We start from the raw sequence: 72,089 nt of genomic DNA on the forward strand, positions 1-72,089 counted from the left end.
GAGTTAGCCCAAACCCGTACTAAATCCATGGTCCAAATTCACACGGGCTGGTCCGATCCGGATCAGGTCCGGATCTGGTTTTTTTTTTTAATAATGACAACAGCAAAATAATTTACTTTCAAAATTAAATCTTATATTTCTTAACTTTGAATTTAGAAGTATATTTGAAAAATTAAAAAAATATTTAGGTATACTTTTATTATTTTAAATAAATCTAACATATTTAAAAATAAATCTAATATTTTAAAAATAAATCTAACATATCTAACATTTTTAAAATAAATCTAACCTATTTAAAAATAAATGTAACACATTAAAAATAAATCTAATATATTTAAAAATAAATCTAACATTTTAAAAACAAATCTAACCTATTTAAAAAAAAAATCTAATATAACATATTTAAATTTTAACATTCAATTTTAAAGTTCTCTACCAAAATAATTTAAAGTTCTCTGCAAAATTTAACATAATTAAATCTATTTTTAATTTAATTTATTTTCAATCTATTTAAACTAACCAAAACAGCCTAAACTACCAGTTTTGATCTCTGTTCCTGGACGAAACAAACTGTTTTGGACTTTGGAGAACTACTGTATTTTGATTCAGCCCTGTTTCAAATAGAACATGTTTGGTTCAGGTTTAGGGTGGTTTAGCCCGGTCCGAGTCCAGTTCTTCACTGTCCGATCCAAGTTTGATTAGTGCAGGACGGGTTTGGGCAGGTATAGTGGAAAAATTCGGCCTAAATCCTTGCTAGACTTGTCCCTTGGGTTAGTCCGGTCCAGCTCGGAGGTCCAATACGGTCCTGGCCGGTCCAGGTCGAATCCACGGTTCGAATCTGAAACGGGTGGATCTTTTCAATACACTACCTCCAACTTTAACAAAAGAATGATGTAACGACAACTTTAATATAAAAATTATAGAGGGTCTGTTTTTAAATTTGTGCCAAATAAAAAGAACGGTTCAGATTTAACACTTGTAACTCAGATATCTAGAGTCATGAAATCATAATGACATGCATCAACTATCATTAAAAAAAAAAAAAAAAACTTTTAGTCTATCAAGCCATTAAATGGAAAAAACCGAACCGTTTGAACCGATCTAATTCGGTTCGGTTCAAAACCGAATAAACCGGACCCAATGAACACCTCTAAACATAGTATGAAAGATCGGGTATTCAAAATCAGAATAAAAAGTATTTTATAAACATTAAATAGAAAATATATAAAATAAATAAAACTCCATCTTCCTATCTCAAAAGAAAAAAAAAAAACTTTTTCAAACGGTACGCCGCTTCCCTATCGTACAGGCGGCGCATAGATCTTCTTGTTATTTTTTTAAGTTATTTTATTCTTTTTGACGCAGTGTAGTTTCCACGAAGTGAAACCGGCTGCTTTGATCTCCCTCATTGCCCAATTCCAATTTATTCTTCTCTATTCCTAATCTATGCTCAGCTTCAATCATCTCCAGTGCTAGAAAATGGAGAGCTCCCTTTCCTATTAGCTAAACGATGTTATATCACGATTGAACATAGTAATTGGTTTCAGATCAGCTGTGGTTGCTGTTCATTATAAAAGAATACAAGGTTTTGGTAATAAATTGATTAATGAATAAGGCTTCATCCATTGGTGTATGCACTGGACATATCAAGTTGATGAATTGACTTGAGAGGGTTTAATACTAAGTTACGTTTGGATACAATCATACAAAGAATAAAGTTAATTCCACGTGGCCACAAGACAATTCGAATCACCACGAGAAAATTCGAATAAACATGAGAAAATGGTCAAGCTAGATGAGATGACCTCTCCTTCCTTTCTCTTTCTCTAAGAATCAGTACGTGTGATAAAATATAATCAGCATATTATTAATGTTGTGTATATGTATATGCTCGTGCAAAAAACAGCACGTACTATATCTACATCGAGTAGTCATATTATATTTCAAACGCACGTACGTTCTAACTATATATATATAGAGTAAGGCTTGGGTGCTATGGATAGCATAGAGGGCTACGGTGCTACAGCTCAATATTCGAGTTTTCAAAATCCTAACGGTCGATCCAAACCGTTCATCTTGTTCTCCATATTAATATGTGTTTCGAGACCAAATTTTACATTTTTTGCAAATTTTTTAATTATTTTTTTAGCTAGGTAGAAAATCACTTGATCTAAAAAATTCTGCACCATTCAAATATTTGATTTTCTACCTAGCTAAAAAAATAGTAAAAAATTTGCAAAAAATATAAAATTTGTTCTCCAAACACATATTAATATGGAGAACAAGATGAACGGTTCGGATCGACCGTTAGGATTTTGAAAACTCGAATATTGAGCCGTAGCACCATAGCCCTCTATGCTATCCATAGCACCCAAGCCTTACTCTATATATATATATATATATATAGGCTGTAGCTAAATTGCTGCTAGCAGCAGTTCTACCCAGGTGCTGCCGGGGCTATTTTTAGCCGTGTGATGTCCAAACAACAAATCCAAACTATTAGATATTTAATCTATATTATAATCTACTTGGAGACCAAATTTTACATTTTTTAGAATTTTTTTACTATTTATTAAGCTGGTTTGAAAACCGCTGATTTCAATGCTACAGAAAATTACTGAAATCAGCGGTTTTCAAACCAGCTTAATAAATAGTAAAAAAATTCCAAAAAATGTAAAATTTGGTCTCCAAGTAGATTATAATATAGATTAAACATCTAACGGTTTGGATTTGTTTTTTGGATATCAAAAAATAAAAAATGGGCGGCAGCGCCTCCGGCTAAAATGCTGCCGGCAGCAAATTAGCCGGAGGACTTGGCTATGGTGTTATGGGTTGCATAGAGACCTCCCGTGCTACGACTCAATATTCGAGTTTTCAAAATTCTAATGGTCGATCCGAACCGTTCATCTTGTTATCCATATTAATATGTGTTTGGAGACCAAATTTTTACTATTTTTTTAGATTTATTGAATATCGTTGTTTTATAGACAAATCTGGACCATAAAAAACAGCGATATTCAATAAATCTAAAAAAATAGTAAAAAATTTCCAAAAAATGTAAAATTTGGTCTCCAAACACATATTAATATGGATAATAATATATATAGTTTATTATCGGATAGTGGTAAACTATTTTTTTTTTTCAGATACAAATACAGATTAGATATTTGATGGATACAAATACGGATATAGATTAGTCGTATTATATTTCAAACACACGTACGTTCTATTTTTTTTTTTAAAATAGTATGCGCGCATACCATAGCTTATGACATTGCTAAAAACTAAAGAGTGATCAGGATCTACTAATTATATATTACAACGGATTAACTTTGACATCATTACTTACAACCTTTATTCAAATTGAAACATGACACACACGAAAATAAACTTTCAAAATCTAACATTTGAAACATGAAACATGAAACAAATGTACGTAACATTTGAAACATGAAACATGAAACAAATGTACGTAACATTTGAAACATGAAACATGAAACAAATGTACGTAACATTTGAAACATGAAACATGAAACAAATGTACGTAACATTTGAAACATGTTACATGTGAAATATGACACACGAAAACAAGTAGTTAAGTTATCATTTTCAAAATCTAACATTTGAAACATGACACACTCGAAAAATAAACTTTCATATATCTATTATCGTTAAATAAATAAATTGATTTTTACAATGGTCCATATCTAACAATTTTCGAAAAGTATCAAACTTTATTCAAATTGCATGCATGGAATTTTATACATGACTACCTAGTCTATATATGAACATTACATGTATTAAAAAATTTAATTTTTTAACTTAATTATTTTATAAAAAAAATACATTTTCAAAGTTAGTATTCGCGATGATAAAAGTGACTATCTGTGAGGGTATACCGTCATAAAAGTGTATTTTCTATTAGTGACGGTAGTATTCGCGACAGTATACCGACAGTATCAGTCGTGAATACTCCTCCCGTTCTTGTTGTGGTTATTAAATTCAGACGTTGTCAACTACACAATGGAACAGTATTTGTGAGAGTAAAAAGTGACTATTAGCGAGGGTACACCAATAGAAAAGTGATTTTACTGAGTATATTAGTATTACCGACAGAAGTATCCGCAACAATACCCTCACAAATACTATCCCATTCTTACAGTAATAAAAATTGAATGTATGTAAAAGGAATCTTAGATTCATAACAAGTTGATAAGTTTAACTACACCCCTACGCTTACTAGGACAAATCCCCTTCTAAGTTTATGACCTTTTTTGTCTCATTTTCTTCTCTCTTTCTTCATGGGTCCCGCATCAAATTCTCTCTTATAAAACCACCCCCAACTCTAAGTCTTTCCTTATCAAGTTACATCCTCTCCAAATACATTGTTAACAAACCATACCATACCAAACCAAACACAACAGATCCCTCTCCAATCTCCATCCATGGCTTCATGCACCAAAGCAACAAATGCTCTCCTACTTATAACCTGCATCTTTCTATTACTAAACCCTACTTTCCATGCAAGGAAGCTTCTAGGTGATCAAGTGCAAGAGAATTTGGTACTAAATACTCTTTCAAATGGACGTTGGACACCGCCTTCTTCACCGAGCAAAGGTGAAATTAATGGTGCAGGACTTAACTCTAGTTCCACTGGACGAATGCTCGGGTCCGTACCGAGTCCCGGAGTCGGCCACTAGTTGAGTTCATAATACTGTTTTCAGTTCCGTTGATGGGTGCGGTAACTGCCATGCATTTATCTAATTTTCCCTTTAAGTTCTTGAGATTACTATATAGCATTTTTGCTCAGATTTGGTACTAAAAGTATTCTTTTGCTATTAGTTTTTATTCATTTTATTTGTATTGTTGTACTATTTCTTCTCACTAAAACAAATGACGCAATGTATATCAATATATATATATATAACAAGAATAAAACTCATCCTTTTTTGGAGAAGCACTGTGTGTGTATATATGCTTCTATTTGCCATTTTTATTTATTTATTTTTGTTATGATAAACTCTTACAAGTTGTGTTCAAAAGAGAGAAAAGTAATAAAAAATATGGAAATGAAAAAAAAAGATAGCTAGCCATAATAAATTTTTGTTCTCATTTAGTTTTTTTGGGTCATTCCCGAATTAATTTAGGAAATAAAAAATGTTGATTGCTTGTGTATGCTAACAACTCTTGTTTTATCCGATCATTGAAATGATATAAAAATATAGCTGAAAACATTTGTTGTATGAATTGCTTATATATGACGACCTGCGTTGCGTGCCTATATATAGTATTGTGTTAGCAATCATATGTATATACGTCATTGCTTAATCAAGCAATTAATTTGTCAGAAATAGAGTAAACTCCTTAATTATGTGGTTGGATGTAGGGCTACAAACGAATTGAACTTGACTCGGTTCGAGTTCGGGTTCAAACTAATTTTGAACCGAATTGGTTCAAAACATGAACCAGGGTTTTCAAAAAGAAGAGTTCGAGTTTGATTCGGTGCGATTCGAATCAGTTTCAAACCGAACTGGTTTCAAATTGAAGCAGGGTTAATTTATAACTAAAAAGAAGAGTTTCGAACCGGATCAGACTCAATTCGAGTTCTATTCGAACTAATTAATTTTGAACAGAATTGGATTTGATTCGTTTCCGAACCAAGCTAGTTTGATTTGTTTCGAACCAAATTTTTTTCAAATCAAACTCAATCAAATCACGATTACGAGCTTTTTGTGCACCCCTTGTTGGATGACGCGCGTGCGATATATATTCTCTCTCTCAATTAATTAATTACTTGAAAATAATCATGTTACCGTTAGATTAAAAAAATATGACCTAGCTCTTAATTAATTAAGTTTTCCAAATGTTTAACCTATAGGAGGCTTTTATTATTATAATTATTTTTACGATGAGGTAATGGACTACAAGTACAATACTACATCATGGGTCCCTTAGTTGAACCAAGGTAAAATCCTGACCGTTAATAGTTGACCCTTCGACACGTTTGGAAGTAGCGCGGACGACAAGAAATAATAAGGAAAATTACCCAAAAAAAATAGAGGAAAGAATTTGGCAACAAGTATATTGACTTTACGGCATTTGGGCCTTATCTTGGTTTTTTATGTTTTTAAAGTATAATCTCCATTTTCGTCAGTACCGGATATGTCCATTGAAAAGGTACTATTTTAAAGATATAAGTTTAGCCTAGTTGATCTATTGAACTTTTGTTAATTGAATAATAGTATTTTTTTTAATCAAAAAATGTTAATATTTTTATGAAAACATACATGTTATATATGTAAACACCTAACTAATTTATTTTAACAGTAAGGTACTTGCTTTAAACATATAATAATAAAAAAGAATGACTGAGTGATTGTGAGTTTTTACATTAAATTGGTTATTTTCAACAAAAATATTGTTCTTATAAACACTTAGCCTACTTTCTTTTAACATTTTGGTTCCATTTAGCACTTATATATTTATAATTTTCAATTAAAAAAAAAACTAGCCAAGTGTGATAATATCTCATTAAAAATAACTCCTTCAATATTTTTAAAAATAGAAAATTATGTACTTGATCATATCTTTAATGATTATATGTTAAAAATAACTAGTTTTGTCTTAAAACTAATTGCATAAGTGGCTAAAAGTATAATATATTTGTTAAAAGTATTAATTTGAACTCAATACCTTTATTATATAATTATCATTTTTAGCACATCTCATAATAAAAAGTCAACACAACTAAATAAGACCATCTCTATGGTTATTACGAAATGGAGAGGTAATGATAACAACGTGGAGTCTAGTCAGTTTAATACTTTAATTGAAGTTGACTAATTAAATTTGATGATGCGTGTTAAAGGATTTAATTATAGCGTACAATCATATGGAGATATAATGTCTAACTAGATTAATATGCGAATACAAAGCCTCATGGGGGATTCAGACGAGGACGCTTTTCTTGATTTAGAGGGGCCAGACCTTTCTAACTATTTGCGTGATAGGGTCGAGAATGGCTATTGATGGTCTCCTCATTGATTCTCCTGATGATGTTTTTCTCCTTTTATGAGTATTGTGGTTCGAAGTGTTTCGTATTAATTGCTCTAGTTGACTTAGTTGTTTTTAGTTGTATTTTGCCTTATATTTTTTTATTTTCAGTTTAGTTGTTATTGGTTTTGTATATTTTAAATTTTGTAAGGATTTGGGCGTTTCATAAAGAAACCAGGTGGTATCCCACTTTTTTTTCTAAAAAAAAAAAATATGCGAATACAAAATGATAATATATGCTCATTACATAAATATTACTCGTTTCAGCAAGATCCAGCCCAAAGAATTTAAAGGTTTTAATTAATATGTAAATAAACTAATATATTATTCTAGTAAATAAGTTAAATCGTAAGATAGAACACAACTACAAGAATGGAACAGTATTTGCGAGGTAAAAATATTGTTGAGGGTAAACTGACTGAAACGTGCTATTTTTTAGTGTATCGGTATTATTGACATGAGTATTTGCAATGATACCGTCAGCAAAAAAACACTTTTATCTTCGCAGATACTATTCTATTCTTGTACTATATCTCTTTAAATTCGTACAAAAGCAAATCGGATGGTCCAGATGTAAACTCAAAATTTGAGTTAATTTAAGTGCCAAAACTGCTAGTTATATCCTTTTTTTTTTTTTTAAATACCTCAAATTATGAGGAATTCAAAAAATATCAAAGTCTTCAAACTAATATGCGTCTCTATTCTTCGGGTAGGGAGGTTGGGAGGCGCCAAGCCGATCTGTGGTTCTCCAAGAATGAAACTGTAGATCGATTTAGAAGCCTAGTATTTTTCGAATTCCCCACCATAAATATTTTTATTTTTATTTTTTTAATATGGTATAAATAAAGATTTCGGACACAAGCAGGGGATGATATCTGACAACAGAGTCAATTCTTAAAGCCCCTCGTGTGAAAGCTATCTTCATAAAAGGAGTTATAATGTATTAATTAATGTGTTTAATCAAAGGTCTTAATCAAATTGCAGTGTTAATCCTTAATATATAGGTCTTATGATATTTAACTTTCCAGGAAATTGGGATCTCAGAATTTATAATTATCCAACATTCCAATTACAATAAATGACCTATTGCTGTAAATTGACTTGCCAAGTTTTAGTTCTAATTTTTTAAAAAGAAAGAAATATTTATCTAACGGTTGGTAACTAGTGCAATTTTTTATTTTAGTATGAGATGGGGATTAAAAAATTTCACAGCTCATCAATTCAAACTAGGGGTATGCTTATGCTCAACTCATTAAGTTAATGAGCAAGTTTAAACGAGTTGATAAATGAGCAAGTTAATAATAAGCGAGTTGTTAATGAACTTTTAATGAGCAAGTCACAAGTTATATATGAGTTATAGACTTTAACAAATTGTCATAATCTATTTAACATTTTTTTACAGTAAAAACTCGTAGTAGCATAGAGGTAGAAGCTCACAAAGTTTCTCACAAAAAGAAGATTTTGGTACATATCGAGCTCTTTAGGTTTTTAGGTTTTAGTGATTTGGTCTGCTGGCTTTTAGGTTTTGGTGATTTTAGCGTATCATTTACCCAAAATTTTAAGCGAATGAGGCAGCAAAACTTAATTTAATGCGGTAGAAACTTGATTCATTGCTTTATTTGAGATTAAATGTGGCAAATTCTTAATGATCGAGTTGGAGTATACTCATATTCGGCTCATTAAGTTAGCGAGCGAGTTTAAGCGAGTTATTAATGAGTTTTTAATGAGCGAGTCACGAGTTATGAACAATTTACTCATCCCTAATTCAGACAACAATTTCAATATTTTAATGGAGAAATACCTAAAATTTTGAATGGGAATGTAATATTTTTCTTTATTTTAATATGCGTTATGATGCATTGTGGTTGACTAGTTAGCAGCCAAGTAATTAGTTTTATAAGGAAGGTTCAAATGCACTATGGTTTTGTCCTCTAATAATGCTTTATATTTTTATTTTCGTTTTTAAAGATCGAAAAGTCAATCTGAACCACTCAATATGATCTTCATAATAAATTATGTTTGAAGGACAAATTTTATATTTTTTTTAGTATTTGTTTACTATTTTTTTAAATAGATACAATATCAGGTTTTTGGATGGTCTAGAATCTTCTTAAAACAGTGATTTTGTATGTATCTAAAAAAATAGTAAAAATATTCCAAAAAAATATAAAATTTGATTTCCAGGCATATTTTATTATGAAAATTATGTTGAGCGATTCAGATCGACTATTCAAACTTTCAAAACGAAAATAAAATGTCGAGCATTATTATATCACAAAATCATGCATTTTTTTAAGAGAAATGTTCTGGTACCCCGAGCCATCAAACCCGAGCTCGTCCCCGAAATGGTTTAACTTGGTTTAACTGTCCGCTAATAATGAAAATTTGTTAATTTTCCATTAATTAACGCATCGATTTTTAACGCATTGCTATTTTACATTGATTGCTTTAAATGTTAGCTTTGCACGGTTTTGTCTTGCGCTTTAATTTCATGGACAGTCTGTTAGAAGGAGTTGTAATCACTAATCCCCGAGCTAGTCCCCCAACTTATTAACAGTCATGTAATCATTAATTAACTACTTACTTGAATGTACTTTAAAGTACTTTAAAGTACAATTTAAACCCAGTTAGCTCGGGGACGCGATGGGGGATTGGTTCTAATTTTAATTATGCAAATTAACAGCTTTTGATATTTGATAACTAAATACAATCTCCATTTTGAACAAGTAATCCATTAAATGAATATTTTTCAATGTTTGTAAACACAGGTTTATATGCTTTAAAATGTGTTTGTAAACACAAGTTTATATGCACAAATTTTCATTGCTTTGTTGATGTTGTTTTCTTGCCAGTATATATTGGTTTACTTGCTTTACACACAGGTTTATATGCTTTAAAATGTGTTTGAAAAATAAGCTTTAAAATGTGTTTGTAAACACAGGTTTATATGTACAAATTTTCATTGCTTTGTTTATGTTGTTTGCTTGCCAGTACATATTGGTTTACATGCTTTACTTGTTCACATGTACTGTTCTTAGCACATTTTTCACAAATGAAGAAAATTTGTGCTGGGGGACGCCCTTAGGGATTAGTACAAATTTAGAGGTGTAAATTTCGTGCTCGAGGACGCGCTTGGGGATTGGTTCCAGTTTAGATCTGTAAATTTTTGCTCGGGGACGAATACGGAGATTCGTTTTTGTTTTTAAAAATGAAAATTTAACTCATTTACAATGAAAGTTAAACACTTGAACGCAGTAGATTAAACACTTTCCTTTATATGTTTAAATTATACGATTGTTTCGCTGCATTTGGTGGTGCTTTTGTTAAATTTGTTTAACAGAGCGTTTTTCTCTTCATGCAGAGAAATTCTATACAATAAAGAAAGATTGATACTGTTATTGCGCTGTATGAAGTAAAACCTAATATTTTTGTCGCCGATATTCTAAAAAGTTGGGGGACGCGCACAGATACTTTGTTTTGGGTACAATTATCAGCTTCTTTTTTTTTAAATAGATACATGAATTTACGCCATTAAAGCCAGATCAGCTATTTCATTATTAACGAAATCAGATTGCGATTTAGGTACAGATTCAGATTCGATCTCCAATTAAAGCCAATCCATGATCATTTTAAAACCAAAGAGGGTCACCATCCATGAAGAATGTCGCCAGTCGGTGTCTAATGAGATTGATCATAAACAAAATGGTGTATCAGAATTCAGAGCCCAGAGGGGATTAAAGAAAATGCATGCAATGCAACAACTAGAAAAACAAAAAAAGGCTAGTTTGAGAAGCGACCCATTTGGGTTCCTTTACAAGCAATATCAACTGTTTTCTATGCGTTCAAGTACTTGTCTAATTAATTCAAAAAGAAAAAAAAATGCCTAGTGTGATACCAAGTCACAATCACATCAACTAGTACAAAAATTGGGGATATCGTACAATAGGGGAATCTAACAGTGACATGTGTCACACTCCTACAATCAAGGCCATTTATAACTCCAAAACCCCCTCCCCTCCCCCTATAGGGTCAGCTCCAGACGAGGGATGCGGAGGCAAGGAACGGCAAATTCTCTGTGCAGAGGTGAGAATTTCCAAAATCTGATCAGTTCAGACTAACTCACCTGCTCGAGAAGAGGAGAATCGGAGAGGGAGCGCACGCTATTCGGAGGGAAGCAACAAGGAGATTTTGGCAAAATCTGTCACTCCCGATTTAAGGTGTAGGTTTTACTCTTCCGAGGGTTCTCCCCGGTCATCCCGTCCCCTTCTTTCCCTTAATGAGGGTTTCCCCTCCGATACTAGAGTACAACCTTAAGGTAACAAAATATTTGAGGTTCCAATCCAGCTCGAGGTGGAATGAACATGCTTCTTTAATATTTGTGCTAAAGCAGATCGGATGGTCCGGATCTAAACTCAGAAAGGGTTAACACCTTTTTTCATCACAAAGAAGTATGATTTGATGTATTTAATGGGTTAGTTTCATCCTGGGTCACTCAATTTGGCTGCTAAATTAAAATTATGTTATATTTGTGTTTGCATAGTTGCAATTATTCTTGTTGCAATTGCGTCTCAGTTCTGAATACAGAGGCTGTTCTGAGTTCAGGGACAATATAGAAAGCATTTCTTATTTTAGGGACAACTTGTGTCATCATGGTTTTTATTCACTATGCTACAGATGCTCCTTTTAGAGCTTCTCTGGGTGGCTCTCTCCAACTGTCATAGGGTTTGCTTTCAAGAGAGGATATATGAAAAATGTCTAGAAGGATTGCATTATTAAGTAAAATTGACAGCTTCTTCTAACAGAACTACTTCCAAGCTGGAACTAGAAAACAAAATTTTGTTTTGTTTGTTATAGCCGTTGTTGTTACAGTGAATGGGTCATGCTGTCAGATTGTATTCAGCACATTTCATTGATCAAAAAAATTTCTCTAATATGCTTTTAGGAGGGAGAAAAACATTTTTAGATTTTCAAGCAAAGATAAAAAAAAAAGGCACCAAAAGAGAGGCTTATAAACTTAATTAAAATAACAAGCATGAAGATAATACAATCTAGTGCATGACCACAATAACTTACCTAAACTAACAAAACTTAGACAGCCATAACTGGAAACAACTATCTTAGAACAAGACTTCAAATCCAAACTAACTCTTCCCCAAATGAGGCCAATCTCAAATGACATGAGAAACCCATAACAAAGGGTGGATAAAAGAGTATAAAAAAACAAAGGTTGATAAAAATAGCAAAAATTGTCTCTTTTTTTTTTTAAATCCTTGGTAGTGACTACCAAGTTACAAAAATATAAATGTGTTTAATACAACCTTTCCTACAAAATAGCAAAAATTGTCATGAATGGCAAGTTGGCAACATTTTCACTGTGTTGAGATAATGACAGCCTTTTTCATCTCCAATGCCTTTTTATAAGGGGGAGCAATTGGGGGTTGCACTGGTTGTCTGGTTCCAAGCTCTGATAGGAGTGGGACCCACCTTGGATGCTCGGAAAGTCTGAAACTCTGAGTCATAAGTCATAACCACTGAGGTAATTGTGAATTTCCCAAAAAATAGTTTAATCTTGTTATATATCAAATTAGGCCTTTATTTAAAGAAATATGGATGAAATAGACTTTCAGTTACATTTTAACTTCATGATAATACATTTTTCATTTTTTAATTAAAATTAGTTTTATTCAGAACTACTAAGACTTTTAATTATCTCCCAGCTAAATTGCAATTAACACAAAACTGTGGAATGCTTTTGCAGAAAAAGGCACGGAATGCATCTAGGGGTGTTCATTGGTGCCGGTTTATTTGGTTTTTAACCGAACCGAAAATGTTTGGTTCTAATGGTTCGGTTTAATTGGTCCAGTTCAGTTCAAATTTTGATATTATTCGGTCTATATAGTTTGGTTCGGTTTTTAATCTCTAAATCTCCCAATAACCGAACCGACCAAAGAACTCTAACCATGTACCTAAAACCAGTGTTTTAAAATGCAATTTTGTTCATGCATGCGGAAGACCACTGCATACCGCATATGCAGTTTTGTTCATGCATGCAGCCGCATATGCGAATTTGTATGCGGAAGTACATATGCGGTTTTGCTATGCTTTGTTAAAGAAATATAGATAAAATAAAACTAATTTATATCTAAAGACTTGTTTAGTCTAGTGGTTTGTGTTCTTTACCATATTAAAAAGGTTACAGATTCTAACTTTCTCCACCGCAAATAACTTTTAGGTTTCTTTCATGTCCGCATAGGCCGTATATGTGCTCGTATATTCAAAACCGCATGAACTTGACTGCATGAGATTTTGTATGCGGAAGACCACTGCATAAGCATATGCGGCCGCATTTTAAAACACTACCTAAAACTCCCGTCCTTTCAGTAAGCGACTAGCCTCCTCTTAGCGTGATTTCACTTCACCCTGGTCAAATTGCAAACCACCCTCACCCACTCTACTGTTGTCTCTTCACCCATCAAATCGCCGAACCACCCAGCCCTCTCGCAATCTCGTTGTCTCGCACAATGTTGCGCTTCACAGTCAAAGCACATGTACGATTCAATTTCTTTACCCTTTTCGATCCTTTTTTATTTTCTCCCTCGGTTCAATTTCCCTATCCCATACGCTTTTGGTTAATTGGTTATTTAGTTTCCCTCTTTTCTCTCTGACTCTCTATCTCCGTTCAATGTCCTTCGTTTCGCTGAATCCACCTCACATCCCTAACCGACCCTAATTCTCATCTGATTATGGTTCATAATTTATGATGTTTTCCTAAAAAAAAAAGCACTTTGGGACAAATTAGAACAGAAAGTCAAAGGGAAGTTTGTGTGTAAAGGATTTTGTATATAGTGTAAGAATGATAAATCTAAAAAGAAGTTCCTTGTTTGCAACTTTGTACATATGTCAAGTTTTTTGTTAATCAATTCTGATTGTGATCTGTATGTATCAAATGCATGAAGTGGTGCTGTGGGGTACCTACTGGTATCTCCTGGTACCTGATTGAGGAAATTCAAGGGATAAGAGAGGTTCTGGCGCATGTGCCCTTTTGACATATTTTTTGTTTGTTTTAGTTTATTGCAGTTGGTTATATCATGTTTATTCAAATAGGAGGATAGTTGAAGAGGGTTGTTATTTAGTACTAAACCATGATGTAAAGTAGTTGTTTTATCATTAATATATGAGTTAATCTTTACAGTGGTACATGGGTGGTACAGTGGTACAATGTTTCATATTATTGCTGAATCTATTGTTTATATTGTATTAATCTCAACTTGTGATTTGTGAATGCCTTGTTTCAAAACAATCTCAACTAAACAATGGTTTGTTCGGTTTAACCGAACAAACCGAAATTTACTTTGGTTCGGTTTTAATCGGTTGCGATGTTTACTTTGGTTGGTTCGGTTCTATTTTTAAAAACCAAATAAAACTTTGGTTTGACTATATTATTTCGGTTTTAACCGAACCGAACCGATGAACACCCCTAACTGCATCAATTTAAACTTATTCAGAGGTAGGTTTTTGTAAATATTAAAATTTTGTCCTTTTTTGCAACTTATGGATAATATAGCAGCTCTTTTTAAAGCATTTCTCAAAGAAAAACAAAACAAGAATAAATCTAGGAAAAAATGGAACAACAAGGAGTGGGACACAAACCAGAACCAGAGTTATCAGAGGCAACAGAGAGGGTGCCAACTTTCTCGAGGTGGTAAAAATCTTTTGCATCAACATACGTCAGGTGGTGAATATTCCGCACACACCACCAAGCTCTGTTGAAGTTAGTGTGCTACAAATATATGTGTACTATTTCCAATCTCAAGCCAAATGATTTATGTGTACCATCAGATGCAAACATGTAGGTTATGGCATGGTCCAGTTGAGTTCTTATTAAAGAGTAAAATTTCGGTAGTACAACGGTGAATCGTTTTAAATAAAAATCAATGCCATAGTAAGAGACCCTTTATAATCAAAAATGTGAGTGAGCATGCACGCGTGCACACAGATGAACGATTAAAAATATAAGCAACAAACTGGTTGGCATACAACTACGGGAGTCAATGGGTCTGGTCGAATCGACATTATTGTATTATTTTCCTTAAACGGATAGGGCCCAACCTGACCCGACCCTTGACAGGTTAAGAATCTTGAACCAGTACCCAACCCATTTACTTGCAGGTCATTCACATGTCGGGCTGGGTACAGGTTGACTTGTGGGGTCGGGTCAAGAATTGACACACCTATACACAACCAACTCTGAGAGCAACTGACTTGCATCGGCTGCGTATGAAATTGGGTCAACCCATTTTGAGGTTATAAAAACTGTCAACTTACCAATACTTGAGTTGCACCTACCATTTGGTTTTGCAAATGTAACTTGCACAAAGAATATCTTCAGCTGTTGATAGAAAAGGTGAACCAGAGACATGAAAAACTTAAATCTGTTTTCCTTAATTCCTTTTCAGTAACAACCATTAAGTTTCTTTCCAAGGAATAATTGGTCTTCTAAAGTAAAATGGACTATTATAGGTCCTTTGTTTGCCTAATTTGGTAAAATAATTATGTTCAGTTAGAATCTCATTTAACTGTCCTTGTCCCCCAAAACAGAAATAAATATATATATATATATATATTCACTCTTTCAAGTGAAAAATGATTCTCTGGCAATTCAAACAAAATAAGAAAAACCGAATAAGTATCTACAAGTAACTAAAAGTATGAACTGTAATGCATCTCTTTCCTATTTATTAGTTGAAAGAAGAAATATCAAATACAAAAACAAGAGGTAGAATAGAATCTTACTTGACAGTAGAGAAGACAGCGTCTTTACTCTTTACCCCAAAATATTTTTGCAATAAACTTTCCACCCACTCTGAGTACATGTGTAACTGTTGTTAACGCCTATTTTTAAGATATAGAAGAGAGAGAAAACGCAGATACTGGTCAAGAAAGAAACAATATGCAATAAGCTTCTAAAATTGAAGCATAATGGCTGACACAGGCTGAAGTTATAAAAAAAATGAAGGCTATATGAATTATTTACGCATTAACACATTCATCCATTTAATGGATTCCATTATCACTAACTTGATAACATAACCTATTTATATTTCAAGCATGAAAACTATAAATATGAATAGGTGTCACTAACTGCCAAAATGAGTTGAGATTGAACAAATTCATACATATCATGAAGCCCAGTAACCACAATAGAAAAGTAATAAATAATAAACAACCTAATTATATTGATTTTAAGTAAACATGCCAAGCAAAATAAAAGTGGACTATTTTTTGCAAAAAATAATAATAAAAAATAACATAGTTGATAAACCATACCACTTCAGCTTAGTAATGTCACATTGAACTTGAATTACACCTACAATTGGAACCATTGGTTGCAAATCAATAGTTACAATAAGAGGTAGGTTCCCATCCCTAACAAAACATATACATTAATGCTATGGGTGAATCAAAAGTAATATTATAAATTCTAAACTCAATTAAACATCAACTAAAGGGTTTCAGCAAATTTCTGACCAACATGTTATGATGTTTAAAACCATGTAACTTTTACCTAGCTTTTCTAAAATTTGCAACTTGCAAGCATTAGCCAACCCTTACAGTGAAGTGAAGAGTAAGGTATATCCCTTTAGATGTGACAACTTAGCCCCTACTTCCAGAATGCATTATCTTTCTCTCGAGTTCAAACTAATCTGAAAACAAACAACATGAGTTTATGCTTTGGGCTCGCAGTGTGTCAATGTTCTGATGTCTTTTAGCATCTCGACATAATCAAATTGCTCTTGAATAGATATATACAAACTGGGAAGCCAAAGTATACGTTTATACAGTTCTTTTCTTCTTTCAAAATATTTACAAATTAAATGTTTGGTTAAAATATTATTGTGAGAAAAAGCTTTTGGGTATCTTTGTAAATCAGTTAAGCTAGAATATATGCTACAAATTATAATTCAAAGATGGTCATATTGATTAATTAGAGATGTTTACCTTGACAGAGGTGACAATTTGCCGGAACATATAACTTACAGTTCAAAACCTGCAAAAACAGTGTCATAATTCATTTTGAACATATAGTTAGAATTAAAGCTTGAGATTATTTCTATGGAATTAAAATTGGAAACGTTTCAAACTTCAATCCTATATTTTTACTCTATACTGCATGAAGAAAATCCTTCTCTTGACCATTCAAGGTTTCCCAAAATATCCCTTAATGAAAAATGAGGACACATCTCCAATAACAGCAACTTTGACAGAGAAGCAGACTCTCTGGTCAAAACCCAGAAATTATATCAGCTTTATTCACATTAAAGACTCTCTTCACCATACAACGAATACCCCACTGATTATGTCTTCACTCTTTAGCTCACTAAGAAAATCCCGTGTATATACCCCAATTAAGCACAATCTACCATAAGATAAGAATTAGGTTTATGTTACCTCTTACAGTAAGCAGCCTTAGAAAAAAAAAAAAATTTAGTATACTATGTGTTTTTACTGTGAAATTGCAGTCGTTCTTTTTATTTTGAAGCAGTTGTCTGACAACCTAAATTAGCTCACTACCATATTGATAAGGTATCACGACAAGGTCTACGAAAGCATATGTCAACCTTCAATTATAACATCAGGAACCTCAGTTTACTTTTAATAATGTTTTGAACATTTTGAAAATGCATCCTATAAAATAGAGAAAAATCTCTATCACAAATTTATAGAACACAGAGAAAAAATGTACAATTCGAAATTGCAAAGCTATAGTCAGTTAGTAACTTTAGAACAACTATTATTTCAAGAAATTGATTTTCGTTCTGCTGTTGAGTCAAAGAAAGGTAATCCAATTCAGAAAGGAAATGAATCGAAGCATTTCCATTTTCGGTACATTCTTTCCAATGCAGAACGGCCATTTCATCTTCTGGAAAGGGCAACCTTATTTGTAGTCATAGGATGACCATATGACAGGCCTGCTAATGAGCGGGTTTGAGTCCAAACTCGGCCCGGTTCAATTTATGAAGTCTGCAAGGCCAGGCCCGTTCGAACTCGGCCCGGATTTCAGAAGAGTAAGCCTGAACTCGGCTCATTTAGCATAAATTTATCCTCACTGTTACCCAATCCATCCCTACAATATCCTCATCTATCCAATCTTATTCAAAGCAGGCATTTTCTTGGTAGGGATGCAGATAACAGTATCATCTGTAGTGTACTGAAACAGCCAATATGTTCAATGTGGCATAAGTATGATCTGGCTGTGGCAAAGCTTATATACTATAAACTCATAATCTTTAACAGATTCATTCAGCACTGATGGACTTAAAGAGCAAATACACATCATAAAATAAAAAATGAGGCATGAAATTATTAAGATGTAAAACACTAGTAATGAAGGAATGGAAAAAGGTAAGAAATTTTGACTCCAGCTTCCAGGAGCAGCACACAAATCAACCCCACATTTCACACCGGCACCCAAAATATTGGCAATTATTAACAAAAAAAACACAGTAACAAGTTATTGCAGTGATATATCATGCAAATGAGAAAGAGGCTTATTCCACATTAGTGCTGACTAAGATGACAGTAAGGAAAAAAAAATGATGCAGATGAAATGTCAGGGACCAAAGTTGTAAATTATTTGGAACTTCCAGGACCAAAACAGGAACTGGACAACCTTGAGGATAATTATTGATAATTGACTTGAAAAAAGCTTACAATTCTTAGGAAGGAGTAAACAAGAAGAAATAGAAGAAAAAAATGAAAGATGGGACAGAATCATTGAAGAAACCATCATAAACGTTGAACTCCTATTCGATTTGGAGAAGCTTGAAAGCACTGCGCGCACGCCATGCTTCCTCCTTGACCTTCCTGTAGTATATGTCCCTTTCGTCCTGTGACGCTTTTCCCATCCTCTCTCTCTCGTCTTCAAGAGAAAAAACTGGAAAGTTCAATGCAACTACGATAAAAGTTACGGATCGATCGATCCTTTTGCCTTTTAGATGTTAAACCAGACCAGCATTATGTAACAAATGAACTGGCTTAGCACTAGCACTAGCACTTGAGTTTGAACTCGGGTCCGTTCATTAAATATTGGCACGAACTTCTACATCTTATGTTTGGGCCGAATTAATTGGGCCCGAATCCTGTTTGGATTATCCGAATTCAAACTCGAACGTTTGTCAAGTAATGCGGAAGATCCGGACTTGCGAACCCGTATCCTCTCAGGTATTGCACAATTATTTCAGAGGATCACTTACTTTACGGTTTGAGATTAAATCTCAACCGGCTTGGGATTCGGGTCACTGTAGGGGGCCCCATTTTTTGGCTTTGAGATTCGTGCCACGTTAAAAAGTACGGTTAAGATCTAGTAATTGTAAAAGATTCCCTTATCAGGTACTGGAGAGGATGTGAATTCCGGACTTGCTGAACAACTGCGTTCTCAGTAACTATTAATTACTGCAAAGTTTCTTTTTTTTTTAGAGAGAAGATTACTGAAAAGTTGAATACAGCCAGTGGGTCAGTGGGACCTTTTATTGCAGCAAGCAATAGTCCATTGTGCTAAAACAAAACTTCAAAAATATGAATTTGTTTGTTTTGTATAGTCAGCGGTAAAGACGGTCACTAACAAATTATATTGATAACAAAGATAAAAGGTTATTTACAAAGTTTGAAAAGAAAATAAAAACCACGCATGTTCCTATACAAGACAATTCACAGTCCGTGGTTCATCTCATCCTATCCTAGCTCCCAAGTCCCAACAATAATTAAACTTTGTTACTGGTATCGTAAAATATCCTTCTCCAGCGAATTATGTCTCTACCGCGTAAAACTTGAAACTTGAAAGTGTAATCAAAATTATTTGGAATTGTTGTTTTGCGAGATAATAATAATTGAAATATTATTGAGAATAGAGTAATATAGAATGATATAAATAGTCTTTGTCAATAAAGATGTGTAGTAGAGTATTAATTTTGTTGTTTTTAGAGGGAAAATAGATGACAGGCTGACGTCAAAGTTCCAAAAAAAAAAAATTCAATTTTAAAAAAAAATGTAGGAATGAGATTATAATTCACATTGTAGCGTATGTAGATTGAAAAAGAAAAAATTGGTTTGAATTTCAAAACGAATCAAATTAGTTCGTTTTTAAAACAAATCAAACCCAATACAGATTGAAATTGGTTCGAATCAAAACTCAAACTGAGTCTGACTTAGTTCAAAACTCTTCTTTTTAGTTCTAAACTTTGTTTTAATTTCGAACAAATTCAGTTTGACACTGGTTCAAATTGCACCGAATTAAACTCGAACTCTTCTTTTCAGTTCGAAACCCTACTTCAATTTCAAACCAATTCGATCCAAAATTAGTTCGAACTCAAACTGGATTAAGTTCGTCGGTTCAATTTGTTTGCAGCACTACTCCTAACCAACTAACAAAATCACTTTAGAATAAAGAAAAATTGTCGTGAAACTATTAATAAGAGAATTACCGAAATAGGTCGTCACAAAATTTTAAAAAAAGAATATTTACAAAAGTTGCAATTAAGGAGCAGAAGTGGGCTCCCAGTCCCACGTTACCATGCTTTTTTTTTTTTTCCTTCCCCTCTCAAAAGTGCCCATGCTGGTTTATTCTGTCAACCATTGTTAAATCTAACAGAATAAAATAACAAATTCTGTGTTGTAGGCAAACGAATTGTAACTTAACGTGGATTGATTAGAAAAATAAAAAGTTGGTTGTTTACCGCATCTAACAATTAACAATTAAAGAATTAGAACTAATCTGGGACATTCCTTTGAACTTTTGTACTGTACCAAACCAATTGACAATCCAACCCCAATTTTATTTCATAGTTTGTAAACAGCAAACGCAAAGCTGGGCAACCCATGTGATGGTTTTTCCAAAAAATGAAAACAAGCTTAGATATGACATGTGCAACAATACTAAACAACTAATTTATTGAAGATTCTGTAATTGACAAAGAGAAGAGTTTATGTAAGTAGGCCCTCAAATCATGTTATATATAACTAAAACTAGGAGGGTTCCAATACCTCATGTATTTTATACTTTATTATATCTCATATTTTATATCATTGTTTTTAAAGTATAAAATGTCGATCCGAACTGCTCAACATGATATCCACATTAAAATATATTCGGGAATGAAATTTTATAGTTTTTAAAAATTGTTTGCTATTTTTTAAAATAGATACAAAATCATTGTTTCTGGACCGTTCAAATACAGGGATTTTGTGCCTATCTAAAAAATAATAATAAAAAAAATTCAAAAATTATAAAATGTCATTCCAAGCATATTTTAGTATGAATATTATGTTGAGCGATTCAGATTGACAATTAGAACTTTGAAAACAAAGATATAAAATATGAGGTATTGGAAACTTTCTCAACTAAAATTGGAAGGCAATAAATTCAACTATCTTAAATATACATTTAGGGCCCGTTCGGCCACATACTATTCACCGTGGAAAAAAAAAATTTGCTCAGAGCTAGGTTTTTATTCCCACGGTGAATAGTAAAATTCAGTTCAAAATTTTTGATTCCCATTCCTATTCCCTACTGGGTTGCCGAACGGGCCCTTACGTTGTAGTGTTAAAATGGCATCCTTTAATTAACAAGTTCTATGTACTTGCAACTATCATATTTTTTTTCTGTTAGAAGGTACATTGGATTGAGTTTTACTTCTAAATGCTTGAAGCTCAATGTTCATTATTTGCAAGAAATCACTAGAGTTGTTTTGATTAGATAGGCTCATCATTAGATGTTTCCCATCCGTTCATAACTTCATATTATGAGCATAATAGCACTAGTTTGGCTTTTTAATGGACCCATTTTATCAAACTTGATTAGCTCAAAATAGTTCCAATCTGAAATTCTCAGATCAAAAACAGACCCGCCCCCCCCCCCCCCCCCGGATCATAGGATACCATCATCCCATCCGTCTAAACCATGTGGTATGTGGATCTGCTTAGCTATAACTAATAATTTTATTTTTAAAAAAAGGACAGAATTGGAAAAAGCATATAATTAGCCTTGCTTTAGAAGTTTTATTCAACAAGCAAACCAAGAAAAGTGACACAACTTTAATATGCATCAATTTTGTTGTTTAAATACTAATCACTTTTGAATGAAAGAGACTGTTGTCAACACAAGTACACTTCAATTTCGTGGAATTAGTCATTTATCCTTGTACCCTGTAAAATATAAAAGTTCTCACTTATAACCCTCTTAAAAACACTATTAATAAAAGAAAAAAAACAAAAAACAAAATAGTCTTCATTTGTTAGTTCTATACAGAAGAGTAATACCTCCGTGGGCCCGACATTTTTAAAAATACCATTTTGAGAAAATTAATAAATCAAAACACCATTTTCAGAATTTTTTATTAAAAACAGCATGGCCGCTTCTGTAGAAAGCGGCCACATACAATCGGGCCGCTTTGGAGGGCAGCGGCCACTGGAAAACAGAAATTTTGCTTTTTTGCTTTTTTTTTTTTTTTTTTTTGAAAACAGAATTTTTTTTATTATTTTTATTTTTTGTATTAAAATATTAGAAATGTTGAATATATTTCTTTGAATATAGATGGAATGCAATATAATTTGATTTATTAGAAAGACTGCAACAAATAACCCGGATCAATATTTTTCAGGCCGGATTTTTCGCGGCTGTAAGAAAAATTAATATATTTCTTTATGTGTTATTGGAAAAAAAATAAAAATGTTTAGATTCTGAGTTATTGATCCCGGTTCAAAAGTCACTTCTAGGTAATCCAGAAAATATTATGATCCTTCTAGTACATTTAATTTATAAAAAGTTGTATCTATTTTTGAAAAAAAATAAATACTTTAATTTATTTAATGATTGTTTTTAAAAAATAATTCTCAAAATAGATATAATTTTTTATAAATTAAATGTATTAGAAAGATCACAATATTTTCTGAATTATCTAGAAGTGACTTTTGAACCAGGATCAATAACTCAGAATCTAAACATTTTTATTTTTTTCCAATAACACATAAAGAAATATATTAATTTTTTTTACAGCCACGAAAAATCCGGTCTGAAAAATATTGATCCGGATTATTTGTTGCAGTCTTTCTAATAAATCAAATTATATTGCATTCCATCTATATTCAAATAAATATATTCAATATTTCTAATATTTTAATACAAAAAATAAAAAAAATAAAAAAATTTCTGTTTTCAAAAAAAAAAAAAAAAAAAAAGGAAAATTTCTGTTTTCCAGTGGCCGCTGCCCCCCAAAGCGGCCCGATTGTATGTGGCCGCTTTCCACAGAAGCGGCCATGCTGTTTTTAATAAAAAATTCCGAAAAGGGTGTTTTGGTTTATTAATTTTCCGAAAATGGTATTTTTAAAAATTTCGGTCCGTGGGCTTAGCAGGGACATTTTGAACCAAGAAGTGTTATTAGACTAATTTGAGATTTAATAGGGACTAGAACGAAATTTGCCCCTTCATGCTTTACAATTTCGCTGTTGGCCGTTTTCACCAACCTTTTTTTCTCAGGCCGACCTAACATGTAGGCTTGTTAGCCATTATTGTGCAAAAACAGGTGCACATGATGTAATCATTGATATATTAAATATGCAGAAAGATTCAAAACTATATTTTATATATTGGGATGATGCTACATTAACTTTTACATGAAACCCTCCCTCATACCTCAACCATTCCATTCCTTCTGGAATAACTACATTCTACACCTTGCTACCCTAAATTTTTTTATAGATACACCCTTCGAAAATTACACCAACTTTTTTACCTTACCCACAGTAGTTCTACTTGGTTCTTTCCACAATATCTAACAAGAAGGATCTGGTCCAAAATTCTCCCTCCATTATTTCAAATACTAGAGTACCGTTCAGGTGGGTCCCATCCTTCGAACCGAATCTGCAAGATAAACCCGGCATTGTATCAAGGTCTTCTCAAGCCGGAACCCAGGAACAACTGTGAACCCGACGGTGTTTGGCCTTTCTTCCTCCCACTCTTCAGCCACACTCTCCATATACACCTCAGAAAATCGGGATTCGCTCTTGACCTGAAAAATGGGGCCCACCTCTTCGTCCAAAGGCCAATCCTCCTCAAAGGAGAAGAACAAACAGTGCAACAACCAGACCCGCCTTGCCATCTCTGCGAATTCCGCAAACCATGCTGAGTCAGGGAAACCGGGACCCGCACTCACCAGAGCCCGTTGTTCAAGCCGTCCGAAAAAGGATGCCTCCATTTTCGGATGTACAACGGATAAGTACTTGGCCCGACAGAATTTACCAAATCCCTCCCACTGAGCATCCTTCCCATCCAAAAGCTGTTTGGTCTTCAGAGATTTCACCACAGTAAATTCCTCAAAGAACCGCTGCGGGTCCCACCCTGACCGCTCATCCAGAAAACTCAGGTTAAAATCACGGTAATGGAAGTTAGAGAACATTTTTTGGCACACATAAGACTCGAAGAAGAACCTCCTATGACTCGTCTTTAACAACTGCACACCAGGGTGCACTGCACGTGCAGCCGCAGTTACATCCCACCCAGCCATATCCATCTCCTTTACCAATGTTTTAACAAAAGACCGAACTGACTTGACTGTGCAGCGCAATGCAGCCAGAAAGTGTGTTGGGTTGAGACCTGACACATGAAGTCCATCAAGTGCCGAGAGCGTTCGGCCTGGATACAACTGCATATCGAGTGAACGAGTCTGCATCTGTAGATCTCGCAACTCATCCTCCATCAACTGAAGTTGTTTCTCCCTGGCACCTGCTTCGGCTTTACTCTTTTGCACAGTGATCTCATACGTTTTAACAAGACTCTCCTGCTCCCTCAGATGAGCTGTTAGAGGGGAAATGTGTTCCTTCTCTAGCTGATTCTTAAGATACGAGTGCTTCAGCTCTGACAGTTGCTTCAGCTCGGACACAACAGATTGATCAGCCAACTGGATAGTGTCAGGATTATATGGTGATTGAGCCGACTGAAGTTGTGCATAGGCTGCCTTGATGGCTGACACACTAGCGAATAAATTAGCAACTAGAGACTCGAGTGCCTCTCTCTGCTGTCTCCTTTCAAGGTAGCTTTTTTCTTTGTTGGGTTTGTACAGTTTGTCGAGGTTTGCCGACAGCTTGAGCTTGTCAATGCTGTCAGCTTCATCAGAGGAGACCACCCCAGTGACTGCACCGCCTCCGCCACGACGGAGCTTGAGAATCTTGGTGAAGGTTTTTGCGAGGTTCCCTAGGTTGGGTGGTGCGGCTGGCTTCGCTGATTCCATTTTCAATATTTTCTATTTCTCAATTTGTTTTCAGCTATCAAACTTCTCTGCACAGAAGAAAGAAAAGGTTAAGATCTTGAGTTAAGAAACAAGTGCTTTTTGGTCAGAGGTTTTGGTATGGGGTGAAGAGAAAGAAGCTGTGTTGCCATGGTGGTGTACAAAATTAAAGGAGGTATGGGGTACTAATAAAGAAATTAATTATTATAAAGATGCTATTATAATGTTGAACATAAACAAATGGAAATCAGATTCTCGTATTGATGGCAGTAAGTTGGAAATAAAAAAGGGAATAATTCCAAATAAAATAATAAAAGAATATAAAAGGTGTACTTGGAGGCAGGATTTGGCTTTATATAGATAGATGCTAAATCTACAATATGCAGCTTAGGGTAGCAAGGTGCCCGTTGGGAATGACATAAAGTGTCAAATGACAAAAATACCTTTTGTTTTGATTTGAAACCACAAATTCAAAATGGGAGACTAAAGTTTGGGCTCACCAAAATCAAACCAAAATGGATCAGAGTCTATATAGGAAATGATGGGTTTTTTCATAAATTGACTTCAAAGGTCACGAGGGATCTGTGATTAAAAGTATATTAACTATGAAAAGTATACACGTAATTTCTTCATCAAGGAAGAGAGTTCCATTGTCTCTCAGGAGTCAGGATTATACTTTCTTGGTGGCAACAGACATCTCCAGTTTTTCTACTAAATGGAGGAGGAGATGAACAACAAAATATTCAACTGATGTTGTCCCCCACTATCAAGTTTACAATCTAATCCCCTGTAACTTCCTCATTTGGCCCCTCAAGTGACTCTTAAGTAGAATTCCCCAAATTAACATCTTGATCCATTACTTGGTTTAAATACGAAATATAAATCTTTGTGGTTAGTGTATCTTGTGAGCAGTCGGTTCTTTCTGAAATTTACAAAATCTGAAGACAACAGGTTTTGAAATATATTATTTTGAAATATCACTAGTATATCATCTAAATCATATACCTAAATAGATCAACGATCCAAAATACTGTATCTTTGACAAAATATCCTATAATTATAACATATATTAAATCAAGTAATAAAAATTATCACTCCAAAATATACTAATAAACACTTAAATGTAAATGTCTAGCATGTATTCAAAATATATCAAAATAAAAGGGCATATTCGTCATACTAGAATTTTCTGCAATGTCACCATCATGCAAGATGGCAAACTTATTAGTTCTTTCTGTTAGAGCATAACAAGAGAACATGTGCGATTTTCAGTTATGAACTGTTAATTAAAGAACCCAAATGATAAGGATACCCTCCAAGAAAAGTATAAACCTTACAATTTCTCGCATTCTTTGACTGCGAACTGATGGCATCTCAACAAGCTATTTTTATGACAAAATTTGACAGAATAGCCAAATTTTGCAGAAAGTTTTGTGGGGACCGATTGTTTTCCATGTAGAACTCAGACGATTGGTTGCTCTTATTGCTGACAGATTGGGGGTTTCGAAATGACATTTTAAATACAAAATTTTCCTCAAAAGTTTTGCTCATTTAAATGGTTAATTCGTTGACAATGTTTGCGTAGTTTACTTTTGTAGGCAGAGCAAACTGGGTATTTTATTTGGTTAAGTTTCCAGAAAGAGGCTACTAAATATTTGTTAGACACTAGGTCTATCTATCAGGTACCCCACATCTGGTTTTATTTTATTTAATTATTCCTCCTCATTTACCTTGCCATTTACTCCAAACTCCAGGATAACACTCATTGCTCATTCTTATGCTAGTCATAATGTGCTCTATGCATGCTAGTCAAATTAAAATTAGACAAACAACTAACCACTTTGGCATTGGATAGAACAGCTTGTCTTTAACTAAACTTCCTTCCCAACATATATTAAAAAGAATACCGAAATTATCAAGGGATAATTATTAGTATATACCTTTTTTTTTCTCTAATAGGAAAGTTATTGCTAAAGAAAACAACCCCACTATTAATAGAAGAAAGGAAAATTGATTGGATAATCACTTGAGAGTTCTAAAATCTAAAGACATGAAAGAATGTCCATCAACAAGGAGAATAGAAGGAAATACCCAAAAACCTATACCTACCACAAGACAATAAAGCAGCCTTATTGGTTCACACTTTATCAATATATTTTGTCTCCTCTCCATTTCCAACAAAACTGGAGAAATGCCTCACATCCAAATATGCTATAATTCATAAGTAGATATATGAAGAACAGCTGTATAGGCATGATGCAGTAATAACATACCAAATTGACAATCTAATCTCAGTCAAATAATGGAGTTCATGCAGCAGCTACAAGAAAGAGAGAAGCCTCCATTTTAAGGTAGAATGGAGAGGATGAAAGCAACTTCTCTTCCTATAGCACTGGAACCAATAAGAAGTCATTACCCAGATTAAAAAACCAATTAAGATTGGCTTTTATCATGGAGCCAACTGAAAGAGAAAATCAATCAGTCTATCTAATAAAGTATTTTTGTCCTCCTCTCCAGTCCAAATCCGACAGCCCGTTAAATTTTAATGGTCCAGATTGCATTGCACATTGTCAGGTGCTTCCATTTCAGTACAGACTGGAGACCATCCTACTGTTAATGAATATCTAGCGAACACTTGTGGGATAGCAATTGTTGCATCTTTATTTTTGTTTCTCAGGTTAGGTAGGTAACAAGTATATAAAATAGAATACTAACGCCCCATTGTCTAAGGATGGAATCCAAAGTGGGTTATATAAATCAACAAGTTCCCACTTGCCACTTATCTCCTTTACTTTTTTTTTTTTTGATTGACACTTATCTCCATTTACTACCGACCAGAGAGAATATGAAGTACGGAATCACAAATGGCCGTGTAATTATTATTTTACCAACATTACTATTTATTATAACTATTTCCTTCTGTTTATTTCTTTGACATCTCTGGTACTCAGTACACTTGCCATGCACGTATAACAGCTGGAGTCAAAGGAACCATCATTAATTGAGATTAACGGTCCAGATCAAAAGATCGGTCGTACTAGTCAATGCGGGACCATGTGAAGTGACAAGTCGGTCAGTGAACCGCACGCTCGGTCTATAATTTAATTCCTGGACTCCATAATATTTTATGAAAATAACTATAACAAATCCTGAAATATTAATGAGCTACTAAACGCCTCAATAGTCATTACAACCCCCAAAGGATACTAAATGGAAATGGTAAAAGCCCCAAGTTTACATGGTTCTAGACCGAGTCTACCTACGAACACCCATTAAATTAACAAATTTCGCAACAGCAAAAACAACAAAAAGGAAAGGAATTTCAAAAATGACAGGTAAAGTTTCAAAATTTCTTAATGGGATCTAGAAGAATCATGACTCAGTGCCAGAAAAGAAAAGTAATCACAAAAAAGGAACAAAAATCCGAGAAAAAGCGACGAAAAACAAAAACAAAATCGAAATATTTCTTACTAGAAAATACAAATTGCCATTGGGTACTTACAAGATCAAAGCTTTCCAGTAGTAATCAGGATTGGAAGAGCTCCCAATCGAAAAGCGATCTCACCATGCTCCACGAACTGAGAAGGTGTTGTCAAATCGATTTCCCTTCCTACTTTCTATCCTTTTCTCTGTTCTCCTTTCTATTGTTTGTGGAGTGGAGCGGGAGAGAGGGAATTGTTTCGCGCGAAAGAGAATAAACGACAAGAGGAGGAGGGGAGAAAGAGAGAGCGATTGGATGGAAATCACGGTGCAGTGGAGATAATAAGGCCGGTCCCAGTTGGCCTATTTTGTCGCTTTATTTAGTGAATTTAATGCAGTGGCAAAAAGTAACTGTAGCCCCCTTTACTTTTCCATAATTGCCCCATTTTTTCATCGAGGTACAATTTCTTATGTATCCCTCCAAAATCTCGTAATATCGAGCAAGAATCATAATGTTTTCATACGAGACTCACCAATATTTCATTTTTTTTTTGCATGGAATAAATTGATTGTTATTCTATGTCCAATAGAACGATCAAAGTATCGAGATCAGAATCAATACAATAAATCGGAATGAAAAAATGATAAAATTCTTTCTTTAGCTGGATAAGAGGCGGATGTAACCAAATGGATCAAGGCAATCAATTATGGATCCACCATGTGTGGTTTCAATTTCTGTCGTTCGCCCATTCTATTATTTTGAATTTCAAATATTCAATTTGAAATATTTCTATTTACAACGACAAAGAATTAAGCTATTAATAATAATGTTACTAATGAGTTAGGCTAATATGACACTAGTGTTATATCAAACTAAATAACACCACATCTTAAACCCTTAGATCTGCTTTAAGATTCGTACTATCCGCTTTTACTGTTCAAGCACTTCATTTTGTACGAATCTTAAAGCAGATCTAAGGGTTTAAGATGTGGTGTTATTTAGTTTGATATAACACTAGTGTCATATTAGCCTAACTCGTTACTAATGATATGAACTTTCATAACTCAATTTAAAACTATTTCATATATAATTATCAATTTCATCATTTTCTTTAGAAAAAATGATATCCACGTATAATCACCATTGAAATTATATTCAAGAATTGAACAATTGAGTCACCAATAAAAAATAAATTGAAAAATCTTTATGATAATATCAGAGTCAGTAATGAAATAGAGCAAATCTCACAAATAAAAGAAAAAAAAAACTTATCATTTGTGATGAGAAAAATAGTAAACCATATGACAAAATTTAATATTTTTATAACATTTCAAACATTGTTCGTCACAAAAATAGAATTTTGTATTCATATTAATTGCACATTTTTATTATATCGATTAAATTAAAATTTTATAAAGATATGTATGTATAAGCAAATAATCACAGTAGAATCAAGATATATATGATATATTAATTCTGGTCAAAGTATCCTTTCAGTTATAAAATAAAAAAATAATAATAAACAATTTTCTAAAGGTAACTGAATATATGCTACCATTAAAGCAATTAATTTCAAAAATAACTGAAGATATGCTAAAAATATGCCAATATTTTGGTCAAGTCTACTAATTTTTTTTTTTTAAATTCCATGGTTGTAACTGTCAGAATCATTGTAATTGCAGTGTAAAACACCTCACATACAATGTACATAAAAATTTAAATTCAGTAATAAATCAAAACGAAAAGGCAAAGAAAAAAAAAACAAGTCTACTAAATCTAAAGCCACTAATTTGTCAGAGCTTTTCTTTAATAAATAAACTGAATCACTTGTTATTTTAGATTATTGTTCTGACTATAATACAAGATAATCAAATAATTATCATATAATTAAAAAATAATCAATACTGAATTAATTCTCAAATACTTGACTAAATATTTTGGTTAATTGTAATCTAGCCAACATGGAGTCCATATTTGGAGTAAAACTTGGGGGTTCTTAAGTTTACCACTTTGTGAACTCGAACACTAAAATTTCTTCGATTGACTTTAAATAATAAAATAATAAATCCGAACCGTTAGAACTCATCTGTCTTACGAGTGATGCATCTACATATGAAAATTTAAAATTTAAAATTAATTTTGTAAATATTCAAGTGGTAAAAAAAATGTTAAAAATTAATGCATTCAAAATAATTTGTAAATCTTCTAATTTTTACCGCTTTACTTTATACTAAATTAATTTTAAATTTTAAATTTTTCACATGTAAATAAATTACTCATAAGTAGATGAATTCAAATTTCAAATTCGTCATTTAAAACCAATCCTATAGATTTTAGAGTTGATATCATAGAAAAGGTTGGTCAACTCAAGAACACCCTCCTGTTCTACTCCCATATTTGCTATGATTCTCCATTGTAATCGTAGAATTCAGATTCTTTTTTTTTTGTTATCTGAATCTAAAACCAAACACTCTATATCATTACATTTTAAATTGAACGGATCAAATATTAAAAACCAGTCGTATTCATCCGACATCAAATTTGTAGTCCGAACAACACAAAAATTTTGTGAATAGAATCTCTTTTGGGGGGGCTTGTAGAAAATTATAGTTTCTAAATACTACTATATAAGTCAATTGGTGTAGAGAGTTGTATACGATGCATTTTGAACCCGCTATAGAGATAGATACTCTGCTCTCAGTACTCTACAGTAATGTTACATTCAATCTTCTTCAGAGACCCTTGGAGAATTACATTATTGTGTTTCTCGGTTTCTGCCATTCAAAATATGGAAGGCACAATTTCTACTGCGAGCAGAGTAAAAGTGCCTTTACAGCTGGAGTCTGATACGGCCTTGGTCAGTACAAAGCCGCAAAGTATTGGCCAGACATGGCATATTATCAACAGTTAGATCATCAATAAATTTGCTTGTATTGATTGCTCGAGAGGCAGAGCCGTTTAATGAGATTTTTTTACAGCGTTAATGTAGTATGTTAATTTGAGAATTACCCGATCGATGTAAGTGTTAATTTAGAGTGAGAAAAATGGCATAGTGGAAACAGCTCCATTATGGAATAGCACGATATGTGTGTCAGTTACGTGCTGTGACTCGCGTGTTTTGTGTCGTGATTATTTTTTGAAACTTTGGCACGACACGGCACGTCACCTGAAAAATCTAGTCACGGCACGGCACGTAGTCACACGAGTCACATGTAATTAAGATGGTTAGATATTGATTAAATGGTTAATCTTGAATAAACTAACTTAAATTATGATTAAATGGTCACACGAGACATGTTTGGGCACAACGTGACTCACATGGCGTGATCATTCGTGTGCCGTGACTACCTCTTGATATTTTAGTCACAGCACAGCACATGAAAAATTAACTTAGTCATAGCACGGCACGAGATCAAAGTCACGATGTATTATCAGGACACGTTTTTTCCACTATCTGTGTTATTATGATTTTTGTGATTGTGCATCAATCCGATTTTTGGAAATCTGTATACACTAAAATAGATCTTTGTATGTTGGAAGATTTTCACGAATTTCTTATTAAACTTTTGATTTACAATAAGTTGACAACTATTTTTTTTTATATGTAAACAAAAATTAAGTTTACTGTATGTATCATACATTGTTAATCGTAAGCACATCTATATATAATTCATAGGAAAGCTCAATAAAGTAAAAACTTTATTGCTTTCATGCTCCAAACATTCACATCTTTATCTCTGATTTCAAAGTCTAAACGTACCATCTGAATCACTCAATGTGATATTCACATTAAGGGCATGTTCGGCCGTTTAAAGGGAACGAGAATGAAAATTTTTGAATGGCTGAAATATTATGCGTGTGGGCTGATTTTTTGTAAAGTCTAAGTGATTTTTTTTCCACACGCATAGTAAACAGCCAAACAAAAATACAAAATCATTGTTTTTTATGATAGGGACAAAATCATTTTTTTTCAAAAAAAATTGAATCATCTAAAAACAATGATTTTGTACCTATCATAAAAAAATAGTAAAATATTTTCAAAAAATACAAAATTTGAACTTCAATTACATTTTACTGTGGATATCATATTGAGTGGTTCAGATCGTCTGTTTGGACTTTAAAATCAGAAATAAAAATGTGGCCTTTAATATGAACTTCACTATACCATAAGGGTTGTATAATGATTTAACCTTTTGTTTGGATATAAATAACTGACTTCAAAAAACCATTCTGATCTACATGTCATGGTTCGGTTGATGTTAAAGTATTTTTGTGGAATTTTATTTTTCAGACAAATCGACTATAACAATTGTCTGATTGTTTCAACATTTTTAGGATAAAATAGATGGAGATTAATGTAAACATTTTAAACACACCAATTTAAGTGCACCAAAAAAAGTTATGAAAATCATCATAATCATGATCATGTTCAAAAGAACTGATAGAATATGTCAAATGAACAATCAATTGTTGACATACAGAGGCGAAATCAATTGTTTTTTTTTACTAAAGATTGAAAATCAAGCAACTCTTTTATATGCACTTTCAGAAGTGATATGTAATTAGTAAATAAAAATATATATATCATTTGTTTTCTAGCCTAGAGTAATAAAATTTTAAATTATTTAATATATTTCTAAAAGCACTGATCAAGTGCAAGTGTATTTAATAAAAAAAAAATTCTAACTTCGAGTTACAATGATCAAGTTTTTATAGTCATGATGGAGCATAAAATTATTGTTATTCGATCCTACATCCATATGGGAATTTTTTTTATAAACCATAATTAAAAAAATATATTTTTATAAAACCAACATGATTATTTTAAAACCATATCAACTGAAATGACATTTTGGTCTGAATTTTTTTTTCGAAACCGAAATGGCAATTCGATTTGATATATTTTTACAATTTTTCAACATATTTTTTCTGAAAATGACTCGGACTGAATTGCCATTTCTGTTCCAAAAAAAATGAGACCGAAATGACATCTCAATTCTTATGGTTTTTATAAAAAACAAAGTAATCTATGGTTTCTAAAAAAAATTCTCCATATAGCATAGAGTATTCTTTTCCAGTTACCATGCATTGATATTTTTGTATTCTCAAAGTTAATATATATGAAAATGCTAATATGCTACGTATAGCATAGAGGGTCTTTGTGCAACGTCTCAATATTTGAGTTTTCAAATTTTTAACGATCGATCCGAACCATTCAACATGACCTTCATATGAATATATACTTGCAAACCAAATTTTACATTTTTTAAAATATTTTTACTATTTTTTTAGATAGGTAGAAAATCACTTGATCTGAAAATTTTGTACCATTCAGATCAAGTTATTTTCTACCTATCTAAAAAATAGTAAAAAAAATTCTAAAAAATGTAAAATTTAATTTGCAAGTACATATTCATATGGAGATCATGTTGAACGGTTCGGATCGACCATTAGGATTTTGAAAACTCAAATATTGAGCCGTTGCGAGAAGGCCCTCTATGCTACGCATAGAGGGAGAGAGATGGACTATCGTAGCAATATATAGCCTTCTTTATAAATTACACTATAAATCACGTAATTCAAAGTCCAAATAACCAATTCAAACCATTCATCTTGTTGTCCATATTAATATGTGTTTGGAGACTAAATTTTACATTTTTTGGAATTTTTTTACTATTTTTTTAGATTTATTGAAAATCGATGTTTTTTTATGGTCCAGATTTGTCTGAAAACAGCGATTTTCAATAAATCTAAAAAAATAGTAAAAAAATTCCAAAAAATGTAAAATTTGGTCTCCAAACACATATTAATATGGACAACAAGATGAATGGTTTGGATTGGTTATTTGGACTTTGAAACACGTGATTTATAGTCCAATGTACAAAGAAGGCTATACATTGCAATGTACCATAGCCCATCTATATATATATATATATATATATATATATAGTGACTAATGTGCATTCGTATGCATATGGCCCGATATGCATACGGTACAAATTTGAAATTTTAAAATCCAAAACGTCGATCTGAATTGTTCATCTTGTTCTCCATATTAATATGTGCTTGGAGACCAAATTTTACATTTTTCTAATTTTTTTTACTATTTATTAAGCCACTTTGAAAATTGTTGATCCAACGGTGGCTTAACAAAACAGTAAAGATGATTTCATGAAACTAGTAAATGCTTTTTATTACCATCATTTAGATTTGGAGAAATTGAATATGGCATCTATTTGTTTAATACCTAAGAAGGAGAATGCCTTTGAAATTAGGAATTTTAGGCCAATAAGTCTTATTAATTGTAGTTTGAAGATCATTACAAAGTGTTTAACAGATAGACTTGATGTATATATGGATGATTTGATTGATTCCTCTCAAAATGCTTCTATATGAGGGAGGTTTATTAGGGATAATATTGTGGTGGCACATAAGGTTTTACATTCAGTTAAACTTAGTAAACAACAAGGAGTGCTTTTCAAGTTAGATTTTGAAAAGGCCTATGACCGAGTCAATTGGGGATTTCTGCTGGAAGTCTTAAAACATAGGGGTTTTGGTGCTAGATTTATTACATGGATTCATAATCTTTTAATTAGTGGGAAATTATGCATTAATCTAAATGGCGAGTTAGGTTCTTATTTTCATTGTAAGAGAGGATTACGACAGGGAGATCAGTTATCCCCCTTCTTATTTAACCTTGTAGCTAATGTGTTGAATAAAATATTGTTGAATGCTAGTAGGGCAGATTTGTTACAAGGGTTAGGAAATTTTCCAACTGTAGGTAATATTTTAAATTTGCAATTTGCTAACGACACTTTGTTGTTTCTCCAAGCAGATAGGAATATGATCCATACTTTGAAATGGTTGTTGCTTTGTTTTGAAAACTTATCAGGTTTTAAAATAAATTTTGATAAAAGTGAAATGGTCCCTTTGAATATTAGTGACAGCACAGGTCAGGATTTAGCTCGGATTGTAGGTTGCAAACTAGTCTCCCTCCCAATTACATATTTAGGTGTTCCTTTGCATTGGAAGAAATTACAGGAAAGTGATTGGATGAATCTTATAGAAAAAATTGAGAAACAATTACAAACTTGGAAGGGAAAGTTATTGTCAATGGGAGGGAAGGTTACCTTATTGAATGCAGTAATTTATGTGATACCATTATATTGGCTATCTCTTTATAATATGCCTAGTAAAGTGAGAATTAAGATTGATAGAATTAGGAGAAAATTTTTATGGTTTGGAGATAATACTGTGAGGAAAAAACATTCTTTGATAGCTTGGGATCAAGTCTGTATGAGTAAAAAATAGGGGGGCTTAGGTCTATTGGATTTACAGAGAATGAATTCAGCTTTGTTAGCTAAGTGGTTATTCATATTTTATGATTCAAGAGTTACAGGTACATGGAAGCTTATCTTACTTGACAAATATCCATTTTGTGCAGGTCAGATACGAACTAAATCATCTTTATGGTCAGGTATTATGAAAAATATCCATCTTGTGCATGTAGTTCTTATTGGAAGGCGGGTAATGGTAAGAATGTTAGATTCTGGTTAGATAAATGGCATGGTCAGATTATTCTTTTTGATGAATACCCTAATCTGTTTCAGATTACGTATAATAAATATATCACTGTGCATGAGATTTTGTCAGGTGCTTTTATTAACTTAGAATTTGCGAGACAGTTACATAAGGACTATCTTATAGAATGATGCTCTTTAGTTAACCAATTTTTGAGTTTTAGGTTGAATAACATACCAGATCAGATATTGTGGAGATGGACTCCGCATTGTAATTTCACAGTGCATTCATTTTATAGTTGACTTGACTATGGTGGGGTTCATAATCTTGAATTTAAGAGTATATGGACTGCTACCATCACCCTCAAATTTTTTTTTTTTTTATGGTTAGTTAAGCAAAATAGGGTTTTAACAAGAGATAACCTTAGTAGAAGGGGGTGCTCTGGTCATTTGCAATGTGTCTACTGTTCTGAGATGGAGTCTGTTGATCATTTATTTGTCAATTGTCATTTTGCTAGATCTATATGAGCTTTGATTGCTACGCATAATAGGTTTGTTTTTGTATGTACTTCTGTTGTTGATTTATGGGATCTAGATTATTGCATCCCTCTCAAAGATGCTAATCTTGTTGAGATAATTCGGGGGGCTGTTCTGTGGAACATATGGCTAGACCGAAATAGAATTTTATTGAATGCAGGTCATATATCCACTGTACAGGTTTTAGGAGCCAAGATTATTACTGTAGCTAACTTTTGGGCTACGAATCAAAAGTCTAATCTTACATCTCAACTTAATCTAATCTTACCTTCTGATTTGAAGGACCTTATAGGTTCCACTACGATTTCCATGGAGGTTACACAGGATTCAACCCATATGCATGGACCAGGGATAGCTTTGATGGATGACATGTCAAATTCTAGCTCCTTCATATCCTCTTGTTAGTTTGTAATAATCTAGAAGTCAATAATACGATAATTTATCATAAAGCTTTGTTCATGAATTGGATGATTAATATCATTTTGTTGCCTTGAGTATTATTGAATTTATGGATCATTTCGAGTTCATGACTGAAATTGTGAAACTCCATAATATAGATGATATATACTCTTAATCTTAAAAGGTCACTAACCAAGGTAATTAGCAGGAACACTAATTACCACTATAAGGTTAGTATGTGGATTGAAAGATGGTTAAGTTTTACAAACCATTTGACACGAGATGTCATTTTAATCACATAGATACATGTTCTAGGAACATGGTATTTGACAGACCCCGAATGAAAACATTAAATAGAATTGTGTTCGTGTCATTTATGTTTTTCATTCAGTGTCACGTTCTAAAGTATGAGGTATTTATCGTTCCCACTAAGAAATATATATGTGTGAGTGTTATCTAACACTGTCCGTAAAAAGCAGTCATAACGGTAGCATTTCGATATATATAGCTTAGCTGAGGAAGTGATAGTCTGCCAAGAATACTACTTGTCCCTCGTATCTCTATACGAGTTATAGCATCACTGGGCCCCTTGATAGAGTAAGATTATCAGCGCGCGGTATGATTACAAGAGTAATCATATTTGATAATATGCTCAAGATCAAGAAAAGATTCAGTTAGCAAGGATGACACACATCTACCTTGAAACTGATCTGATAGCTATGAGACAGAGGAACAGACACAAGTAAATTGTTTACTGGATCGTGATATTGTACAGTACAGCATCATCTGTGTAATTGGATGGTCATGATGTGTTGCTAGACGCCACCCATGATTATAGAAGTTAAAACGGTTTTAACTCTATTTACCAACATAACACAGATCCTATTGGGTCACACCATATAGGAGTTAATCGGAGAATCTTATTTTGATTGATTATAAATTGGTTATGATCAATGATAAGATGGTTATAATTAATTATACGTGTTATAATTAAATTATAAATGTTATGTAAAAATAACAAGCAAAAACATTGGTTAATTTATAAACGTGTGTGACACGTTATATAAAAGTTGACCGGTTAATTTATAAATGTGCAGGACACATTGTATAAATTATCGAAACAACAACCGCAAGAAAAATATATATAATTATTCAGAATAATTATACGAATATTATTTGTGTTCGGGCCGAGGGCATTCGGGTCTTTTCAGATTCGAGCTTATCCGCATGACACGTCATTGATCCTATCCAGATGACATGTCATCAATCTTATCCACAAGGGCAAAATGGTCATTTCACACCCATGCCACCTTGCATGTGTAGAAGCATGGAGAAGGATGTGGAAGGGTGTGGAAGGGGTATTTTGGTCATTTCACATATAAAAAGGATGAGGTGTCAATGGCATGTCTTGTAAATAGGCCGAACTTGGAGGGCATTTTGGTCTTTTGCAACCAACTCTAAACACTATAAATAGGGGTGGAGGGGTAGAGAGAGAAAGATATATTCACATATATATATATATGCACATTCACATGTATCTTTTCGTGTAGAAACGAATCGGTATTTTCTCTCTTTCTCGGTTTCTCTCCCAAATAGTGTTTCGGTTGAGAAAAGAAAGTTATACGTAGTTGACGTATAATCTTGCGGGTTGTTGTGGAGAATATTTACGGGATTGATGAATAGTGTTTTACCGAATTTCGCGGTATGTCAGTTTTGCATATTGATGAAATTGAGCAACCGAAAATTCGTGTTTACGGGTTTTCGTCTTATTCCTGTGAATAGTGTTTTTGCAGAATTCCGCGGTTTACGGTATTTCTGGCAGAAGAAATAAACCGCTCTCCGGTTAGTCCTGGTGGATAACCGATAGAGGTATCACACGTGTGATACTCCGAGTCGACTCCTTCCCTGGTGAGGCTCTACTCGCTCGGTCTGCATTCCAACTGTGATTTGGAAACAAGGTATAAATATGTTATATTAATCTATTTAATTTGTAAGTAGATTAAAGTTTTAGAAATCAATCATGGAGTAGATCTGTAAAAAGGATTAAAAGGGTCCTTGCAATGAAAGACTTCAGAAGGAACTCTGCTTTGGTCTTTCCGGCATATCCCTTTTAATTCACGGCTTGAGTTAGAAGTAAAAATTTTTATTTTACGTTCTTTCCGCAGCTTAAGCCTAAAAGGGTTTTGGTTACCGCAAAACCCCAAAAGTGGTATCCAAAAACCCTACACCTCTTCCAATTAGGTGTACAGGGTCTGTTTTCACTATTGGCATATCCAGTGTTTTAAAATGCGGTTTTGTTCATGCATGCGGAAGGCCACTGCATACCGCATATGCAGTATGCAGATTTTAAAATAAAAATTCACGTATATATATATATATATATATAGATATATATAGAGAGAGAGAGAGAGAGAGAGAGAGATGGGCTATGGTGCATTGCAATGCATAAGTCATAGTGTGCATTGGACCATAAATCACCGATTCAAAGTCCAAATGACCGATCCAAACCGTTCATCTTGTTCTCCATATTAATATGTGCTTGGAGACCAAATTTTACATTTTTTGGAATTTTTTTACTATTTATTAAGCCACTTTGAAAATCGCTGATCCAACGATGGCTTCTGATTTTACTGTTCCAAACAGTTACCGTTGGATCAGCGATTTTCAAGGTGGCTTAATAAATAGTAAAAAAATTCCAAAAAATGTAAAATTTGGTCTCCAAGCACATATTAATATGGAGAACAAGATGAACGGTTTGGATCTGTCATTTGGACTTTGAATCGGTGATTTATGGTCCAATGCACACCATGGCCTATGCATTGCAATGCACCATAGCCCATCTCTCTCTCTCTCTATATATATATATCATATTCATATATTTGAATTTATTTTCACATAATAACATAACTAACAATATTTTTTTTGACTTTTTTAATATAAATTTTAATTAAAATACAATCAAATTATCAAAACCGCATGGAAAAACTGCATGGCTGCATATTCAGACCGCATGGCCGCATTTTTAATCCGCATGACCGCATATGCGGTCGCATGGTCAAAACCGCATGGAAAAACCGCATGAGCATTCTGAGCACGGCTGCAAACCGCATACGCATATGCAGCCGCATTTTAAAACACTGAGCATGTCTATGGTGTTTGTGGTGTTGTTATAGCTTGTTACTTTGTTGATTACTTGTTTTGGTTATGCTTAGTTGTAATAGGTTTATATGTGCTGTTTTGTTTTGTTGATGTTTTGCTCTTGCTTGATTGGTACAAATTGGTTATTGTATGATTTTCGGTTCTATGAAACTCGGGGGCTAAGCCACTTCTTTCAAAAAATTAAACATGGACACAAAAATTAAACTGAAAATTATTGCTCCCGTAAAAAAAAAATTTCAGTTGCTAATGCAGTCGAACAAAACCTAAATGTTACCATGATCATGAATTCATGATGTACACCTCCATGTTAGAATATTTGGGAAGGAACATTTCTAGGCATTTTCTTTCCTCAGCGCTACTCTGACACAAGTGCAAATTTCAATAAAAAGAAAAGGACATGCTACTAGCTGCCATATTTTGTCCTTCCGTACTTTATTATTAAATATATACCGTATAGAGTATAGACAAATATTTTTTTTTGGTAATAGATGCCACATTGATGCACTAGGAAGCGTAGCCGTAGATAGACTGGAAATTTCGGTGGTATCAATTTTCGGGTCCCACTAAATCAATGTGAAAAATACTTTTTGTTATTATTAATTCTCTTTCCGAAAATGTTTTATATATATATTGATTATGATTTATGACTGAAGTAAATCTTTTAAGACGCGTTAATCAGAATTAATATATATATATATATATATATATATATATATATATATATATATATATATATATATATATATATATATATATATATATATTCATTAATGGGACGGTCAGATGAAGTTTAATTGCATGCATGGCCGACTTAAGAAATAGAAACATTGAACACATTAGTTAGACATGTTTTGAGCAAGGGGACCAAAAAGGTTCTCCACATCATGCTCATGGATTTATGTTAAATTCAGATTCAATTAATTTAATGATTGGTTCATTCACAATATTAAATAGTATTAGTTAGAGTTGTGATATCTAATTTATGTATATTATTATTACATGGTCTTTTATTTGTTTTATATGTATAATTATTAGAACGGTGATGGGACCATTGAGACTTGAGAGCCATCCTGTATTAAGTCTGTATCATCTACATTTGAATGGAAGTTAGAATAGTTAGAATAGTGAAATTTAAGAATAATAAATGAGAATAAAAAATATATAGTGATTTTCAAATTAGTATAAAAATAGTGCTATTTGGATTAGTAAAAATGTTGTTTAGATTGTAAATTTGGAATAGTGAATAGTTGTAACCGATAAAAAACAGTGTTAACAAGGTGCTAATTAAGAGGAAATATAGGCAAGTGGGGTCTCAAATGAATTGTCACGACGTGGAGATAACATAAATGGTGTCAATTTTATAATTTTGGGACTGTGTTAGCGAAAATCTAAGAAGAAATCCTTTTTTTTTATCTCTCTTCACACTTTCAAATAATAGTTATTCCAATATTTACAAGGAATAACAGCTATTCTTAATAGCAAAAATGTTGTTTGGATGCACATTGCTATTCCGAATAGCCCTATTCTAGAATGGCCCTCTATTCTAGAATACTGTCCAACAGACATTTTTGTTTTGGGCGGTAGGCAGTAATAATATGCTGATTTTTTTATTAATAAGAAAATAAATAAATAAATATCGAGAAAAGTTAAAGAAATGAAAGACATTTCAAATTTAAGAAAATCACCATGCTTTATACCGTCCAATAGACATCATTAACTATAACGTGCTCTTACTTCTTTTCTTTTTTATATATTTGTGAGTATATATTTTTTAATTTAATTTAGTTAAAGCCTTTACTTGAGTAGTAATCGTCTAAAGTTTAAACAACGGGCATCACATATTAATATTAGAACTAAACTTTTCACCTAATCATTTCAACAAATAATTAATTTTAAAGGTTACATTTAGCACACTATTTAAATTAAGTCCTGTCTGTCATTGTTAACTTATATCCTGTACTACCATTTGGTTATTCCTAAATTAATAATAGATAATTCGAGAAAATGTGCGAACTTATTGGAGGTCGGCCAACTAACACTAGTGACACGAGGATTTCGTGCAAAGGGCTTCTACAGATGATCCAATTAAATTGCTGCACACTTCACCCTTTTTTATCCAATGATGATAAATTACTGTACATAAAAACAAGATTTGCTACCGGTTTACTGTCACTGTGAGATTTGGCTTGTTCAGATTTACCCTAGATTTCTGTGACAATTAATCAATCAAACCAAAACTTTTTAAACTTACTCCTCATTGAGTTTGAGTTTGAATAAAATTCGAATCGAACTGGTATGTTTTGTTTCAGAACGAACTTTAATCAAATGAATTAATTGCGATTTTTTTGAATCGAAGTGAAGTCAATCGAATCACGAACTACGGATTTTGTTTGACATCCACCGGTAGTTTATGCATTAGTTTCCTTCATGCTGATCAAAATTCACGTGGTTTGCTTTTACTTTTCACGAATTAACACTGATGAATTATGGGCCAGCCCAAAATTCTCTTACCTTTTACGTTGCTGGATTGATTAAAATCACGATATAGACCTAGTCAAATGAAACTTATTTTCATTGTTAATTTGTTACGCTGATGAAGCATTTTCTTATTATAAGTTATCATTATATTAACAATTTTGAGCTCTGATATAAGTTTGGTTCCTGCATTATTAAAGATTGATGATTGAAACCATTAGTTGTATTATTTGAGATTCAAATCTAAATAGTTCATGAACCAATTTTGAACGAACTATACCCAGTTTGAGTTTGAGTTTGAATAAGATTCAAACCAAACTGGTTTGATTTGTCTCAGAACGAAACTCAAATCAAATTACGAACTATGAATTTTTGTTGCAACCCTAACCGCGTTATATATTATTTCAATGCACTCATTTACGATTTTTTTTTTTAAATCATCACACAAAAAAAAATCGAAAACCAACTTGATTATAAATTTTTCTAGAAATCATCTTTATAAAAAATGAAGTTTGGTATGAAATTTTAAAATCAAAATTGAAGTTCGGCATGGACTTTGAACCCGATTTAGAGGAATCGTGTCATACGCTGCCACAGAAAATCCAGAGACAATGAAGTTCGGATTCAACCAAAAAAAAGAAAAAAGAAAAACGAGAGGAAAAACTGAACTTGAAGTTCGGATTAAAAAAAAAAAAAAATGAAAACCGAAGTTCAATTTCAGTATGTCTTTCTTACTTTTTGAATTAGAATGATATAATTTGTGTAAGTATTTGCGCAACAATTCATACTGAATTTCAATTTCGATATGGGAATTTCATATCAAACTTTAATTTCAGTTAATAAAGTTTTCTTAAAAAAATTATAATCAAGTTGGTTTTCAATTTTTTATTTTTTTAGTGATGGTTTCAAAAAAATTTACATTTACAGTTATTGAAAGTTTAAAACAAACCATTTCAAAAGTTTAAAATTATTTGTTTATCAATATTATAAGTCAATTATTATTTTACTACCACTACTTTTCAAAAAAAATAAAAGTCAATTATTTTTGCCATTAGAATATTTTAATTATTTATTTTGTCACAGATTCATTAAAATTTTAATTGTTGCTCGTATGCACATATTTTAAAGCAGATTCAATTATTATGGAGCCCATCAAATCAAAAGTAGGTCCAATAAGCATGAGACCTACTCTGCAATGCACAAATCAACACCACGTGGACGCATCAGTCATTAATTTGCTTTATTAATTAAGCATATCTAGAAATCTATATAAATACCAACCTTATAAAAGTGTTTAATTACATTTAATGGCGGATTTTCATTTAACAATGTAAACGGTTAAAACTTTATTTAACGTACACGTGTCTTTAATTAGATGATTTTAATGTAAGAGGTAGATGCACCGGTTAAATAGTTTAACAATAAGTAGTGTATTTTAAAGCTTCACAAATGCAGTTGCAATTAGGGGTGAGAGAGAGGACAAAAATCCACAGTGAGCTGCTATTTTAAACGCTCGAATTGCAACATTAAGAGCAAAAATAATTTTATTCTTGTATATACCGGATTTGCTCTTACAATTATTTTTTCAATTAAACTAGAAACCATGAATTTTAAAGGAAAAGAAAAGTATTCAATGAACAAAAATATTTCGTTAGACACATTTATTGCAGTCATTAATAAAATTATGTGTATATATATTTTTTACTTTTCACGCTTATGATTATCAAATAATGTTCTAAATAGCACGCTATAGCGTTTTCGGACCTTAAACGCTAAGTTATAGGATAAAAATGTATTATTTCAGCTACAACTACTATAGTGGTCATTAATAATACAACTATTTTTATTAATACCCTCCAAAAAATTAAAATTTTAAAAATAATCCCGCATGTCATTTTTTTTTTAAAATGCCCCGAGCGCATGGGTCTCGGGTAGCCCAAAAATCAAGCAGACTGCCTGAACCTAAGGCGGGCCACACCCCAACCAGACTGCCCCTGGCAGGGGCGGTCCTCTTTTTTTTTTTTTAGAGATCTTAATATTTTTTATTTAAATAATTGTGTGAAGAAAAAGTTTTCTTGTTTAGAGTGTATGCAAAAAAAAAAAGACATTTGATATATTTATGAAGTGATGTCGTAACTCTTTATAACTTTAATTTAGTTTGTCAGTTGGATATCTAAAGATAACACTAATTAAGGACTTGGCCTTGATTCTAAAAAAATTATTTTATTTACATATACACAAGAAAATATAGTTAGATTGTCTCAATGATGTCAACTTTTTTTTTTCCTTTTCTTTTTCTTTTAGAGAATAATTGAATTATTTGCTAACTGTCAACATATACCATTTGCTCAGAGATAGGTAAACGAACACAATAAATAGTAAATATATTTTAAAATAATTATATGGATAATTCTTAAATAATCTCTTAGGCCTATGACTAAACAAAATACCGATCGTTGTACGTCTACCGTCAAACGAAAACTTAAACTGAGTTTTGAGGCACTAAACGATGTTTTTTTTTTAATTTTGATGCTTCGGATACGACGATGCCCAGGGTTTTCCCTAGGCAAAATCGGATCCGTTTCGTCCTCTCCTTTGCAAAAAGTGCTCATACGCGTTAATTCGATTTTCCTAGCCAAAGTTATGGCTGTTTAAAGTTTTTCTGAAAATTAAATTTAGAAATTCATAACTAACTGTAAAAAAATCCAACTAAGTTGAAATTTATATCAATTTTGTGTATTTTTGAATGCTCTACATGCTGGTGCAATCACTTTTGCAGTTTAGTCCCTGTATCAATCCATACTTGTTGATTTACCAGCAATGTCAAATTTGATGTTTTTAGTGCATTGCACTATACCAGTGGTCTTTGTCAAGTACTTGGTACCATACCAGAGGTCAGTTTAGGATACTTTGTGCATGGATAGATATCTAATTTGATGTTTGAACATATTTTAGTAGCTCTATACTACTGTTTTAGTACCATAAATAAATAGAAGAATATCAACAAGCTGCCAGAGCTTGAAATTTTTTGAATAAAGGTCAAGTCCTTAATTAGTGTTATATTTAGAATTGTGATATCCATATGACAAATAAAATCAAAGTTATAAAGAGTTACGACATCACTTCATAATATATCAAATGTCTTTTTTTTGCCATACACTCTAAACAAGAAAACTTTTTCTTCACAAAATTATTTAAATAAAAAATATTAAAATCTCTAAAAAATAAAAAGAGGACCGCCCCTGCCAGGGGCGGTCTGGTTGGGATGTGGCCCGCCCCAGGTCTAGGCAGTCCGCTTGATTTTTGGGCCGCCCCAGACCCATGCAGTCGGGGCATTTAAAAAAAAATGACATGCGGGGTTGTTTTAAAAAAATGTTTTTGGAGGGTATTAATAAAAATGGCCGTTAATAATATATATATGAGGCACTTACAATTTTATTATTTGATGTTCAAACAACAAATCCAAATTGTTAGATGCTCAATATATATTAAAATATGCTTGGAGACCAAATTTTACATTTTTTGAATTTTTTTTACTATTTATTAAGCTAGTTTGAAAACCGCTGTTTTTCAATGCTGCAGAAATTTAATAAAAATAATAGTTTTCAAACTAGCTTAATAAATAGTAAAATAAATTCCAAAAAATGTAAAATTTGGTCTCCAAGCACATTTTAATATAGATTGAATATCTAACAGTTTGGATTTATTGTTTGAACATCAAATACTAAAATTTGATGTCGTAAGCACTTAGGTCGAAGTGCTACCGATAGCAATTTAGCCATACTCTCTCTCTCTCTAAGCAAATTATAATATAGAGATCATGTTGAACGGTTTGGATCGACTGCTTGAATTTTAAAAATTACGAAATTGAATTGTTGTAAGATATTGTAACTTACAAATGTTGTAAGTGGATCCATTCTCTCTATCTCTCTCTTTCTATATATATATATATAGGATTTGGCTACGGTGCTATAGGTTGCATAGAGGGCTACTGTGCTACGGCTCAATATTCGAGTTTTCAAAATTCTAACGGTCGATCCGAACCGTTCATCTTGTTCTCCATATTAATGTGTTTGGAGACCAAATTTTACATACTTTGAAAAAATATTACTATTTTTTTAGATTTATTGAATATCGCTATTTTTTATGGTTCAGATTTGTCTGAAAAACAACGATTTTCAATAAATCTAAAAAAATAGTAAAAATTTTTCAAAAAATGTAAAATTTGGTCTCCAAACACATATTAATATGGAAAAAAAAAGATGAACGGTTCGGATCGACCATTAGGATTTTAAAACTCGAATATTATGCCGTAGCACTGTAGCCCTCTATGCAACCCATAGCACCTTAGCCAAATCCTATATATATATATAGAGTAGAACTAGGGTGCTCTTAAGCTCACCAAAGTTTTGGTGAGCTTAACTCTAAAACTCATCAAATCGATTTCAAATGACGAATCCGAACCGTTGAAACCCGCCTACCTTACGTGTGATGCATCTACATGTGAAATTTTTAAACATTCGAATTAATTTAGTATAAAGTCAAGCGGTCAAAAAATGTTCAAAAAATGAATGCACTAAAATTAATTTATTAACCTTCTAATTTTGACCGCTTGAGTTTATACTAAATTAATTCGAATGTTTAAAAATTTCAAAAAATGTAAAATTTGGTCTCCAAGCACATATTAATATGGAGAACAAGGTGAACGGTTCGGATCGGTTATTCGGAGTTTGAAATCTCAAAAACTGACTCGTTATAACTTAGGTTGAAATTATAACGTTATGACATTAGCCAGACTATATATATATATATATAAAACTTTGCACGCTTATGATTAACAAATAGTGTTCTAAATAGCATATTGTAGCGTTTTCAGACCTTAAACAAGATTTCACGCTTATGTTACATGGATTTTTATTTCACAGCCCAAATTGAAAAAAATCTTTTAAGGACCAATTTCTTTAAGACCCAAATCGTTTTTGCTTCTAAATTAAAAAAAAAAAACATATAGTTTATGATATAATATTTTGGTTATTTTGAATATTAAAAAAATTGAGTTTATGTCATGATGCTTAGATGATTTTAAATTAAAATAATAAATAGTTTATGATATTACTAGGGATATTTTCAGTAGGAATTTGGACTTTGCACTGGTTCATTATGATTATTATAATTTGGTAATCTATTTGGTGTTAATTATTGCTCTACGAGCTTTTATATAATGCTGATAATTAGTAGAATTATATAATATAATTTTTGAAAAAAAAAGCTATAGCTATGCTATTCGCGATAGATTTTTTTTTAACCTTCCTGCGATGGCACGATAATCACTATTTAGAACTATCAATATATTATTTGGAAAAAAAATCATGAGTAGGATCAAAAACCTCTATTTTTTATGTCTTCATCATTTCAAAGAGTCTCTATTTTACCACTAATAGATGGCTAGTTAAGATCCATTTCCTAAAAAGGATAGAAATAATCTTAGTTATATCATACATCTTATATTGTTAGATGATAGGCCTAAATTATATACATATTCGATCTGATTTTTATCACAAAATAATACTAAATATCTTGTATTTTGAATATAAAGTGAATATAATACACCTTGGATCAAGTTACTGCGTTTGTTTAGTTTTAATTTGTAGGAAATGAAGAAAAATGAAGAAAACCGAAGGAAACTGCTCATTGCGGACACACGGTTTGTGATATGGCCAAAATAAGTACTTAGATGGATTTCTGGACGCGCGCCAATTTTAAAAAGATATAATAAGCTATACATCAAAATCCGTGCGGATGCACGGATATCGATGCGGACGCACGGATCTCGATGCAGCCGCACTCTGGTCGCACAGGAAAACTCCGAGCCTAGTGCGGATCTCGATGCATCCGCAGTGCGGGTGGTGAAGACGCAGTGCGGGTGGTACTGTAGCAGTTCGGGTGGCCTGGCCGCACTGTAGCAGAACGCATAACTGGAGCCTGAACTTAAAACGGGCATAACTTTTGACTCGTAACTCCGATTAAGGCTTGTGACCACTTTTTGGAAAGCTAGAGAGAAGATATACAACATGAAAAATCAAATTTCTTCCAGTGCGGATGAGATCACCCGCAGTGTGGCCCGGAGCACCCGCACTGGACCCGTAGAAGGCCAAAAATACACATTTTCAACATGGTTTCTATTTTTGGCGCAACCTGGACACGTTTTTACAGCTAAACTTGGACAAGGCATCCTGGGGAAACAATCCAAATATAGCACCTACTAACTCCACTTCCTAGGCTCTTAATTGGGCATGATCATTGGCTATAAAAGAGGGGGTTTATTCTCCATTCAAGGCATCTCTCGCAACATCTCTTCCTCTTTCATTCTCTCTCTATACACAATACTTAGCGATAAATTATGGAGAAAATGAAAGCTTTCAAGCAAGGAGAAGAAGGGTTTCCTGAGCAAGAAGTCGGCAAGATAGAGGTTTTTGATTTGTTAAAGGGTGTAACTACTTCTTTTATTTCATTTCTTCTTACTCTGCCAATTTTTGTAATGGATCTCTCTATGAGGGAGTAGATCTCTCTCTAGGGGTTTAGGTCAATGCATGAACTTGTTTAATTGTATCTTATTCGGTTATTTGTTTATATTATGATTGTTTTATGGGATTTGATTGTTAATTTCTGTGATTTATTCTTTATGAATTTCATTAGTACTTGAATTATAGTTCACCTGGTTAGGTTTATTGAATCAAAGTAGCTTGAAATCATGTTATATCATGTCTTTCCGCTTTAGTTTATTAAAATTCTAGCATTGGTCTAGGTAAGGAAAGTACAAATTGAAACCATAAACATACATCTTAGGATTTGGATTAGAAGCGACCGTACTTTGATATCCATAACCGGAACTATAGAAATTAAGGGTTAGGGTTTGGTGAAGAACGACTGTGAAGTCAAACCCCTACTTGGGACACCTTAGAACAAATATTGTGAATTACTTTGAATTATGTGTATTAAAAATCCCTCTAGGTAGTGACAGCCCTAGAAATCGAGGAACATTAATCCGTTCACCCAAAGTATTTGTATCAATATTTGTTCCAAAGGCTAACACAACCTAGGTTAGAAACCCCATCAAATCATACATGAATTCAAACAAATACCGAATAAATAGAGTTAGCAAGGGATTGTAGACCAAAGACCCTTAGATCTCCAAATCTTAAAAGCAAATCAATTCCTTTCTTTTACTTTTATTTACAATTATTGTTTCAAACTCTCTACTCGGGTATTGAATCCAAATTTAGGAATTGTTAGAACAACCCCCCCCCCCCCCAATTTACTTTTATTGCACTTTACTTTATTTTATTTTCTGAAATTTTATTAGTAAAGTTTAAACTAAGTTTTTATCGTACTCCCCGTGGTTCGATACCTAAAATACTACTTCGATAGAATTGTGCACTTGCAATTTAACTCAAACGTGTGTTAAAGGTTTAAAAAGTACATCTTTGTATTGAAACTTTGTGCATACGCTTTTGCGCGCATCATTAGACAAATAAATAAGTAACAACATTTCAATATTAGAAAAACATCAATGCAAGTTTCTAGTTCTTAATTCCTAATTTACAAGGATTAATCGGTATAAAATTTTTTTTTCCTCAGATCTTCATATTGTGATTTTAGCACTTGAAAAGGTTTTTCTAATTTCTCCTATTGATGTGATATCTCCTCAGACAGTAATTATTTTTTGAGGAGGGTTCAAATGCACCCTATCATTTTTCTCCGTTTTCAAAGTCCGAATAGTCAATCCGAACCGTTAGATGCGATCTATATATTAAGATGTGCTTGGAGACTAACTTTTAATTTTTTGGAATTTTTTTACTATTTATTAAGCCACTTTGAAAAATCGCTGATCCAATGGTCCAGAAAATGTAAAATCAGCGATTTTCAAAGTGACTTAATAAATAGTAAAAAAATTCTAAAAAATATAAAATTTGGTCTCCATGCACATCTTAATATATAGATCGCATCTAACGGTTCGGATTGACTATTCGGACTTTGAAAATGGAGAAAAAGAATTTGAAAGATAAGATGCATTTGGGTGCATTGAACCGTCCTCTTATTTTTTATTGACAACCGTATACTTAGTATAAAGGAATCACCGCCTACTTCTTCACGGGCATGCCATTTATAAAGAGATGCATCACTTTTGGTATCTTGAAATATATTCAAGGATAAAGTTGTCTCCTAATAATTAAGTACATATATTGATTCTTTAATATATCTGGTACAAAGAATTTTATCACAACTTTTTTCAAACTTTCCTAAGTACTATTTACATATATTATATTGTTCCGACATTCATTCCTTTTTTAGATCTTTTTTATAGGAATTGAACCTATGCTTTCATGTAGAGAGGCGATGTCCATTACCAGTACTAATTTCTATTGCACTCTATCTATGTACCTTAGCAGTGGCATAGTTAGGATTTTCAATCGGCACAGAGCTTTGGTCTTTCTTTTAGACTTGTTCTCATCTCAATCGGTACCTATTGGAAGTAGGCAACATAAATTATTATTTTATTTAAATTATTAAACTAATTATTTTAAATATTATTAAATAATTTCGATTGGAAGCGGAATCGGTAATTGACCAATTAAAATCGAGAAAATCAGTAAGAATTGGCCGAATCAGATCGAAAATTCAATTTTTTTCAAAAAAATATTAGGCTAAAAATTAATCTAAAACATTTAAGTATTAAATTTTACTTTGAAGTATTGTTCACAAAACTCTTCTTTTAAAATTCAATCCATTTTTAAACAATCAAACCTCATAAAATAATTTAATACATTATATTAAATTTCAACCTATTACTTTGTAAAACAATGTAAAACATCATAGTCTATTCTTTTGAAAAAAAAAGTAATATGTTTATTGTAGTTCCACTATCAGACCATTCTTAACTACTCTCTTTTCGTTGTTATATTTCGAAATAGATTGATGAAAGACTACCAAATTTGCAGCGACTATGCCAATTTTACTGATCGAGAGTTTTGATACAATCAGAGTCGGGTAAGCAAATTTCAAATTCAGGAATAGACAAAATCTAGATCCAAGCCAACTATATACAAATTTAATATCGTTTTTCAAATTTCAAAAATAGACGACTGCCTACTTTGTATGTAATGGCTCCGCCACTGTACCTGAGAGGATACACATTCAAAAAGAGATGAGGGTGCCCAGATGGGCCAATTTTTTGACAAGCCAAATCTTTTCTTATATATATATATAGAGGAGGGTTCAATTGCACCCAAATTTTTGTGCACCCAAATGCACCCTACCTTTTATCTCTATTTTCAAAGTCCCAATAGTCAATCCGAACCGTTAGATGTGATCTATATATTAAGATGTGCTTGGAGACCAAATTTTACATTTTTTGAAATTTTTTTACTATTTATTAAGCCACTTTGAAAATCCGCTGATCCAATGGTCCAGAAAATGTAAAATCAGCGATTTTCAATATGGCTTAATAAATAGTAAAAAAATTTCAAAAAATGTAAAATTTGGTCTCCAAGAACATCTTAATATATAGATCGCATCTAACGGTTCGGATTGACTATTCGGACTTTGAAAATGGAGAAAAACGATTTGAAATATAGGGTGCATTTGGGTGCACAAAAATTTGGGTGCATTTGAACCCTCCTCATATATATATATATATATATATATGAGATGGGCTACGGTGAGTTGCGAAATAAAGCGACTATTTTACTTCACTCTCATATTTTGTGATTTTAAAGTTCAAAACGTCAATCCGAACCGTTCATCTTGTTCTCCATATTGAAATGTACTTGGAGACCAAATTTTATATTTTTTGGAATTTGTTTACTATTTATTAAGCAATTTTGAAAGTCGCTGATCCGATGGTCCAGAAAATTTTACTATTCACAGCAAAACAGCAATTTTAAAAAATGCTTAATAAATAGTAAAACAATTCCAAAAAATATAAAATTTGGTCTCCAAGCACATTTCAATATGAATTAAACATCTAATGGTTCGGATCGGTGGTTTGGACTTTCAAAATAAAAGTACGGCGTGAAGTAGAAACACATTTTACTTCGCAACTCACCGTAACCCATCTCTCTCTCTCTCTCTATATATATATATAAAAGCTATAAAAGAATAAAAATGTAGTTTCCCTTACAGATCTTATAAAATAGACGGGACATCAAAATGTAGATAAGTTAACGTAGAATTGAAATTAACTGACAATTAATTTTTGTAATCTCTCCTAATAAAAAAAAATACTTCTCATATGATCATGATCAGATCATATCCATATATAGATTTTGTATATGAAAGCTTGAATTTTATTAATTCAAAATCAACTTAATTAAGCATCTCACTATGCATTTTATTTGGTCCTTTTATGAACTGTGCATTTTATTTGGTTCTTTTTTATGTAATGATCTTAAAATGTCATCATCCCTTCGTTAGTGCTTCTACAATTGATCTTCTAATTACATCGCAACTTGAAATATCTTTAAAGAACACTTTTGAAATGATGGCCTCTCAATTTTGAACGTTTGGAAGTTACAAAATTGAATTTTAAGATTAATAATTAGTCTTTGATTTAATGACTAATTAAGATAATATTTTTCAAAATTTCAAAATTGATATCATCCTCTGATCTAATGATTAAGACAATATCTTATGTTGAAGGTCGTAGATTCAAAATTCAAATAAAAGTTATATTGTAGTTAAAGTTGAATAATTTGATTCATCTTAATCTAAAAAAATAATTAATAATATTGTCAACAAAATTAGTTGCACACATACGAAATCTTGATGATGTTACCCTTAACATAGGACTTTTTGTTTTTAAAATAAAGGTTGGAGGTCAAGCCACTCAATTACTATTTAAAACCCATTGTTATTAAAACAAATGATTTTCTCTATACTGGTTTTGAACCAATGATCTCTCACACAGAAACCATGTACTTTTGCTACTAAACCAAATGCTAGTTCTTTAACATAACATCGGAAATTTTGATGAAATTACTCTCAACTTTGAACGTTTGAAAATTACAAAATTGAAATTTTAAGATTAATAATCCGTCTTTGATCTAATGGCCAAGATAATATTTAAAAAAAATTTAAGATCAATAATCAACCTTTGATCTAATGACTAAGATAGTATCTTATGTAGAAAGTCGTCGATTCAAAATCCAAATAAAAGTTATACTGTATTTAAAGTTGAATAATTTGATTCATCTTAATCTAAAATAATATTAATAATATTGTCAGCAAAATTAGTTGCATACATACGAAATTTCGATGATATTACCATCAACATAGGAATGGCAAATCTATAACATGGGCATGAAAAGTGACCTTAAAAGCTTAAAAAAATGGCCTTTACATGATTTGCCTAAAGATGGTAGAAACCAAACCATAGTTGCACACTTTATGTATGCGTGCATGTTGTGTGTGGGGTGAGTTTGCATAATAATAAGTGCTGTGCTGGTCCGCTCATATATTCCTTTTCAGATACTAATGCCAGGGAAGATCTCCTGTTTACCAATAGGAACTTCCGATGTAGAAAATTGGTCATAAATAAGAGTATAAGACAAGATGTGTGTAAGCTTTATTTGATCATTAATAAGGATAGCTAAAAGTAGCTTTGAATATAGTAAAATATAGTTTCACAAAAGGAAATATATATATATATATATAGATGGACTTGGGTGAGACGCAGAGCACCACGCGTTTGTACTTCACGTCATATTTTCATTTTGAAAGTCCAAACAACCGATTCGAACCGTTAGATATGATTTTCATATTGAAATGTGCTTGGAGACCAAATTTTACATTTTTTGGAATTTTTTTTACTATTTATTAAAACACTTTGAAAATCTGAAAATCCGGATGAACAGTAAAAATTTCTGGACCGCCGGATCAGCGATTTTCAAAGTGGCTTAATAAATAGTAAAAATATTTCAAAAAAATGTAAAATTTGGTCTCCAAGCACATTTCAATATGGAGATCGTGTTGAGCGGTTCGGATCGGTTGTTTGGATTTTCAAAATGGCTAAAATGTACCATAGAGCACCAAACGCGTATACTTCGCGTCTCACCCAAGCCCATCTCTCTCTCTATATATATATTACTGGACCATCTCTCTATCTCAAGACTTCTATTCTCATGTTCTCATTTTCTAAATTGAGTAAAACTATAGGTGTTTTTAAGCCCATCAAGCGTTTCGGTGATAGAAACACCAAAATCAATTAGAATTTATCAAACGAAGAATTCAAATCATTAATACAGATCTGCTTTACAAATAATGTATTTATATATAAAATTATAAATTCAATTTAATATAAAGTCAAGCAGTAAGAAATATTAATTGACTTTATACTGCATTAATTTGAAAATTTATAAATTATAGATATAAACGCATCATTAATAAAGTAGATTGGTTCCAACTATTTAGGATATTAGGTTCAGCTTTGGTGGAAAAGCTTACATATTGTATGTAGAGTGAGACTGTAAGCACAATATAGAAATTAGTCTTTTAGAAACTTGTACTTACCCTTCTTTCTTTTTTTTTTTTTCTTATTAATACAAATCTTGGAGCTTATGCCTTTAATCCTTAATAAAAATGTTTGGACTCGTCATTTTGAAACCAATCCGATAAATTATAGAGTTGAAGATTTTCAACGATTTAGTGAATTTAAGAACACCCTAATTCTACTCTTAAATTCGCCCTTCAAATTATTTTGCTATCTAAAGCAACAAATAATGATATAATGCATTTCAAAAAAGAAATAAAAAGTACGTCAATGTCCACGCCCCACGTGCAGTTCATGCACCCAAATCCAACACGTAATCAAATCTCTTGCCCCCAGAGTCACTGCAGGGTGGATCCAGTTACTGTTAAAGGGTTTAGGGTTAAAGTAGTTTTGGGTTTAGGGTTATATGGGGGGCCCAGTCTGCAGTGACTCTGGGGGAAGGAATTTCCTGCCCCCAGGGGGGCAAACGATTCGGTTCCATCCAACACCTCTGTATGGGTGGGGAGGGGTGCAAACAGATTGGATATTATCTATCTGTATCCATATTCAAATTGAATTTTACAGATTTGGATACTCAGATACGAATACTAACACGATTTCAGTTTCAAACACGATAATTATATTTTTTATTTTATGGATATTCATTTGTTTTAGAATCATGTATGTTCAGAGAGAAAAATATATTCTTTTGTTGGTATATTTGATTAAAGACATGGTTATGTTGGTGATTTTTTTGTTAAGTAGATATCTATATTGCAATATGATAAAATTATTTTGTTTCTATTATCTGAATTATATATGGTTTTTAAGTTAGTTTTAGTTTTTAATGATAAAAATAATTTGATTTATAATATGTTAATTTTGTTATAATATCTAAAATTAGAGATCTGAATTATATCCATATTCACATTTGTATCCGTATAATATTTAATCAGTATCCGTTTCATATCATCTATATCTGTATTCGAAAAATAAAAAAAATTACGGATATGATTTTGCCACTATCTGATATGTATTTGATTAGTTTGCACCGTTCTTAATTTAATCTTTGAATATCACTGTAATTGCTTTACATATGTGTGTTTCATCCAGGATAAAAAAAAGAAAAGTAAATATATAAAGCAAGAATTTGTGCAAAAGCAGTGGCTCACTGTCCAATATTCCAATTTCATAGCAAATACTTTCCAATACTCTATTTTACTATTTTGTCTGAAAAGAAAAATGACAAATTCAGGGGGTGATGCAAAAGCAATATGTCTCTCTCTTTTTACTGAAAACAAAGGCATGCATGCATCACACAGTTGGCCCGGTACAACACGCCATTGATTACCAATTTGTTATCTTTTGAAACAGATCACAGGTGCTTGAAAATAATCAGAAAGAAACAAGAAGAAATTAAAAAAAGAAAAAAGTGAACTAACATACTGTTAATTACCAGAAATGGATTTTGCACTTTTTATATTTCTTGAACATCTAAACTTTACGAAATAGTAATAGACTAATAGGATAAGAAAATGAGTTGATTTTAAAAATTATAAAATAAATTCTATGAACATTTAGTCAAGGAACAATTTATTTTACCATAAAATTGTTAAGTTTAGATACTTATGAAATATATAAAATTTTAAATTCGTCATTCAATATAAAATAAAAATAAATAATATTAGTATTTTCTGTTTACTCATCAAGGCATTTTCAGCACAGAAAAATCAACAAACTTAAAAAAAATAATAATAATAGAAGATTCTACAACTGATTGGACTCGCCATAGCATTGGCAATAATAATAGAAGATTCTACAACTGATTGGACTCGCCATAGCATTGGCTCACCACACATTCATAACTTAATGAGAAATGACGATATTAGGGAGGGGCGGATCTAGGATTTCGGTCAGAGATAGGCACAAAATACTAATAAGAGTGTAATTTTTTTCTCCTGACGAATTAGAGCAAAAAAATCAAATAAGGATCTAAAAAAATCACCACATGACCATATACGTCACGATATGACATGGTTCAGTCACAGTACAAAACGGTTCCATTACGGCATGACATTTCACGTGTGCTAGTCACGTGTTGTGACTCGCGTGTCCTGTATAGTGACCATCCACGTGACGTGATCATCTCTAAAAAATTTGACACGACACGGCACATGGTCACTAGTAATTAAGATCGTTAGATCTTGATCGAATGGTGAATCTTCAATAAATTAACCTAAATTATGAACAAAAAAATAGTTAAACATGACTGGTCACATTTGGATACGTCACGTGCGGTCATGACATATATGCCTTGGTCATGGCGTAACTAAGGTGTTGTGAGCATCCATGTACCTTGACTATCCTTTCAAATTTAGTCACGGCACGTCATGTGATTCAAGTCACAACATGACTAGTTACGACATGATATATATTTAGATCCTTAGTAGCAGATCTCTTTTTTCTTCTAGCGAATCAGCGATTCTTCTGAGTGGAGTAGCGAATCGGACTGCGTTTTTTTTCTTTAATTCTTTTATGCGAATAAGTCTGGACTAACCTTTTTTTTCTGCATAATTTTCTTCTACTTGGCCGTAAATTAAATCCAGGGGTAGGCATTGTTTTCGTCTAGAGGTAGGCACAAGTATAAAATACCACTGAATATAATTTTTTTTTTTCAAATCCAGGAGTAGGCACCCTTGGAACACCTTGCGTCCGCCAATAATCTTAGGGGTGCAAACATATCAGATAATATGCGTCGGTATCCAGATCTGGATATGTATTTAAAAATTATATATGGATATCAATATCCGTAAAGAATATGGATAGGGATACAAATATGATTTTGAGTTTTAATTATCCGTATCTAAATAATAGATATATACAATATAGTTTAATATACAATATAAAAATATTTATGTATATATCTACGGATATCTGATATATCCGATCCGTGTCTGAATCCGAAAAATAATATACATTAAATTAGAAATTGAGCAATTAACATCCTCAATTTGCAATTTATTTAATATAAAATGAGAAATTGAGAATTAACATCCTCAATTTGCATTGAATAATATACATTAAATTTCCAACATATATCTCCACCACAAATTAATAACTTGACCGCGTGCCTTATCCATATGGCCTAACAAAAAGATTTAACCATACACGTCGAAGACATGCTCTGAGTCTCGACCAGAGCAATGATGAGAAAGTAATGCTTTTTGTTTACACCAAATAAATGGGTACGTACTAGGTTCATGGAATAAATGGATATGATCATGTTATGTGATGATGAGGAGATGGCAGATCAGCAAACTAAATTAATTTCTTAAGGGTTGGGTTACTGATCAGCAAACTCCATCATTACCACATTGTATCATTATCATTATAACACCACAAGTGAGGTTCAGAATTAATAGCAGAGGAGAAGAAGAAAATTATATATAAAAAAAGAAACAAATAAGGCCAAAAATAAAACCTATATATATGAGCTACGAATACGATAACATCAGAATCGCTTGATCGCTTCATTGAAATTGATCAATATAGTAGCCAGTAGCCTTTTCTTTTTGCAAAAGGCACACAAACAAACAAAGATACATGGCTAGTTGGCTACAACCCCTGTTTGGTAGAAGTGGGGGCCAAAATCAAGAAAGACGAATCCAAGGCTTTATTGTTTAAAGACAACGGCTACATATTTATCATACGTGTTTGTCTCTTTTTCATATTCCCTTGGGTGTTTCTATGAGTGCGTATAGGTCCCACCTCTGACCTGGACTCCAACTCCACGCATTTGTTTCCATACCATGTGGACAGTGAACCTGGTGTGCAGTTCATGCACCACCCCTTCAGAACTTTTTATTTATAGAGATTATCTGAAAATAAAACAGAGAAATAGATATATTGCACGGATAATTAAATCCATAGAAAGAACCAATCATCATATCAGTTTCTTTAGATAATTTTAAAAGAACCATTCACTTGTTGTTGGAACTAATTTTAGAAAACTCAAATTTTGATTTTTAATTAAAAGAAGAAAAATCAAATTTTCTAATCATTGGTTAAAAATTGTGACTAGTAACAGACAAGATAAGATAATGAATTTGAGTTGTATATTGATTTTGAGGATCATGAAAACTCTAGAAAGAATCAAACCGACTTTGTTTCATTTACAACCGGCATATCAAAGTCGGTAATAGATTGGTAATAGAAATTGACTAGAAACTACTTAGGATTAATATATGTGTATTATTTAGAACTTGCCAACCGACATTAGAGAGAGCTATAAATAAGACTTAGAGGCTCATGTATTGGGTGTCCGTGAGAAGTAAGAGTGAGACTAGTATAAAAGTTTGTACTTGTAAACTTCTCTCATCTAATATTTCACAATCTGATTTCTATATCCAACAATTATATAAACTGATTAAATTCTCATCTACTGCTGGATATTGCGGAGTTATCGTCAGTCACTTCCAAGGTCGTGTCCCAAGAAGTTGACAATCCCGGATTATCTTAGTTACGATTCCATCTTGCACAGTAGAGATGAAATTTGCTTAAGGACTGTTTCGTACATGATCCGGGTATTATTGTTTAACCTTATTTATTTTAACAAAGTTTCTTTATAATATATTTTCAATTATTATCAGATTTATTTATGTTTTGTAGTTAAATATTCAACACTTGTGTGGCGTAGTGAAATGGGCATAACTTCTCCCCTAAAGGCGTGCTCCAGAGAGAGGCAGAACCCCTTCATTAAAGAGAAGGAAGGAACGGAAAATCCGCACAACGACGGGCTACCCATGCCGTTTACTTGCTCCATAAGAGGGAAACGAAGAGGAAATGGAGGAGAAGAGAGGTGCGTCGTGTTGATTTTTGGTGAGATCCGTCACCCTCAAGTTGGGGTGTAGAATTTACTGTTCGGAGGGAAAGTTTACTCGTTTCTCTTCCTCCTGTCCCTTCTCCTTCCTCTACGACCTCCAGTTCTGGAGCACAACCTAAGAGAACTAGGATTCAAATTTGAATCTTGCTTCCAACAGGAATAGTGTAAGTTATGAGTATGTTGTTGTTGTTTTTTTTAATATATATATAAAGGCCCGTAGGCTCCCCACTATCTCACAACACAATGCACACACCCAGGATCCCATCCCACAAATGAGATTCTATATTATGCCCTTCCACAGGAAGGGCTATGCCATTACCAGCTGCATTGTATGAGTTATGATAAAATAAATAAATAAAGGAAACATACAACAAATTCGGCTTGTATACTCTTTAATTTCATGCAGACTTGTTAATCACTGCCGCAAAAAACCCGAGTTATAAAATATTGATTCTTTTAAAAGTATTTAAAGGAATTGAATCATTGATTTAGTTCCTTCTGTGAAATCAAAATTTTCTTACACTTCATCCAATTTTCTACATTATTTTTAAAAAGTTCTATAAATTAAAAATTATGACACCACTTCCCTTCTTTTTTGGGCCAAAATCCTTCTCGTACCGTGCACATTTGGTCACAAAAAGCTAAATAATATAAAACTCCTATTAACTGGCTAGATTCAAAGTGATATTCGTAAGGACTAGTTTCAAATCATGATTTGCTAAAAGATGCAATGTTGAGTTGAAAATATTAGATTAAAACTAAATATTATTCGATCAAATAGTTGAGATTTTTTTAATTTTTGAGAACATTGCACTGAAGGGAAAAACGGTGCCGCTGACCAAAAAGCGATGGGCGATTTTTAATCGCATGGTCGACTCCTCTGCCCACTCACCCCCACCACCACCTCTCTTCCCTCTCCGTATACACTTTTTGAGCCAGTGCTTTTGTCTGGATCTGGTCACTGCTCATGCTCCATCGTCGCTCGAGGTGGTGCTTCCATTTAGCGAATTCTACCTTTTTGGTGATTCCGCTTCGTGGATCTGGTCATCGCTCTTCGTATCGTCCTTTTGAGGGTTTTATTCTCCAATACTAGCGGTTTGCTTTTTCTTACCTTTTCTTGAGCTCTTCTTTCTCTCTTTGGCAATGGAAGAGCGGGTGGAACGAATGGTACATATAGTTACTTTATATATAGTATAATAAATGTTTAGTTCGGTAATAAATGTTCAGTTTTTGTGATGATGATGTTATGTGGTGTTTTGTGCTACTCTCTGCCTATTCTTCTTCTTGTTATGTTTCAAGGTGATTGTTATGGACTGGTTGATTTAGTTCCCAGTCTGGTTTGATTTGGTGCCTTTCAGCTGATGGGTGATTGTCCTGGTCCGATCGATTCAGTTCCTGGTCTGATTTGGATTCATTGCCTTCTCGGTTATGATATGCGTACAGAGGAAACTATCGCTAGGCTTCTATCACTCTAATGAAGCAAGGATGATCAATTTGCATCCACATGATGCACATACCCCTGTGCGTTTTTTTTGCATTTTGTTTAGCTTTGTGTTTTTCACAGACACTAGTTGTCTAATCTTATGTAACAGCTACTTTGTAACTTTCTATCAATGAAATTGCCTACGGATTTTTAGCCAAAAAAAAAAAAGGATTTTTTTAATTTTACTTAAAATTTTTTTTTAGTAAAGGTTAGAGGTCAAGCCACCAAACTATTTAATATCCTTATTATTATAACAAAGGATTTCCCCCATCCGGATTTCGAATCCATAACCTCTCATATAAAGGCCATGTGCGTTTGCCACTAGATCAAAGACTAGTTCTCTACTTTAATTTTTTTTCTTTCCTCTAATTATGCCGTTGTAGATGTTCCTCACAAATCACATTGCAAGAAATATATCGCTATACGATCACCTTACATGTTACCTTGTATATAATAATGATAGCATTGGTAGAATTATTAGACAATTTTACAATCAATTGCGTCTCCTGAAGTCAGCTTGCTCGAGTGAGGAGTGGTAGTGGTCAACAATCCCATTAAGTATTTGAAGCAATGACCCCATTGAAGTTGTCACTTCAGTTGATGTCATATATGTGGGGTTATTATTTTGCAACAAATTGTGTTGGAAGGTATATAACAACTCCTAATTTTTTATGATTGAATATAAGAACATAATTTATTTTCTCAAAATTTTTAAAAATATCATTTTTTCAAATATGATAAACCAAAAGACCATGATTCTGTGAAAATCGTATTGCCGCATCTAGAAAATGCGGCCACTTTTTTGGTGGCCGCATCTAAAGGATGCAGCCACCTTTTTTTTTTCTTTTTTTTTTGCCTTCTTGTGTGGCAGTTCAACCTGAAGAAACAAAAAAAAGTGGCCGCACCTAGGGGATGTGGCCAAGCGATATTTCGAAATTTCACAGCATCGTGGTCTTTTGGTTTATCATTTTTGGAAAAATGGTATTTTTAAAAATTTCGGTTTATTTTCTATTTGTTGATAGTAAAATGTTAGATTATAATTAAGATTACATGAAATTTTGTTCAAAAATGAACGTAAATAAAAGGACGAATGATTATTTGATAAATGTGTTAAAATTTCTTGACAGTGAAGGGTCTAATGTAATACAAAAGAGCATACCTCTATGTAGCATTGAGGCACTGGCTAATTCAAGTTCGTTGGCCATTTCTAATAATATATTTTAATATAAATTACTCAACCGCAAGGCCTTTTAAATGTTGTTGGCTGTTGAATCCAACCAGTAGCCCAACCGGTAAGCTGTACTGGATTGACCACTAATAATTCTTGAATTCAAACTCTAATGGCTAAATGTGGCCACATGATCTGCATATGATTATACAGTGGTATTCCGCATATAAAATCTCATATAGTCAAGTTCATGCAGTTTTGAATATACGGACACATATACGGTCTATGTAGACTTAAAATAATCCTAAAAATTATTTTGCGTTAAAGGAAATTAGAATCTATAATCAATATAATATGATAAAGAGCACAAACTACTAGACTAAACAAGTCTTTAGATATAAATTAGTTTTATTTTATTTATATTTCTTTAACAAAGTATAGTAAAACCGTATATGTACTTCTGCATACAAATCCACATATGCAGTCGCATACCGTATATGCTGTATGCAGCGACATTCTGCATGCATGAACAAAACCGCATTTTACAACACTGGATACAATGAAATATGATAAGGAATTTGGTGAGCCTTCTCCATTACTCAAATGTTATGTAGTATTTTACAATTAATACTATGTGGTCTTGGCCACTACCAATAGACAAACTACAGGAATGAAAGGTAATTTCTTATGAAATTAAATAAGAAAGCCAAAAGTTTTATACAGTATGCTAAAATAAAAAAAAAAAAAACAATACTACGGATATTATATGGATATTTATTGAAATTGATTAGTTTATAACACTAACTACAGGTATTTTATGAAAGAATCCGAGGTTTCCGGAGGTGACATCTGATGCCTCCAGGTTTTTTTAAGGCTAAATACAAAATCAAATTTATTGGAAAAACACATTTAACCAGGAAAAAGATAATAACAAATAACAATTGAGGTAAAAAGATAATCTAACAAACAACTGTTTTGCAAATTAATGAAAAAAAAAAGCCTCTTGGCTGTAAAATATGAAAATTAAAATGAACAAAGAAAAACTAACATATTCATAGTGAATAAAGGACCTATGCCTAAGAAATTATTTCTGGTGTGAATTAATTGAACTGTGTTTATACTTTATTGATTCAAATCTGCTGAGCATCCTCTTATTCCTCCATTCAAACCGTTCAAAATCGATCGTACGGCTTCAATTACTTTTTTTTTATAATTAATATAATCTATTAAAACAAATCAGATGTAATTGAAGCCGTACGATCGATTTTGAATGACTCAGATGGAATAATAGGAGAGTGCTCATTTTCTTAAGATAAAGAGCAGATTTGAATTATACTTTATAGTTCCAATTTTATAAAGAGGAGGGTTCAAATGCCTCCATTTTTTGTGCCTCCACTATGCCTCCATTTTTTAAAACTTTAATAATTCAAAATTTAAAACTTAAAAATCAAAATAAAACCGTTGGATATGATCTACATCATTTTATCTATGCACATGTAAAAAATTATGACATTTCAATTTTATTTTGATTGTCATCAAGAGCTTGTAAAAAATGCACTAATTTGGATGATTTCTAGACGTTGATTTTTGAACTTATTGATTCGCATAAAAACAAAATTGAAATGTGATAATTTTTTATGAGCACATAGAGAAAATAACATAGATCACATCTAACGGTTTTATTTTGACTTTTAAGTTTTAAATCTTGAGTTATTAAAATTTTAAAAAATGAAGGTATGATGGTGGCACAAAAAAATGAAGGCATTTGAACCCTTCTCTTTTATAAATAACCGGGGTTACATATGTCAGGAGATTCCACATGCTATGTTGCGTACCTCTACATGAATCAGATAATCCGGATTCGTAAATTGCTGATTTCGTTTTATTCCTCGAAAACCGGCACGGTCGGTTACTCGGTTTACTATTTTTAACTTTTAAGAAGTCAACCAGCTGAAGTTTTATGTGGCGAATCATCTGCTTGTATTGAGGAGTTGCGGGCATAGTAATAATATTAATATATACTGTTATAAATAAATAAAGTTATGGATGTTGATTCGAAACTTTTAAGTAATTGTATTAAAACTTCTCTTTAATGAAGTATGTTTCATCTCTTCATATTTATTAATGTAATTAAATTAGATGGCATGTTATTTACATTATCTACCTATAAATAAAGGATATAAGATTGTATTCAATATACAGAGAAAAAAAATATATTAATAAAATATAGCCATCTTATACATTCTTAATATCTTGTTTACTTTCTTTATCTTTATTTTACAACATATACCAATAATTCGTGTTTTATTTGTTTTTTTTGACGTTATCAAATTGAATTTCGAATAAAACAAAAAAAAATATAATATATTTTATTTGTGAATAAAACGCGAATCACAAATTATTCGCGAGAAAAACACTTTTTTTTTTTAAATTAAAAAAAAGTTGGAGGGTTTTTTTTTATTTTATTTTATTATTGTATTGAATTATTTCTGAATTATATTCGAATTATACTCGAATCACAAACTTTTGATTGTGTCGAACAAAATCCGAACTGTTTGCTTGTCACTATTTTTGAGGATAATATTGATAGGAACAATATACTGTGACAATACCTGCCTATAATATTTAACGGGCTGCTACTAGCTTTTAATTTAAATAGAAAAAAAAAACCTGTCATGTTATACTTGAGATTGAAGAGGTGGAGACCTCTTTGATTTTCAAAACAATTAGGGAGTTCCGTATAGGGGTGAAAACGGATCGAATACGGATCGGATAGTGATAAAATTATATTTGTATCTATTTTTATTTTCTGGATATGGATATGAATCAGATACGAATACGAATACGAATCGAATATTAGTCGAATACAAATACAAATACGGATATAAATCGAATTTCTAATTCGGATATATATATTACAACAAGATTGTATAACATCAGTGGAGTGAATTAAAATTTTTAATTGTAAAACAACAAGTATTCACATTTGAAATCAGAACAAAACTAATTAACTAATGTGTTATTTAATAAAAATAAAATGACCCATCATAAACAATAAATTACATCAAAACTCAATTAATTAAATGAGAAAATAATTAAAAAAATAATCATTAGTATTTTTGAAAATTTATTATGGATTTTTAAACCTAAGATTTAACTTAATGAGAGAAATAAAAATGCAAGATGTTGCTTGAATGACGATGAGATCTCATGACAGGACTTTTCACTCACGGATGGCCACACAGATCCCACATCTTAATTCTCCTCTCTCTATTTCTATTACAGGCGGATCCCACCTGTATCCGAATATCCGAAAAATTATCCAAAAAATTCAAAAATTCGGATATCCGAAAAATTATCTGATTATCCGAAAAATGAAAAATTTGGATATCCGAAAAATCAACGTATCCGGATTCGGATAATTATTCGAATCCGTATCCGTATTCGCTTCAGAAATTAAAACCGAATTCATATCCCGTATTCGTATCCGCAAATTATCCGTATCCAACTATCCGAATCCGAAAAAATTCGAATACGAATCCGAATTCGGTCGGATAATATCCGATCCGTTTTCACCCCTAGTTCCGTAACATTTTTCTTTTTCTTTTAATTGTTTTAAAGTGCGTAATTTTTATTTTTATTAAGTTTTATTAAATCTTAATCATTTTGAACACAAGTTCACTGAAGTTAATTCAGTGGTAATGAAAAAAAAAAAAATCAATGACATATAATTTCGCTTAATAGAAGATAGCAACATTATAATTTTATTTTGATGTCGCAACTATCTATTTTCGAAGGCCAACACTTGTGGCATAATTGGACTTACATTGAAAATTAAAATCCTTTAGATTAAATTTTTTAAAAGTATAAAATGTTCGTACCGAACCAGCGGACTCAGTTGGGATGACGCCAATTTCTCTGGCAAAACCATCTACCCCTTTCTCAGCATCACAGAGAGGCGCCAAACTGGTCACGTGAGTGACTGAAGAATAGTGTCACGCTGGTGTAGGAAAATGAACCTGTTAACAAAGAACCTCCAGCCGCGAGCTGGAAAGATGCAACGCTAACAAATTTCCATTCGTTGTCTCCTATAAGTAGAACTCTCCTTGCACCGTCGTACGCATATGGATGAGATCGGAATTGGTGAGGTGCTCAGTGCCGCATGCCCCTTCGAGAACCTAGCTATTCTTTCCTTCCAACCTCATGACCTTTGCAACCAAATTGTCTATCACGATGCAATATATAATAATTTCATGACTCGAGATATTCAGTGATTCGGGCGCACGTGAACACAACGGTAGTGTGGTTCTCTAGTAGGTGTCTATAGATATCTCATATCCCGCCAAAACTCCAGGCCATTCTACCCAGCATACTGAGCCACCTCCATTTTTGCACGGTTTGCAACCGGATGTCCCTAATCCTCTGTATTTTTCAAGGAACATAGAGGATATTGTCCAGGAACAAGTCTCAGAGGAGTGTATCTGAAATTACAGATAACAATTTCGGTCACTATCAGTCACTTCAAACAAGATGACCAGTTTGAAGTAGTGAGAGATTGCAGGGTCGTAGATGAGTGAGAAATCTTGGATTTTTAATAAGGATGAATATTCATACAAAGATAGCAAATTACTAGCATCAAGGCGTACAAAACACCAGGACGAAGTTACAGGATTGCCCACAATAAAAACCGAATTTCGGAAAAGCCAATCTCTTATTTCAGGAGAAACATAGAATGCCATGACTGCTATGGCCAACAACAACATAGCCCATCGAAATAATGCCCTTGATGGAGCATGGAATTTGTAACCCTGTCGGATGGTATGAAATCAAGTTGGTGATGGGAGTAAATGTGTTACGCGCTTTTAAATTTATAAACATATTTGTACTTCTAATAAATCACAAGCGTATGATCATATTGAGTAGTATAATCGAGTGTTATCCATACGGAATAAGGTTATCCGCCTTGAGCTATCAAATCATGACCCGTTGAAGGGCTAGACAAATGTACACTGACCAGAGGAGGAAAGCACAAATAATGAGGGACTTCTACATCAAGCTCATGGGTACAGACCATCAGGTACACAGCCAGATTGACTGGGAACAGCTATACCCAACACCTTTCAATCTGGAATCACTAGCACAACCATTAACGGAAGAAGAAATCAAGGCGGTAATAGAGACTTGGCCATCAAACAAAGCTCCCGGCCCTGATGGCTATTGCGGGGAATTCTTCAAAGCATTTATGGAGGTGCTATTACCAGATATAAAAGCAACTTTGTCCCATGCAATGGAGGGAGAAGACTCCTTGTCTCCTTTAAACAACTCTTTCATCACACTCATACCAAAAAAGGAGAACGCAACGGACCCGAAAGACTTCAGACCAATTAGCTTGATCAATGGAATACAAAAAATCTTTTCAAAGATCTTGTCTAATAGGTTGCAAAACAAAATTGGAGAGATTTTACACCAGTCGCAAACAGGATTCGTTAAAGGTAGGCAAATAACGGAGGGATTCATCTATGCACAAGAGATGTTGCATTTTGCAAAGGACCGAAGGATACCATTAGCAATTTTTAAGGCAGACGTCCACAAAGCCTTTGACACCATCAGCTGGCAATTCATACGGAAGGTAATGGAGAGCCTAGGGCTACCCCAGAAATGGATATCATGGGTATCAAGATTGGTGCTACAAGGATCATCCCAAATCATCATAAATGGACTCATGGGGAGAAAGATTACATTAAAAAGGGGAGTAAGGCAGGGGGATCCACTATCGCCCTTTATTTTTATCCTAGCAATGGACTTCCTTCCGAGATGGATACATAAATTACAAAACAATGGAGCATTGAGAATGCCCATAAGAAATATGCTTCCTGTACTACTGTATGCGGATGATGTGTTGTTCTTCATCAAGCCAGAACAACAGCAAGTCCAGATACTCAAGGTGATCTTGTTAGCTTTTGCCAACATTTCAGGTCTGAAAGTCAATTTAGGGAAATCGGAGATAGTGGCAACTGAAACAGATCAGACACTCGCCGCTCGTATAGCCGGAATACTGGAGTGTAAACAAGGCACATTCCCGATGCACTACTTGGGGCTGCCTTTGTCAGACTCAAGACTCCATAGACAATCTTACATGCCCCTCATACAGAAGGTTAAAAAAAGGCTGCCAGGGTGGTCAGGCAAATTACTATCCATAGCGGGCAGATTGGTGTTGTTGAATGCAGTTTTAACATCAATTCCAGTGTATTATATGCCAGTCTTCAACCTGCCACAGTGGGTAAAGGAGGAGATAGATAAGACAAGAAGGAATTTCCTATGGCAGGGAGGGTCAATGAATGAAAGGAAGATTCATTTGGCTGACTGGGACTTGATTTGCAAGCCCAAAAACCTGGGTGGACTGGGAATTCTGAATCTGAGAGACTTCAACAAAGCTATGCTCACAAAATGGTTCTGGCAGTGGCTGGCAAAGGAGAACAAAATTTGGAAAGAATTATTCAAGGAGCTCTATTGTACTTGCTGAAACCAGGGGGTAAAGGACTCGTACTTCTTCAGAACACACTTGAGACAGATATTCACATTTTGTGAAAATTTTGTACTTCGAATACAGGGCCAGGGTGACACAATACAGTTTTGGGATCACAACTGGGGATTAGGCATCCCCAAGCACAGATTTGAGATACTCTACACTTACACCACTCAAAGGGATATAACATTGCAAGGCTTTGAGCAGCAGCAGCAACATACAAGTATTTTCAGAGATAACTTATCACAAGAGGCTCTAGAACAGTTGGAAGCATTGCAAGCTGCAAAGGTACAATATGATGGGGACAGACAGCGAGGGGGGCAGACACTACAGCAATACGATGATGCAGTATGGACAATGCACTCCACGGGAAGATTTAGTGTTAGCTCAGCCTACCTCACTTTGCATAATGGACCAAACATACAATCAACGGTTTGCAATATTTGGAATCTGGTGGCTCCCCCGAGATACAAAATATTTGCATGGTTGTTGGTTAATAAGAAAATACTAACGGCTGAAAACCTGAGGAAAAGAGGATACAACCTACCTAGCATTTGCTACATGTGTAGAACAAATGAAGAAAACATACAGCATATGTTTAATGAATGTGCCCAGGCAAGGCTACTATATGAAGGGGTATTGCAGACTCACCACTATAACCATGATACGATTGCAATGATACAGGGAAGGGCCCCAAAGAAGCATAAGGAACTCATTCTCATAGCACATTTCACACTCTGGAGGGAAAGGTGCTGCCGTATTTTCAGAGAGACAAGCAAAAGCACCACTGAACTGATTTATGAGACAATGAACCAGTGGGAACTGTCGCAGCAGAAGGGCAACAGAGGAATCATCAGAGGAACAGCACAGCAGTAGCACCAAGACTGCACTTTAGCAGACTTTAGTTCTTCCTTTTTAGTTCTAACTTAGCTTTGTTTTCTTGCTTTTAATTCTGTTTTCTTATTTCCTTTTCCTGCTTTCACCGGGTTTCCAATCGAAAACCCCTGATCTGTAACCAATCGCGGTTAATGAAATAAGGGCTTGACCCTTGTTGTTTACTCAAAAAAAAAATCAGATCTTGAGAGTTGTTGGTGAATAAGAGATGCACTTTGTATTTCTTGATCAAAAGATAAAATAGAGTAGTCAAAAGGAGATGTTAATTCCTAGGGTTTCAGCACACCATTGTTACTTCAATTCGCTTTGATTCTTACTTTGGTTTGATTGAGTTGGTTTTCAATTGTTGTAAGAGGGTTTCTAATCCTATCACAGTGACTGGCACTTTTGCGGTTCAGCCATACTACCAATCAAGCCTTCCCGTTAAGGCTTGACTTGAGAAGTGCAAGGAGATCTGTGATTAGCCCAAAGTCACAACCTTCACTTGACTAGGTCCCTCAGCTGATCCTATAGGGTGTCCCTATGATAAGGCAAGACAATGCGACATTCATCTGCGAATGACGAGGCTCCCATGTATAGTTTTATAGATCTGACTATTGGCGTCTTCGTTTAAGATCTTCTCCAATAGTCGAGTATTTTTATTCCCCCTTTCTCCATCCGGTTAATCTAATATGACTAACTTCCATGTGTGACATCACAGTGGCAGTATAGAATAATAAGCAAAACTGAGAGAGATTGAACATAAAGTGCAAAAGATATCAAATCACAAAGCACTAAACAATGATCAAACACAAAATATATATCAAAGCATCATAAGTAACAAGGTTTATAGCCTAGCCCTAAGAAAAGATGTTTAGCCGCGGAACGACATGTTTTCACTTCTCACAACTAAACTATGCAAGAAGAATACAAAGTAGATTTAAGATTCTGTTGTTCTTCAGTCCAGAGGGTATTTATAGGAGTGAGGGGGCGTCTGGAGATGAGTTGGAGTCCAATAGATCTGATCTGGATACAGCTGGAGCAGTTATTCACCAAGGGGCGCCTACTGTTACGGATCGTATGAAGTGGTACGGTCCGTAACCATATACTGCATCGTTGGATTTGGCTATCTTCTGGTCCGTAATGAGCATCACCCCCTCATAACTTGATGTGGTCCGTAACAGAACCCTAGAACCAATGCTGCGTTTTTCCGATCGACCCAATTTTGCTCCATATGATGTAAAATAGCCCTAAAACATGATTTCTACATCAAAACATGAATTTGGGCAATAGTAAGTGAATACAATAATAAATAAAGGATAAAGGTGAGAATGTTTTTACAAATATGTCTTGATCAGTTGGTTACAATAAAAAATAAGCTGGCCTTGTCATGAACATTATGCATATTCGAGGAAGGAATGAGCAAATTATAAAATCAAATACTTGGTAAAGTATGTTTGAGACTGTTTTAACAGAGGTAAAACGTTGGTAACGTTTGTAAAATATTGTAACGTTTTAAACTTGCCAGAAACGCTAAAGTAACAGCTTGATCAAACTCAGAAACAACTTGAAATGTTGTAACGTTTTTACAAAACGTTATAACGTTTTTACAAAACGTTATAACGTTTTAAGGATTGTCAGAACGATAAATGCAGATGTATTAAATTCAAAATTCCAATTACAAACGTTGTAACGTTTCACAAAACGTTATAACATTTTAATTAAATCTGAGCTTCAAACAATTCATGTTTTTGATCAAGATTTCACAGAGCCAAACGTTGTAACGTTT

At 33.0% G+C, this 72,089-nt stretch overlaps 1 protein-coding gene and 1 long non-coding RNA gene across 5 annotated transcripts; both read right to left on the reverse strand.

The window, feature by feature from the left end:
• Nucleotides 1-14,022: 14,022 nt before the first annotated feature.
• Nucleotides 14,023-18,992, reverse strand: LOC144559750 (uncharacterized). 3 transcript variants are annotated; one of them, XR_013513226.1, is made up of 6 exons: nt 18,766-18,992; nt 17,053-17,101; nt 16,619-16,757; nt 16,196-16,420; nt 15,847-15,945; nt 14,023-15,442 (listed from the first exon to the last, which is right to left on the reverse strand). It is a non-coding gene; the product is annotated as an uncharacterized LOC144559750 (long non-coding RNA). The 3 variants fall into 3 exon arrangements; XR_013513227.1 differs by having other exon boundaries at nt 16,196-16,757; nt 18,839-18,992; XR_013513225.1 differs by having other exon boundaries at nt 16,196-16,757.
• Nucleotides 18,993-23,674: 4,682 nt separating this feature from the next.
• LOC144559749 (protein GRAVITROPIC IN THE LIGHT 1) lies at nt 23,675-29,073 on the reverse strand. 2 transcript variants are annotated; one of them, XM_078308863.1, is made up of 2 exons: nt 28,834-29,073; nt 23,675-25,381 (listed from the first exon to the last, which is right to left on the reverse strand). In XM_078308863.1, exon 2 carries the CDS (start codon nt 25,332-25,334, stop codon nt 23,940-23,942), a length of 1,395 nt encoding a protein of 464 aa, XP_078164989.1. In that variant the 5' UTR covers nt 25,335-25,381; nt 28,834-29,073; the 3' UTR covers nt 23,675-23,939. The 2 variants fall into 2 exon arrangements, with proteins under 2 accessions (XP_078164989.1, XP_078164987.1); XM_078308861.1 differs by having other exon boundaries at nt 23,675-25,379; nt 28,830-29,058.
• Between the last annotated feature and the right edge of the window lie 43,016 nt (nt 29,074-72,089).

The sequence above is a fragment of the Carex rostrata genome, chromosome 9 (assembly GCF_964058835.1).
Source record: "Carex rostrata chromosome 9, lpCarRost1.2, whole genome shotgun sequence".
Taxonomy (NCBI): Eukaryota; Viridiplantae; Streptophyta; class Magnoliopsida; order Poales; family Cyperaceae; genus Carex; species Carex rostrata.

Excerpts from the sequence above, each read along its gene's own strand:
- LOC144559749 (XM_078308863.1), bottom strand. The coding sequence starts at position 25,334 with ATGGAATCAGCGAAGCCAGCCGCACCACCCAACCTAGGGAACCTCGCA.